Source organism: Oncorhynchus masou, chromosome 32, assembly GCF_036934945.1.
Source record: "Oncorhynchus masou masou isolate Uvic2021 chromosome 32, UVic_Omas_1.1, whole genome shotgun sequence".
NCBI lineage: Eukaryota > Metazoa > Chordata > Actinopteri > Salmoniformes > Salmonidae > Oncorhynchus > Oncorhynchus masou.
In genome coordinates this window covers 15,566,786-15,638,874 of record NC_088243.1, presented here as the reverse complement: position 1 = coordinate 15,638,874, position 72,089 = coordinate 15,566,786, and the positions used below count along the sequence as shown (strand labels likewise).

The 72,089-nt window shown below is 45.2% G+C and overlaps 1 protein-coding gene across 2 annotated transcripts; it reads right to left on the bottom strand.

Moving 5' to 3' along the window:
• Positions 1-13,760: 13,760 nt before the first annotated feature.
• Positions 13,761-39,241, bottom strand: LOC135525625 (serine/threonine-protein kinase VRK1-like). Of its 2 annotated transcripts, none has more exons than XM_064953356.1 (13): positions 39,152-39,241; positions 38,141-38,300; positions 37,891-37,946; positions 37,497-37,566; positions 36,750-36,837; positions 35,422-35,530; positions 31,846-31,938; positions 30,481-30,613; positions 22,705-22,825; positions 22,539-22,597; positions 15,813-15,994; positions 14,216-14,315; positions 13,761-14,127 (listed from the first exon to the last, which is right to left on the bottom strand). In XM_064953356.1, exons 2-13 carry the CDS (start codon positions 38,298-38,300, stop codon positions 13,958-13,960), a joined length of 1,341 nt encoding a protein of 446 aa, XP_064809428.1. In that variant the 5' UTR covers positions 39,152-39,241; the 3' UTR covers positions 13,761-13,957. The 2 variants fall into 2 exon arrangements, with proteins under 2 accessions (XP_064809428.1, XP_064809429.1); XM_064953357.1 differs by having other exon boundaries at positions 14,216-14,312.
• Positions 39,242-72,089: the final 32,848 nt, after the last annotated feature.

Below are 72,089 nucleotides of genomic sequence, written 5' to 3'. Positions count from 1 at the left end.
GATCAACATGCACAATGCCAAGCATCTGCTCGAGTGGTGTAAAGCCTTTGAGCAGTGGAAACGCGTTCTCTGGAGTGATGAATCACGCTTCACCATCTGGCAGTCCGACAGACAAATCTTTGTTTGGTGGATGCTAGAACCCCACCTGACCGAATGCATAATGCCAACTGTAAAATTTGGTGGAGGAGGAATAATGGTCTGGGGATGTTTTTCATGGTTCCGGCTTGGCCCCTTAGTCCCAGTAAAAATAAATCTTAATGCTATAGCATACAATGACAATCTTGACGATTCTTTGCTTCTAACTTTGTGGCAACAGTTTGGGGAAGGCCCTTTCCTGTTTCAGCATAACAATGCCCCCGTGCACAAAGCAAGGTCAATACAGAAATGGTCTGTTGAGATCGGTGTGGAAGAACTTTATTGGCCTGCACAGAGCCCTAACCTGAACCCCAAAGAACACCTTGGGGAAGAATTGTGGAATGCCCAACATCAGTGCCCGACCTTACGAATGCTCTTGGCTGGATGAAAGCATGTCCCCGCAGCAACGTTCCAACATTTAGCGGAAAGCCTTTCCATACGAGTGCAGGGTGTTATAGCAACAAAGGGGGGACCAACTCCATATTAATGCCCATGATATTGGAATTAGTTGTTCGACGAGCAGGAGTCCACATACTTTTGGTCAGGTAGTTTGTTACGTTTCGTGTGGTATGTATTAATTTGTGGATGTCCATCATCCATATTGTATGATGTTAGGAATTGCAATTCGTACAATATGTTACAAATTTGCAAAACGTATGATATGTTACAACTTCCAATTTGTTGTTGCTAATGTTAGCTAGGTGGCTAACGTTAGTTAGGCAAGGGGTTACGGTTCGGAGTTAGGTTAAAGGGTTTTCACTTTATTAAGTAACCTTCGGTCTTATGTCACCATAACAAACCTAATATTTCATACTAATTGGAGTGCCCCAGATTTACGTATACTATGTTTAGTCAGGCTGTGTTCCATTGAAATAATAAACCTTCAGACTCTTATGAAAAATATTCTAATTCACCCAGGTCTTCTCCTAGTAGGTTTGAATTGTTTATTTCATCTTGTAAATTGCAACCTGACATTGCTTCAAAGTTACAACACTTTGGTTAATTATTATTATTTTTTAAATAGTGTCAATCGTCTGAAAGCTGGGATCCTAGAGAGATAAAGTGTTATTGAGTTTTATAAAAATCTGTCTGTCTAAATCTGCATTACATCCAGATTATGGCCTGGTGCTTCAGGAGGGACAAGAGGTGGTTATACTACTGCTGGGAGCTAGTCATGCTTCAACATGTATCCATTGTGTGTGTCCTCAGCCTCAGCCCAGAGAGCAGGTAGACACCCACCTGCAGTCAGGCACTGGATAAAAACAGTCAATCAATGTCCGCAGTCAGCGCGGCAAAACATTGTGCCCATCCTCTCCCCCCCACACTACTAAGACTTGTCCCAAATACACCCTATTCCCTACGTAGTGCACCGTATGGAATAGGGTGCCATTTGGGACGCGCCCTGTGCCTGACCTGTGAGCTTTAGGGAGGGAACAGGTGGTTGTGTTATGGTTAAGTCTCGTCCCCTCCACCCCTCTCCCTGCTCCCAGGACCCCTCTCTGTGCCATCATTATGTGCTACTGCCCCCTACTGAGGAGAGATGGCTGTGTGCACCACAAGGTCACGGTTATGTCGCAATCATATATCCTTCCTTTCTCCAGAAGTGTGCACTTGTTCACTTCCCTTCATGGATTTGTAAGGAAATTACTGATATATGAAAACTCCCTCTAGACTATACCAAAAACCAATCCAATGCTTTTACATTTGTGTGGAGTAGTAAACAAGTGCACACTTTAGCAGGAAGGAGAGCTCATTGGGGCACACCAGGTTCTGGGAAGGGAGAAGGTAGGCAGGGGAGCACTTACTCCCTCCCTCAGAGCGCCCGGACTGGGTTGAGAGGATCGATCCCACCACCATGTAACCATGAGCCACCGCAGGCCCACAAAACAAACATTACAGAGACATCTTCGTCGGTGTGTGTGTGACAGTTTGTATGTGTGTGTGTTTGATGGACGGAGAGAGGAAAGCAGGGGTCTAAGGAAAGTTAACGGGAGGTAAATAGAGAAGGACTGCAGTAAACCCTCAACAGAAACACCTGGTGCTGAGTTGTGTATGTGTTTATAAAACTCCTACTAGCACTGACTTTACTGATGACAACTGAGGAAAAATGTACTTACTTTATGACTGATGTGTGTGTGGTTGTCTCACCCAGCTATCTTAAGATGAACGCACTAATTGTTGGTTGCTCTGGATAAGAGTGTCTGCTACAAAATAATGTGCGGGCTGAGCGGAGGGAGAGGAGATGAGAGGTCTGTATGGGCTGTGTGGAGGAGACATGGTGAGGTCTGTACGGAGGAGGGAGAGGAGACATGGTGAGGTCTGTACGGGCTGAGTGGAGGAGACATGGTGAGGTCTGTACGGAGGAGGGAGAGGTCTGTACGGGCTGAGTGGAGGAGACATGGTGAGGTCTGTACGGAGGAGGGAGAGGTCTGTACGGGCTGAGTGGAGGAGACATGGTGAGGTCTGTACGGAGGAGGGAGAGGTCTGTACGGGCTGAGTGGAGGAGACATGGTGAGGTCTGTACGGGCTGAGTGGAGGAGACATGGTGAGGTCTGTACGGGCTGAGTGGAGGAGACATGGTGAGGTCTGTACGGAGGAGGGAGAGGTCTGTACGGGCTGAGTGGAGGAGACATGGTGAGGTCTGTACGGAGGAGGGAGAGGAGTCATGGTGAGGTCTGTACGGAGGAGGGAGAGGTCTGTACGGGCTGAGTGGAGGAGACATGGTGAGGTCTGTACGGAGGAGACATGGTGAGGTCTGTATGGAGGAGACATGGTGAGGTCTGTACGGAGGAGGGAGAGGTCTGTACGGGCTGAGTGGAGGAGACATGGTGAGGTCTGTACGGAGGAGACATGGTGAGGTCTGTATGGAGGAGACATGGTGAGGTCTGTACGGGCTGAGTGGAGGAGACATGGTGAGGTCTGTACGGAGGAGACATGGTGAGGTCTGTACGGAGGAGACATGGTGAGGTCTGTACGGGCTGAGCGGAGGAGACATGGTGAGGTCTGTACGGAGGAGGGAGAGGAGACATGGTGAGGTCTGTACGGAGGAGGGAGAGGAGACATGGTGAGGTCTGTACGAGCTGAGTGGAGGAGACATGGTGAGGTCTGTACGGGCCGAGAAGAGGAGACATGGTGAGGTCTGTACGGGCTGAGTGGAGGAGACATGGTGAGGTCTGTACGGGCTGAGTGGAGGAGACATGGTGAGGTCTGTACGGGCTGAGGGGAGGAGACATGGTGAGGTCTGCACGGGCTGAGTGGAGGAGACATGGTGAGGTCTGTAAGGGCTGAGTGGAGGAGACATGGTGAGGTCTGTACGGGCTGAGCGGAGGAGACATGGTGAGGTCTGTACGGGCTGAGTGGAGGAGACATGGTGAGGTCTGTACGGGCTGAGTGGAGGAGACATGGTGAGGTCTGTACGGAGGAGGGAGAGGAGACATGGTGAGGTCTGTACGGGCTGAGTGGAGGAGACATGGTGAGGTCTGTACGGGCTGAGTGGAGGAGACATGGTGAGGTCTGTACGGAGGAGGGAGAGGAGACATGGTGAGGTCTGTACGGGCTGAGCGGAGGAGACATGGTGAGGTCTGTACGGAGGAGGGAGAGGAGACATGGTGAGGTCTGTACGGGCTGAGTGGAGGAGACATGGTGAGGTCTGTACGGAGGAGGGAGAGGAGACATGGTGAGGTCTGTACGGGCTGAGTGGAGGAGACATGGTGAGGTCTGTACGGGCTGAGTGGAGGAGACATGGTGAGGTCTGTACGGAGGAGGGAGAGGAGACATGGTGAGGTCTGTACGGGCTGAGCGGAGGAGACATGGTGAGGTCTGTACGGGCTGAGTGGAGGAGACATGGTGAGGTCTGTACGAGCTGAGTGGAGGAGACATGGTGAGGTCTGTACGGAGGAGGGAGAGGAGACATGGTGAGGTCTGTATGGGCTGAGTGGAGGAGACATGGTGAGGTCTGTACGGAGGAGGGAGAGGAGACATGGTGAGGTCTGTACGGGCTGAGCGGAGGAGACATGGTGAGGTCTGTACGGAGGAGGGAGAGGAGACATGGTGAGGTCTGTACGGGCTGAGTGGAGGAGACATGGTGAGGTCTGTACGGGCTGAGCGGAGGAGACATGGTGAGGTCTGTACGGAGGAGGGAGAGGAGACATGGTGAGGTCTGTACGGGCTGAGCGGAGGAGACATGGTGAGGTCTGTACGGAGGAGGGAGAGGAGACATGGTGAGGTCTGTACGGGCTGAGTGGAGGAGACATGGTGAGGTCTGTACGGGCTGAGCGGAGGAGACATGGTGAGGTCTGTACGGGCTGAGTGGAGGAGACATGGTGAGGTCTGTACGGAGGAGGGAGAGGAGACATGGTGAGGTCTGTACGGGCTGAGCGGAGGAGACATGGTGAGGTCTGTACGGAGGAGGGAGAGGAGACATGGTGAGGTCTGTACGGGCTGAGTGGAGGAGACATGGTGAGGTCTGTACGGGCTGAGTGGAGGAGACATGGTGAGGTCTGTACGGGCTGAGTGGAGGAGACATGGTGAGGTCTGTACGGGCTGAGTGGAGGAGACATGGTGAGGTCTGTACGGGCTGAGTGGAGGAGACATGGTGAGGTCTGTACGGGCTGAGTGGAGGAGACATGGTGAGGTCTGTACGGGCTGAGTGGAGGAGACATGGTGAGGTCTGTACGGGCTGAGTGGAGGAGACATGGTGAGGTCTGTACGGAGGAGGGAGAGGAGACATGGTGAGGTCTGTACGGGCTGAGTGGAGGAGACATGGTGAGGTCTGTACGGAGGAGACATGGTGAGGTCTGTACGGAGGAGACATGGTGAGATCTGTACGGAGGAGACATGGTGAGGTCTGTACGGGGGAGACATGGTGAGGTCTGTACGGGCTGAGTGGAGGAGACATGGTGAGGTCTGTACGGGCTGAGTGGAGGAGACATGGTGAGGTCTGTACGGAGGAGACATGGTGAGGTCTGTACGGAGGAGACATGGTGAGATCTGTACGGGGAGACATGGTGAGGTCTGTACGGGCTGAGTGGAGGAGACATGGTGAGGTCTGTATGGGCTGAGTGGAGGAGACATGGTGAGGTCTGTACGGGCTGAGTGGAGGAGACATGGTGAGGTCTGTACGGGCTGAGTGGAGGAGACATGGTGAGGTCTGTACGGGCTGAGTGGAGGAGACATGGTGAGGTCTGTACGGAGGAGGGAGAGGAGACATGGTGAGGTCTGTACGGGCTGAGTGGAGGAGACATGGTGAGGTCTGTACGGAGGAGGGAGAGGAGACATGGTGAGGTCTGTACGGGCTGAGCGGAGGAGACATGGTGAGGTCTGTACGGAGGAGGGAGAGGAGACATGGTGAGGTCTGTACGGGCTGAGTGGAGGAGACATGGTGAGGTCTGTACGGGCTGAGCGGAGGAGACATGGTGAGGTCTGTACGGAGGAGGGAGAGGAGACATGGTGAGGTCTGTACGGGCTGAGCGGAGGAGACATGGTGAGGTCTGTACGGAGGAGGGAGAGGAGACATGGTGAGGTCTGTACGGGCTGAGTGGAGGAGACATGGTGAGGTCTGTACGGGCTGAGCGGAGGAGACATGGTGAGGTCTGTACGGGCTGAGTGGAGGAGACATGGTGAGGTCTGTACGGAGGAGGGAGAGGAGACATGGTGAGGTCTGTACGGGCTGAGCGGAGGAGACATGGTGAGGTCTGTACGGAGGAGGGAGAGGAGACATGGTGAGGTCTGTACGGGCTGAGTGGAGGAGACATGGTGAGGTCTGTACGGGCTGAGTGGAGGAGACATGGTGAGGTCTGTACGGGCTGAGTGGAGGAGACATGGTGAGGTCTGTACGGGCTGAGTGGAGGAGACATGGTGAGGTCTGTACGGGCTGAGTGGAGGAGACATGGTGAGGTCTGTACGGGCTGAGTGGAGGAGACATGGTGAGGTCTGTACGGAGGAGGGAGAGGAGACATGGTGAGGTCTGTACGGGCTGAGTGGAGGAGACATGGTGAGGTCTGTACGGAGGAGACATGGTGAGGTCTGTACGGAGGAGACATGGTGAGATCTGTACGGAGGAGACATGGTGAGGTCTGTACGGGGGAGACATGGTGAGGTCTGTACGGGCTGAGTGGAGGAGACATGGTGAGGTCTGTACGGGCTGAGTGGAGGAGACATGGTGAGGTCTGTACGGAGGAGACATGGTGAGGTCTGTACGGAGGAGACATGGTGAGATCTGTACGGGGGAGACATGGTGAGGTCTGTACGGGCTGAGTGGAGGAGACATGGTGAGGTCTGTATGGGCTGAGTGGAGGAGACATGGTGAGGTCTGTACGGGCTGAGTGGAGGAGACATGGTGAGGTCTGTACGGGCTGAGTGGAGGAGACATGGTGAGGTCTGTACGGAGGAGGGAGAGGAGACATGGTGAGGTCTGTACGGGCTGAGTGGAGGAGACATGGTGAGGTCTGTACGGGCTGAGTGGAGGAGACATGGTGAGGTCTGTACGGGCTGAGAGGAGGAGACATGGTGAGGTCTGTACGGGCTGAGTGGAGGAGACATGGTGAGGTCTGTACGGAGGAGGGAGAGGAGACATGGTGAGGTCTGTACGGGCTGAGCGGAGGAGACATGGTGAGGTCTGTACGGAGGAGGGAGAGGAGACATGGTGAGGTCTGTACGGGCTGAGTGGAGGAGACATGGTGAGGTCTGTACGGGCTGAGCGGAGGAGACATGGTGAGGTCTGTACGGAGGAGGGAGAGGAGACATGGTGAGGTCTGTACGGGCTGAGCGGAGGAGACATGGTGAGGTCTGTACGGGCTGAGCGGAGGAGACATGGTGAGGTCTGTACGGGCTGAGTGGAGGAGACATGGTGAGGTCTGTACGGGCTGAGCGGAGGAGACATGGTGAGGTCTGTACGGAGGAGGGAGAGGAGACATGGTGAGGTCTGTACGGGCTGAGCGGAGGAGACATGGTGAGGTCTGTACGGAGGAGGGAGAGGAGACATGGTGAGGTCTGTACGGGCTGAGTGGAGGAGACATGGTGAGGTCTGTACGGGCTGAGCGGAGGAGACATGGTGAGGTCTGTACGGAGGAGGGAGAGGAGACATGGTGAGGTCTGTACGGGCTGAGCGGAGGAGACATGGTGAGGTCTGTACGGAGGAGGGAGAGGAGACATGGTGAGGTCTGTACGGGCTGAGTGGAGGAGACATGGTGAGGTCTGTACGGAGGAGGGAGAGGAGACATGGTGAGGTCTGTACGAGCTGAGTGGAGGAGACATGGTGAGGTCTGTACGGAGGAGGGAGAGGAGACATGGTGAGGTCTGTACGAGCTGAGTGGAGGAGACATGGTGAGGTCTGTACGGGCCGAGAAGAGGAGACATGGTGAGGTCTGTACGGGCTGAGTGGAGGAGACATGGTGAGGTCTGTACGGGCTGAGTGGAGGAGACATGGTGAGGTCTGTACGGGGGAGACATGGTGAGGTCTGTACGGAGGAGGGAGAGGAGACATGGTGAGGTCTGTACGGGCTGAGCGGAGGAGACATGGTGAGGTCTGTACGGGCTGAGTGGAGGAGACATGGTGAGGTCTGTACGGGCTGAGTGGAGGAGACATGGTGAGGTCTGTACGGGCTGAGTGGAGGAGACATGGTGAGGTCTGTACGGAGGAGGGAGAGGAGACATGGTGAGGTCTGTACGGGCTGAGTGGAGGAGACATGGTGAGGTCTGTACGGGCTGAGTGGAGGAGACATGGTGAGGTCTGTACGGGCTGAGTGGAGGAGACATGGTGAGGTCTGTACGGAGGAGGGAGAGGAGACATGGTGAGGTCTGTACGGAGGAGGGAGAGGAGACATGGTGAGGTCTGTACGGGCTGAGTGGAGGAGACATGGTGAGGTCTGTACGGGCTGAGCGGAGGAGACATGGTGAGGTCTGTACGGAGGAGGGAGAGGAGACATGGTAAGGTCTGTACGGGCTGAGCGGAGGAGACATGGTGAGGTCTGTACGGGCTGAGGGGAGGAGACATGGTGAGGTCTGTACGGGCTGAGTGGAGGAGACATGGTGAGGTCTGTAAGGGCTGAGTGGAGGAGACATGGTGAGGTCTGTACGGAGGAGGGAGAGGAGACATGGTGAGGTCTGTACGGGCTGAGTGGAGGAGACATGGTGAGGTCTGTACGGGCTGAGCGGAGGAGACATGGTGAGGTCTGTACGGGGGAGGGAGAGGAGACATGGTGAGGTCTGTACGGGGGAGGGAGAGGAGACATGGTGAGGTCTGTACGGAGGAGGGAGAGGAGACATGGTGAGGTCTGTACGGGCTGAGAGGAGGAGACATGGTGAGGTCTGTACGGAGGAGGGAGAGGAGACATGGTGAGGTCTGTACGGGCTGAGTGGAGGAGACATGGTGAGGTCTGTACGGGCTGAGTGGAGGAGACATGGTGAGGTCTGTACGGAGGAGGGAGAGGAGACATGGTGAGGTCTGTACGGGCTGAGTGGAGGAGACATGGTGAGGTCTGTACGGGCTGAGTGGAGGAGACATGGTGAGGTCTGTACGGGCTGAGTGGAGGAGACATGGTGAGGTCTGTACGGGGGAGACATGGTGAGGTCTGTACGGGCTGAGCGGAGGAGACATGGTGAGGTCTGTACGGAGGAGGGAGAGGAGACATGGTGAGGTCTGTACGGGCTGAGCGGAGGAGACATGGTGAGGTCTGTACGGGGGAGACATGGTGAGGTCTGTACGGAGGAGGGAGAGGAGACATGGTGAGGTCTGTACGGGGGAGACATGGTGAGGTCTGTACGGAGGAGGGAGAGGAGACATGGTGAGGTCTGTACGGGCTGAGCGGAGGAGACATGGTGAGGTCTGTACGGGGGAGACATGGTGAGGTCTGTACGGGGGAGACATGGTGAGGTCTGTACGGGCTGAGCGGAGGAGACATGGTGAGGTCTGTACGGGGGAGACATGGTGAGGTCTGTACGGAGGAGGGAGAGGAGACATGGTGAGGTCTGTACGGGGGAGACATGGTGAGGTCTGTACGGAGGAGGGAGAGGAGACATGGTGAGGTCTGTACGGGCTGAGCGGAGGAGACATGGTGAGGTCTGTACGGGCTGAGGGGAGGAGACATGGTGAGGTCTGTACGGGCTGAGGGGAGGAGACATGGTGAGGTCTGTACGGGCTGAGCGGAGGAGACATGGTGAGGTCTGTACGGGCTGAGGGGAGGAGACATGGTGAGGTCTGTACGGGCTGAGTGGAGGAGACATGGTGAGGTCTGTACGGGCTGAGGGGAGGAGACATGGTGAGGTCTGTACGGGCTGAGGGGAGGAGATATGGTGAGGTGGACAATTTATATAAACAAATACAGTTCAGGTAACAAAAGTTTTGATGTTTTTGGAAATAAGCAGAGGTTGCACTTTCAAAGTAAGAAGATGGTAGTACACTGAACTATTATTATCAGGTGAGGTGATTTAATCAATAATAAATCATACGCCAAGTGTACTAAACATTAAGAACACCTAATATTGCATTGCACGCTCATTTGCCCCCAGAACAGCCTCAATGTTGGGGCAGGGACTCTACAAGGTGTCGAAAGCGGTTCACATGGATTCTGGCCCATGTTGACTCGAATGCTTCCCACAGTTGTGTCAAGTTGGCTGGTAGTGGATCTTTACTCTGAATAGCTCATTCCATATCATCGCACTGATGCTCAATTGGATTGAGATCTGGTTACTGGTCAAGCCACTGCGGTAAATTGAATTCAATGTCATGTTTGTGGATTCATTCCTGGCCAATCCTTGCCTTGTGGCTTGGGGCATTATCTTTCTGAAAAAAAGGTATTTCCAGGTGGATAGACTGCTGCAATAAAGGGATGCACCTGATTGGCAATGACGTTCAGATATCCTGTGGCATTCAAACGTTGCTCCACTTTTATCAAGGGGTTCAAACGTTGCTCCACTTTTATCAAGGGGTTCAAACGTTGCTCCACTTTTATCAAGGGGTCCAAACGTTGCTCCACTTTTATCAAGGGGTCCAATGTGTGCCATGAAAACACACCCCACACCACAACCAGCCTGCAATTTTGACACACATCATGATGGATGCATGTACTCCATACTCTAGTCCTCTCATCAGCATGAAACAGCAGAAAGTGGGATTCATCAGCCCAGGCAATATTTTTCCAAATGTCCAGTATTGTTCCTTAGCCCAATACAACAGCAGTTTCTTGTTTTTTCCTGAAAGACGTTCAACTCTAAGGTCGTCGATTGCCGTACCCCATTCTTGTCAAGGTACGACGAGTTGTGCAATATTTTATGGGTCTTTGGGCACCAATGTTGTACTGAAATGTCAGTTGACTAACTGGAGCCCGTCTGTTGCTCCGCACAATTCGTGTCAGCCTCCTTTGTCCCCATTAATCAATTAACAATTTTCGACCACTGGCCTGCAGTTGGCTGGATGTTCTTTGAGTGGTGGACCGTTCTTGATACACACAGGAAACTGTTGAGGGTGAAAACCTCAGCAGCGTTGCAGTTCTCGACAATCAAACTGGTGCACATGACACCTACAAAAGATACCATACCCTGTTCAAAGGCACTTCAATCTTTTGTCTTGCCTATTCACCCACTGACTGGCAAACACAATCCATGTCTCAATTGTTTCAAGGCTTAAAAAAATCCTTCTTTAACTGGTCTCTTCCCCTTCATCTACACTGATTGAAGTGGATTTAACAAGTGACATCAATAAGGGATCTTAGCTGACACCTGGATTCACCTGCTCAGACTGTCATGGAAAGAACAGGTGTTCCTAAGGTTTGGTCCAAAGTGTGACCACATCAAACCAAAAGAGAAGAGCGTATTATTGATCAGTAATACAGGTACTATTCCACACGGACTCGTCTTTTGAAACATTGGGCAGAAAAGTAGCCTTTGGAAAACACCGAATACAACGGTAAAATAGTTAATTGTATCAGTAATACAGAGGCACTAATGACTAATCCATGTCTGACCATCTCTTTTCACCAAATGTGAACAGAATGACCGTTAATCTCTAATCTCCTCACATTAGTCTCTTGACCCAGAGTACTGTTCGCCCTAGTTTCCAGTTACAAAACTTACACAGTCGGACCCTTTTGGGACGGTTTCCGCAAATCATGTCACTTAATTTGCAGTCCTGCACATCAGCCATGATTAGTTCACTATGAAGCTGTGGCCACCTGGCCTGGGGTCCGACCCATCGGGGGAGGAGAGGGGGAGAAAGAGGACTGGATAAGCAAAAGGGGGAGACTACGGGAGGGAATGGGTGAAGCTAGGAGGGAAGAGGAGAGTGAGGGGGAGGGATGGGAGGAGAGAGGGGATGGGAGGAGAGAGAGGGGATGGGAGAAGAGAGGAGGGATGGGAAGAGGAGAGAGGAGGGATGGGAGGAGAGAGGGGATGGGAAGAGAGAGAGGGGATGGGAAGAGGAGAAAGGAGGGATGGGAAGAGGAGAAAGGAGGGATGGGAGGAGAGAGGAGGGATGGGAGGAGAGAGGGGATGGGAAGAGGAGAGAGGAGGGATGGGAAGAGGAGAAAGGAGGGATGGGAGGAGAGAGGGGATGGGAAGAGAGAGAGGGGATGGGAAGAGGAGAGAGGAGGGATGGGAGGAGAAAGGAGGGATGGGAGGAGAGAGGGGATGGGAAGAGGAGAGAGGAGGGATGGGAGGAGAGAGAGGGGATGGAAAAGAGGAGAAAGGAGGGATGGGAGGAGAGAGAGGGGATGGGAAGAGGAGAAAGGAGGGATGGGAGGAGAGAGGGGATGGGAAGAGGAGAAAGGAGGGATGGGAGGAGAGAGAGGGGATGGGAAGAGGAGAAAGGAGGGATGGGAGGAGAGAGAGGGGATGGGAAGAGGAGAAAGGAGGGATGGGAAGAGGAGAAAGGAGGGATGGGAGGAGATGGGGCACGAGACATCAGCCCCTTGTACATCACCATGTCAGACACACAACCAAGCTGGAGACTGTTGCTTCACAATCACATCAGCCTTAACAGCTGGATGACATAACAGATTCTTCTCCATTACAGGGCACAGAGAGGAGGAAGACAACCAGTTTTCATTTATTCTTGTGTTGAATATGGAAACTGCAGGGCAAACTATTGAGGAAACTAAGTGTACTGTATGTGTGGGATGAGTGGCATAGATTAACGTTTCCTCTAGTGCAGAGGTTCCCAAACTTGTTATAGTCCTGTACCCCTTCAAACATTCAACCTCCAGCTGCGTACCCCCTCTAGCGCACTTTCAAATTTTTTATTTTTGGCCATCATTGTAAGCCTGCCACACACACACACTATCATATACATTTATTAAACATAACAATAAGTGTGAGTTTGTGTCACAACCCAGCTCATGGGAAGTGAAAAAGAGCTCTAATAGGACCAGGGCACAAATAGTAATATAATAATAATCAACAATTTTGCTCTTTTATTTAGCCATCTTATACATAAAACTTTATTTGTTCATCAAAAAATGGTGAATAACTCACCACAGGTTAATGAGAAGGGTGGGCTTGAAGGGATGCACATACAGTGGGGCAAAAATGTATTTAGTCTGCCACCAATTGTGCAAGTTATCCCACTTAAAAAGATGAGAGGCCTGTAATTTTCATCATAGGTACACTTCAACTATGACAGACAAAATTAGAAAGAAAAAAATCCAGAAAATCACATTGTAGGATTTTTTATGAATTTATTTGCAAATTATGGTGGAAAATGAGTATTTGGTCAATAACAAAAGTTTATCTCAATACTTTGTTATATACCCTTTGTTGACCAAATACTTATTTTTCACCACAATTTAGAAAATACCACAAATTAGAAAATAAATTCATTAAAAAAATCCTACAATGTGATTTTCTGGAATTTTTTTCTTCTCATTTTGTCTGTCATAGTTGAAGTGTACCTATGATGAAAATTACAGGCCTCTCTCACCTTTTTAAGTGGGAGAACATGCACAATTGGTGGCTGACTAAATACTTTTTTGCCCCACTGTAATTCCCTGGCTTGTATGCGAAGCAGTAATTGTTTCAAAACAACTCCTGCCATGACACTGATGTGTCATGAAACAGTGTTGTTTGATGAAGGCATTGTCTGTATCGTTTTTTGGGCTTCTTTCCCCCAGCCATATCCACCACAGCAGGAAGAATTAAGTCCTTCACAATAGTATGGGGCTTGCCTGTCCTAGCCACTCGGTAGCTCACCATATAGGACACTTCTAGACACTTCTTATTAATGGTATCTTTTGCTTTTATATTTCTTATTACTCAAAAGTCATCTTTATTCTCACTCAAAAAACTCCCATATCTTACTTTTCAAAGTGTCATGTTTCGTTTCTAAATGTCTGCGCAAGAGTGAAGGTTCACCGCGAGACAGGAATGGTTAATGTGATTGGATGTTAATTATTTGACTGGGCTACCTGTATTTGACATTGTGTTGTTACTTCGCTGAACACTAGATGGTTTAACTTTTGGCAGTGAAATGAGGCTACTCAGACGAGAGAGAAAAAAACTCACCCAAATGTATAGCCCCGTTGGAAAAAATAAATGTACTGTTTGAAAATGTGAAGACTGGCTTTATTTTTAAGTACATAAGCATGACACACAGGTTTTCAATGACTTATAGTGTACAAAAAGTATACCACTGAATCTCACATCAACATTATTATTTTATTATCGGACTTACAGAAGGCCTTGCGTGTTAACAAAATGAAACATAAAAAAATATGCACAGTGCAGAACAGACATACTCTACAACCTGTTAAAACGGAGTATCTCTTAAAAGCGGACAGTGAGAGGAAAGTGAGCGGTAGGAAGGCTGGCTGGAACAAGATGGCAGAAGTAGAACTCATTCTGAATCTACTGGTTCTGCCTTTTTCTTGGGTCTACCTCTGCCTCTCTTCAGGCCAGGTGTGGTCTGAGTACCCATCTCCACCAGTGCCTTCTTGGGTCTGGCAGCAGTATTTTTAGGCGTGGCAGCTTTCTTTTTAGGGCTGGCAGTTTTACGTTCCTTCACCCCTGTCGGGAGAAGATCAAAAGGTATTCTGTGTGGTTTAACCTGAGAAGAGGACAGGAGCGTAGGAGAGGAGGAAAAGAAGATTCTTACCCTTCTTCTTTGGAGATTTTCTTTTCTTGGCGGGAGAGCCAACGACCTCATCATCAGACTCCTCTTTATAATCTACCACTTTCTTTCTTTTGGAAGTCTTCTGTGAGGAGAAAAAAAGAGAAATGTGGTCAAATCTCACAGTCCGCCTGCAGCAACCTTGGAGGGGGCAGAAATCAAACATGAAATTAGGAACTCTGCTTTGGCACACGAAGACCGAACGCTTATATCTGCCCGGAGCCTTGTGAACGTCTGTGTGACATCTGAGCAAATGCAATTATGACTCTCACAGAGGAAGAAAACCTTCGACAGGAATAATCCACACAAAGTACACAATGAATTCTGCTTCCTTGACCCATCTAAATAACAACAATGGACAGGGCTAATTTTGTTTCTGGGGTAATTGTTTAAGACATCTGGAACTGTCTTCAGTGTCAAAGTTGAGATTTGAGGTGAGCCCTTTGGTACAATTTTCATCAACTATGACTTAACTTTTTCTCCCTGTTCTACACATTCAAGACAAAAACTAGCAAATAATTGTGTCCATGAAATCATACCAGCCCAGAACATGTTGATGAGAAAGATGCACTTACAGACAGCAATCAACTCTTCCATCTCTTCTTCCTTCTGCCATCCCTCCTTTTCCTCATTTTCTCTTAAACTGTATAATGAACGTGCGCCCCTCCCTCCTTTCTTCCTTCTCACGTCTTGCCTTTCATTTTGCCAATTGCTACCTTATGATTATCAGCAGACCCTGCTGAGCTGAACAGATTGGCTAGATAATTACATACAATAACGGCAGTGGGCAGGTAACCCTCAACTGGCACAAGCCAGCTCTCCGGTGGCACCGTCCTTATGCAAACGTATTGTGGGTAGCGTGAGGAGGGGGAAGGAAGGGGAGACCCCTCCCTCTGCCGTGAGAGTGGCCCACTGATTGCCAGGCAGCACAAACTCCAAGGTTACCGTGTCATCAAATTTGTGATACATTACTGAGGGATAAACACAGGTACTTAGACCTGTCGGAGAGGAGAGTGAGGAGGACAGTGAAGAGGATAAGGAGAGAGGGAAGAGGGTAGAAAAGGGAGGACAACGAGAAGAGAAACTGGAAGGGGGGAGGAGGAAGGAGATAGGTAAGATGGAGAAGAGAGGACAGGAGAGGGGAGGAAATTGAGAGAGGAAAGGAAAAAGGCTGTTGCTGTTGGAGAAAACCCTGTGTGTTAGCCAGCGTGCCATAGACAACGCTTTGACCAGTGTGTGTGTTTTGGGGGTAAAAACATCAATAAGCCACGGTCAAGGCATATCTTTTAAAAGCATCACACCTTAATTGTATTTGAAAATCAATGCACTTGGCAGCCATTCACACGACCCTGCCCAATTAGTCTGGGATCGTGCTTGGGCATTTTTACATTTCAAATGAAATGGCTTTCAACAGGTAAACACATTAGGGGTGGTTGAAATGGGCTTCGTTTGAAAGAACGGGCTTCAAAAAGGTCTGGAGCGTGCCAGGTTTTAAACGCCAAGGCTACTATGATCTCACAGCAACACATTTGTATATGTGTGTGTATGTCTGTCTTCGCGTGCAACGTGTCTGTGCACCGACCTTGGCAGAGGACGATGGCCCAGCTCCGTTGCTGCTGACCACTGAGGAGAACTCCAGCTTGTCGTCATCTTTGGTGCCGATTGACTTAAGCCCCGCCTCCAGAATGGACCGTAGCTTCTGATAGGCCGGTTTGTCTGTGTAGCTTAGAGTCTTCACCTCCTCCATGAACTTCTGAAGTTCATCTAAAATATGACAAAGAAATCAAATAAAAAAGAGTGGATTCATATTTTAAAATGAGTCCCAGCAAGTTGTATATGAGCTGCAGTGCTTACCCAAAAAAGGGAACACTTTACCTGACACTCTCCTCAGTGGTCATAACACATGAATAGAAGTAAAAACAACAAAAAGTAAAAAGTAACATTTTTTTTATATATAGATATATTTTTTTAAAGTGGTTTAAAATGTAAGCGCCATTTTTAATTTAGCCCTATTCACAATTAAAAAGGTAGCTAGCTAGCTGAAGAGTGGTTGAGATTCTCCTGTTCAATATAGTAGATGATGGTATGAGGCAATGAGCATCCCTATGCATTTCAACCTGTTCCCCCATCTGCTCCAACAACATTGTGATAAAAACACAAACATCCAATACAAAAAAAAGATAAACTAAATCAATTCAAGATTCCCAACCCTCACTGACCATAAACTACAATACGGATTAGAATGTTTGTTATCTAGCTGATATCCACCCCATAATCATTATTCACAGACACAAGAAACAACAGACACACCAGTCGCTATATTGCAGGTGAGCTGAAGGCAGTCATCAATGACCTTGGACCACAAAAGGTATTTGCACTGGTGACCGACAATGCTGCGAACATGAAGACTGCTTGGTCTAAAGTGGAGGAGTCCTACCCTCACGTCACACCCATTGGCTGTGCTGCTCATGCATTGAATCTGCTCCTGAAGGACATCATGGCACTGAAAACAATGGATACAGTCTAGAAGAGAGCCAAGGAAATGGTTAGGTATGTGAAGGGTCATCAAGTTGTAGCAGCAATCTACCTCACCAAGCAAAGTGAGAAGAATAAGAGCACCACATTGAAGCTGCCCAGCAACACCCGTTGGGGTGGTGTTATCATCATGTTTGACAGTCTCCTGGAGGGGAAGGTGTCTCTCCAAGAAATGGCCATATCACAGCCTGCCAATATGGACAAGCCCCATCAAGAGGATCCTACTGGATGATGTATTTTGGGAGAGTGGTAAGCAGCCTGAAACCTATAGCAGTAGTTGCAATTGCAAGGATTGAGGGAGACAATGCCATCCTGTCTGATGTTCAGACTGATGTAAGAGAAGAAATCCGTACTGCCCTGCCCACGGTTGCTCCAAGCAGAGGAAACTGCAGTTCTGAAATAAATCAAAAAGCATGAAGACTTCTGGCTGAAGCCCATACACGTCACAGCGTACATGTTGGACCCCAAGTATGCAGGCAAAAGCATCCTGTCTGGTGCAGAGATCAACAAGGCCAATGGTGTCATCACTACCGTGTCTCACCACCTTAGCCTGAGTGAGGGAAAGGTTCTTGGCAGTCTGGCTAAGTACACTTCCAAGCAAGGGCTTTGGGATGGAGATGCAATATGGCAGTCGTGCCAACATATCTCATCAGCCACCTGGTGGAAGGGACTTGGTGTATCTGAGGCTCTTTCTCTTGTTGCCTCTATCATCCGGCAAATCCCACCAACATCAGCTGCCTCAGAGCACAACTGGTCCTTGTTTGGGAAGACACACACCAAAGCAAGCAACAGGCTGACCAATACAAGGGTTGAAAAATTGGTGGCCATCCAGGCATATTTAAAGCTTTTTGAGCCTGACAACGAGCCATCCTCAACAAGGTTGGAAAGTGACAATGAAGATGATACCTCAGAGACTGATATTCAAAAGGTGGACATTGAGGAGGTCCAGGGAGAAGACATGGAAGCCTGAGGAAGACAACCAAAGCTTTAGTTTCTAGACTATCATTTTACGTTGTGTTGAAAACGTTTTTGGGAGATGCGATGGATCATTGAGGATCATTCAATATTCCCTTTTGTTGTTCAGTGAAATCATCATGTGAAGAGTCAACTAAATTAATTAAAAAGTTAAATTTGTAACTAAATAATTGTTTTTTATTATATTGGAAGGATTGAATCATTTGCAATTATGTCTACTTATGATCAGGTAAAAGGTTTATGTTTTGTCTCCATATGATATGGTAAATATATCCAATGCAAAAAACATTACATTTAAATGGTATTAATATTAATTTGAATATATTTCCGTTAATTCCCATATATTCCGAAGGGAAAGTTTCCACCTCTGAATATTCCCTAACATGTGCAACCCTAGTAACAACAAACATAATTAGTGATGGACACAGCAGAACCACGGCGGCTCGATTCCCATCACCTCCATCTCTGGGCTGGTGAGATGTGTTGTGTGCGGCTGTACCACAACACAACAGCCCGCGGAGAAATCTCTCCTTCTGTCACACGGCGGCCAGAGCGGGTGCTGCCACAGAAGGATCAGTGAAGAGGAGGAGACAGAGAAGGAGCGTAGGTCGAGATGGGGAGGAGAGGAAGGCCCTGGGTTCAGGCCTTGAATTAAATGGCTTGTTAAACATTGTTAAAAGTCTAGTTTTTTTTATTTTAAACTGTTCCTCCTTCAGATTGAACGCCCCCTAGTCCATATTGTAAAGTTAATGTTGAGTGAAGTCAAATCTGCAGGCCTCAATACCATATGAATCGCCCACAAATCTTTCAACAACAAAAAACTAAGAGTTCATATACCAGTCAAACTTTTGGACACACTTAGTCATTCAAGGGTTTTTATTTTAACTATTTTATACATTGTAGAATATTAGTGAAGACATCAAAAATATGAAATAACCTATATGGAATAATGTAATAAGCAAAAAAGTGTTAAACAAATCCAAATATATTTTACATTTTAGATTCCTCTAAGTAGCCACCCTTTGCAATGATGGCAGCTTTAAACACTCTTGGCATTCTCTCAACCAGGCTTCACATGGAATGCTTTTCCAACAATCTTGAAGGAGTTCCCATATATGATGAGCACTTGTTGGCTGATTTTCCTTCACTCTGCAGTCTAACTCATCCCACATCATCTCAATTGGGTTGAGGTCGGGTGATTGTGGAGGCCAGGTCATGCAGCACTCTCCTTGGTCAAATAGCCCTGACACAGCCTGGAGGTGTGTTTTGCATCATTATAATTTGTTTTTCAACAGGACAGTCCCTCTAAGTGCTGTTAGATTCTAATTATCAGAGTAAGAACTCGGCGGACACTATGAAAGCTCAAACAAAGTTGATTCTTCCCAAAAGATCGAACAGCTGAACCGACAAAAACATGTTTACAATAGCGGTGGTATATGTACCCAAATATGGGGTGGAATCTCCTTCTCTCCAAACACTACATCTATGTTGCAAGGCAGGAAATTAAGTGATGCGGGCAATAAAATGTTTCTTCTCCCTTAAAGTGACCTGGACCCCGTTCATCGCTAATCCACAGCTCTCTCCCCTTAGTGCTGCTACATGTGATCGTTTTCCCTGCACACAGCACATTCCAAGCTTAAATAGCACCCACCATATACCTTCCTCCTACAGATGACCATTAACTCCTGGTGTAGACCCTCTAAACCTAAGCACTCAATATTTCTACAGGATACCTGATAATTAACCCTATCCCAAACTTAGGAGTTAGAACCCAGAATCCATCAGCGCAAACCAGAAGGATGGCTTATCGCTGCAGAACGCTGTGGTAGCCATGCTGGTTAAGTGTGCCGTGAATTCTAAATAAATCACAGACAGTGTCACCAGCAAAGCAACCCCACACCATCACACCTCATCCTCCAAGCTTCACGGTGGGAACCACACATGCGGAAATCATCCGTTCACTTACTCTACAGTCGTTGCCAAAAGTTGAGAATGACGCAAATATTAATTTTCACAAAGTTGCTGATTCAGTGTCTTTATATATTTTTGTCAGATGTTATTGTGAAATACTGAAGTAGAATTACAAGCATTTCACAAGTGTCAAAGGCTTTTATTGACAATTACATGAAGTTGATGCAGAGTCAATAATTACAGTGTTGACCCTTCTTTTTCAAGACCTCTGCAATCTGACCTGGCATGCTATAAATTAACTTCGGGGTCACATCCTGACTGATGGCAGCCCATTCTTGCATAATCAATGCTTGGAGTTTGTCAGAATTTGTGGGTTTTTGTTAGCGTCTGCTAAATGACTTAAATGTAAATGTAAGTTCTCAATGGGATTAAGGTCTGGGGAGTTTCCTGGCTATGGACCCAAAATATTGATGTTTGTTCCCCGAGCCACTGAGTTATCACTTTTGCCTTATGGCTGGAAAATACATTGTTCGTCAACAAACTGTTCCTGGATGGTTGGCAGAAGTTACTCTCGGAGGATGTGTTGATACCATTCTTTATTCAAGGCTGAGTTCTTAGGCAAAATTGTGAGTGAGCCCACTCCCTTGGCTGAGAAGCAACCCCACACATGAATGGTCTCAGCATGCTTTACTGTTGGCATGACACAGGACTGATGGTAGCGCTCACCTTGTCTTCTCTGGACAAGCTTTTATCCGGATGCCCCAAACAATCGGAAAGGGGATTCATCAGAGAAAATGACTTTACCCCAGTCCTCAGCAGTCCAATCCCTGTACCTTTTGCAGAATATCAGTCTGTCCCTGATGTTTTTCCTGGAGAGAAGTGGCTTCTTTGCTGCCCTTCTTGACACCAGGCCATCCTCCAAAAGTATTTGCCTCACTGTGCGTGCAGATGCACTCACACCTGCCTGCTGCCATTCCTGAGCAAGCTCTGTACTGGTGGTGCCCCGATCCCGCAGCTGAATCAACTTTAGGAGACGGTCCTGGCGCTTGCTGGACTTTCTTGGGCGCCCTGAAGCCTTCGTCACAACAATTAACCGCTCTCCTTGAAGTTCTTAATGATCCGATAAGTGGTTGATTTAGGTGCAATCTTACTGGCAGCAATATCCTTGCCTGTGAAGCCCTTTTTGTGCAAAGCCATTATGACGGCAAATGTGTTTCCTTGCAGGTAAACATGATTGACAGAGGAAGACCAATGATTCCAAGCACCACCCTCCTTTTGAAGCTTCCAGTCTGTTATTCGAACTCAATCAGCATGACAGAGTGATCTCCAGCCTCGTCCTCGTCAACAATCACACCTGTGTTAACGAGAGAATCACTGACATGATGTCAGCTGGTCCTTTTGCGGCAGGGCTGAAATGCAGTGGAAATGTTTTTTGGGGGATTCAGTTTATTTACACGGCAAAGAGGGACTTTGCAATTCATTGCAACTCATCTGATCACTCTTCATAACATTCTGGAGTATTTGCAAATTGCCATCATACAAACTGAGGCAGCAGACTTTGTGAAAATTAACATTTGTGTCATTCTCAAAACTTTTGGCCACAACTGTACATCTCACAAAGACATGGTGGTTCGAACCAAAAATCTCACATTTGGACTCTTCAGACCAAAGGAGAGATTTCCACCGGTCTAATGTGCATTGATCGTGTTTCTTGTACAAAGCAAATCTCTTCTTCTTACTGGTGCCCTTTAGTAGTGGTTTCTTTGAAGCAATTCGACCATGAAGGCCTGATTCACGCAGTCTCCTCTGAATAGTTGATGTTGAGATGTGTCGGTTACTTGAACTTCATGAAACATTTATTTGGGTTGCAATCTGAGGTGCAGTTTACTCTAATGAACTCATCCTCTGCAGCAGAGGTAACTCTGGGCATTCCTTTCCTGTGGCGGTCCTCACGAGAGCCAGTTTCATCATATCGCTTTATCATAGCGGTTTTTGTGATTGCAACTTTCAAGGTTTTTGACATTTTCCGGATTGACTGACCTTCATGTCTTAAAGTAATGATGGACTGTCGTTTCTCTTTGCTCATTTGAGCTGTTCTTGCCATAATATGGACTTGGTCTTTTACCAAATAGGGCTATCGTCTGTGTAACATCCCTACCTTGTCACAACACAACTGATTGGCTCAAACGCATTAAGAAGAAACTCCACAAATTAACAAGGCAATTAATTGAAATGCACACCAGGTGACTACATCATGAAGCCGGTTTAGAGAATGTAAAGAGTGCAAAGCTGTCATCAAGGCAAAAGGTGGCTACGTTGAAGAATCTCAAAAATATTACTATTTCATGTATTTGGTTACTACATGATTTCATGTGTAATTTCGTAGTTTTGATGCCTTCACTATTATTCTACAATGCAGAATAGTACAAAGGGAAAAGCCTGGAAGGAGTAGGTGTCCAAACTTTTGACTTGTACTGTATGTCTACAACATATCTGAAGTGATGTCACTCCAAAAGGCAAACTTCAGCCAACACTCTTGCCCTCCTTGGTATTGCCTCCAACCTATGCTTCACATGAATGCACTCATCACACTGTAATTCACAAGAAAGTTAAAGTGGGAAGTTTTGTTGCGGTCAGAGAATTAGCGGTGGGGCTAATGAATTAGCACGCAATATGAGGAGATCAGATCAACAGGGCCCCTGTTCGTGAAGCAGCAGCAAGTGGTAATGGTGTAACTATAACGCCACTGGCCTAACAGCTACTCATGTTAAAGTTTGATAAGTCAATCTAATTTCAACTACAATATTGGCATCCTCATCCACAGGAAAACCAACATACAAAGTAGAAAACGTAGTTCTAAGAAATGTGGCATTTGTCTCTCTCTCACCTGGCTTGTCTTGTGAGGAGAAACACTTGGACATGAACTCTGACACGTTATCCCTGCATCTGTGAATGACAAAAACAAGTTAGGATCTCAACTTACCAACCTGTGTGTGTGTGTGTGTGTGTGTGTGTGTGTGTGTGTGTGTGTGTGTGTGTGTGTGACATCTTACTGTAGTTTTACGTCTCTGACATAGAGGGGGTCCTGCAGCTTGTCTTCCCAGGGCAGTTTACTGCAGAGCCACTGGACCATACAGTACCCCAGGATCTCCAGATCACTCCTTCTACAGGGAGCTGCAGACATACAACACCACTACGTCAGTCTGAAGGGTTTAAAGCAGCGCTCACCTGCTGGGTGTCGACCAACAGTGGCCATTAAACATGTAGAATCGTTAAACATGTCAAATGACAGCAAATGTTGTGGTCAGAGGCGGTAAATGGCTACCCGCTGCTTTTAACAGTTCGTTGCTACGGTGAGTTCTGTTCTTATATTTCCCTTTTTCATACCATTATTTGAACTGATCAACAGATACCTTTAGAGGTCCTACTGATACAGTGGTGGCAGGATATCTGTTATCTGATAATAGCTGGATTTGGCTGTAATTTTATTTGCTGATAAATAAATAAAATCGTCGCTGGCCAATTGTCCAGGAGAACAAAAAAAATCCCATTGCGAAAATAATGCTTTTTAGCCTATTCATTGATGTAAATACATTTGACTGGTCATGGAATTACATTGGTGTGTGTATATTCTTTATGAATCGTATTTATCCTCACACGCACAGCATACAGACATAGAGCCTTTGAGCAGGAAATCTGTCAGACAGAGTTTTTATAAACACAATCTTTGCACAACAATTCTAGATACAAATATTAGCTTTTAGAATTGCATTTCTCAACTGGTAATTGAAGCATGCTTCCCATTTGCCATTCAAATGCATAGGCAAAGGAAGGCAGGCTTCATTAGCACGTCACACACCACTTTCCAAAGAGCTGGAGGCAGTATGCATTTTGAAAACACATAGTTACTTAATTGTTTGAAACCCGAATGTTTTACTACATATTATGAGGCATGTTTGTCTTGCTTCAAGGTAGCCATGGCAACATCCAACCATATCCATGGAGGCAACTATTTTAGAAAGACCTCCATACACCATTGAAATCAGTAGCATATTTCTCTCATATTCTTTTGGTTTTCAACTTTTTCATTGTCCGATAGCCAAATGAACATTTGCGCGTAGCCTACTACCTTGTGCGCATTGCTGTGCTAATAGCCTAATGTTAAGACATAGTTTATCATCACTTTAAGCTAAACGTTATCTATTGACTCATTGCTTTTACATATACAGTTGAAGTCAGAAGTTTACATAAACCTTAGCCAAATACATTTAAACTCAGTTTTTCACAATTCCTGACATTTAATCCTAGTCAAAATTCCCTGTCTTAAGTCATATAGGATCACCACTTTATTTTAAGAATGTGAAATGTCAGAATAATAGTGGAGAGAATGATTTATTTCAGCTTTAATTTCATTCATCACATTCCCAGTGGGTCAGAAGTTTACATGCTATCAAATACTAATAGAGTGTATTGCCTTTAAATTGTTTAACTTGGGTCATATTATTCAGGTACCCTTCCACAAGCTTCCCACAATAAGTTGGGTGAATTTTGGCCCATTCTTCCAGACAGAACTGGTGTAACTGAGTCAGGTTTGTAGGCCTCCTTGCTCGCACACGTTTTTTCAGTTCTGCCCAAAGATTTTCTATAGGATCTAGGTCAGGGCTTTCCACATAATATTTCTTCTTCATGATGCCATCTATTTTGTGAAGTCAACCAGTCCCTCCTGCAGCAAAGCACCCCCACAACATTATGCTGCCACCCCCGTGCATCACGGTTGGGAGGGTGTTCTTCGGTTAGCCAGCCTTCCCCTTTTCCTCCAAACAAAACAATGGACACTATGGCCAAACAGTTCTATTTTGTTTCATTAGACCAGAAGACATTTCTCCAAACAGCACGATCTTTGTCCCCATGTGCTGTTGCAAACCGTAGTCTGGCTTTTTTTAATGGCGGTTTTGGAGCAGTGGCTTCTTCCTTGCTGAGCGGCCTTTCAGGTTGTGTCGATATAGAACTTGTTTTACTGTGGATATAGATACCTGTTTGTACCTGTTCCCTCCAGGATCTTCACAGGGTCCTTTGCTGTTGTTCTGGGATTGATTTGCACTTTTCGCACCAAAGTACGTTCATCTCTAGGAGACAGAACACGTCTCCTTCCTGAGCGGTATGAGGGCTGCATGGTCCCATGGTGTTTTTACTTGCGTACTATTGTTTGTACAGATGAACATGGAACCTTCAGGAGTTTGGAAATTGCTCCCAAGGATGAACCAGACTTGTGGTCTACAATATTTTTGAGATGATTTCTTTTCATTTTCCCATGATGTCAAAGCAAAGAGGCACTGAGTTTGAAGGTAAGCCTTGAAAGTATCCAAGATGGCGTAGCAGTCAGACGTCTTTGTCCTGTTGTGTCCCTTGTATATATATTTTTACATCTTTTAAAAATATTTTCCTAAACCTCAACTTCTAAATACTCTCCTGCAACCCGCCTCACCCAATGATGAGTGGATCTGTTTTTTTTTCCTGAACTATATCTATTTACTTCGGATCTGGGATCACTCAACTGAAGCTAGCCAGCTAACTACCTACCAGTTATCAGTTGGCAAACCACAGTTAGCAGTCATCAGCTAGCCTTTAGCTCGGAAAGCTCTTGCCAGTTCGTACAACGTGACCCAAACCAGAGCATAACAGAACAATTTTTTTCACTCCATATCTCCAGATTCCGACCGCAAACTCTGAACATTTTCATCTGGATCTTTGTTTCTAGCTAACCGCAATCGCAGGTGACTACTCCTGGCTAGCTTTTCCATCCCGGAGTTAGCACCAATTAGCTTGAAGCTAGCCCGGCTAGGACTCCTGTGCTACAATATTCGGACCCCTTCTACTGCCTCTACGACTGGATTACCGACTTAATCTGCCCGAGGATTCCAACAGGCCCCTCAGACGAGACGTCTGCTGAAGGCCCATTCTGCTAACTGCGGCCTGCTAGCTACCTAGAGCTATTTGGAACCCTACTACTCCACAACTGGTCTATCGACGTCATCGCACGAAGATGCAAAAACAGACTTACCTCGATCGCGATGTCCCCCCAAAGGCCCTTCTGCTAACTTGCAAGCCCCGGTCTGCTAACTGCTAGCTTGCTATCCCCGGTCTTCTAACTGCTAGCTCGCTTGCCCCGGTCTGCTAACTGCTAGCTCGCTTGCCCCGGTCTGCTAACTGCTAGCTCGCTTGCCCCGGTCTGCTAACTGCTAGCCCGCTTGAAGTCATTTGTTGACTTCAGTAACCATAAAAGTCTTGGTTTCATGCATGTTAACATTAGAAGCCTACTCCCTAAGTTTGCAGTCACTGCTTTAACACACTCTGCCAACCCGGATGCCTTAGGAAAACCACCAAAAACCTTGAAATCTCCAACCCGAACTGTAACATTTTCCACCAAGATAGAACTGCCAAAGGGGGCGGTGTTGCAATCTACTGCAGAGATAGCCTGCAGAGTTCTCTATCACTATCCAAGTCTGTATCCAAACAATTTGAGCTTCTACTTCTAAAAATTCACCGTTCCAGAAACAAGTCTATCACTGTTGCCGCTTGCTATAGACCAACCTCTGCCCCCAGCTGTGCCCTCGACACCATATGTGAATTGATTGCCCCCCAATAAATCTTCTCAGCTAGTGTTACTAGGTGACCTAAACTGGGACATGCTTAACACCCCAGCCATCCTACAATCTAAACTTGATGCCCTCAATCTCACACAAATGATCAATTATGAACCTACCAGGTACAACCCCAAATCTGTAAACATAGGCACCCTCATAGATATCATCCAAACTAACTCGCCCTCCAAATACACCTCTGCTGTTTTCAATCAAGATCTCAGCGATTACTGCCTCATTGCCTGCATCCGTAATGGGTCTGAGACCAAACGGCCACCCCTCATCACTGTCAAACGCTCCCTAAAACACTTCTAAGATCAGGCCTTTCTAATTGACCTGGCCGGGGTATCCTGGAATGACATTGACCTCATCCCGTCAGTAGAGGATGCCTGGTTATTCTTTAAAAGTGTCTTCCTCACCATCTTAAATAAGCTTGCCCCATTCAAAAAATGTAGAACTAGGAACAGATATAGTCCTTGGTTCACTCCAGACCTGTCTGCCCTTGACCAGCACAAAAACATTTGTGGAGTTCTGCATTAGCATAGAAAAGCCCGTGATATGCAACTATCAGCGAAGTTAGGAACAAATATACACAATTTACAGTTAGGAAAGCAAAGGCAAGCTTTTTCAAAAGGAAATTTGCATTCTGTAGTACAAACTCAAAAATATCTGAGACACTAAAGTCCATGGAGAATAAGAGCACCTCCTCCCAGCTGCCCACTGCTCTGAGGCTAGGAAACACTGTTACCACCGATAAATCTACTATAATTGAGAATTAAATTAGCCTTGCTTTCCACCTGGCTACCCCTACCCCGGTCAACTGCCCGGCACCCTCCGGAGCAACCCGCCAAAGCCCCCACCATTTCTCAATCACCCAAATCCAGATAGCTGATGTTCTGAAAGAGCTGCAAAATCTGGACCCCTACAAATCAGCCGGGCTAGACAATCTGGAAATATCTAAAAATTATTTGCCGAAATTGTTGCTACCCCTATTACTAGCCTGTTCAATATCTCTTTCATATCGTCTGAGATTCCCAAAGATTGGAAAGCTGCCGCGGTCATCCCCCTCTTCAAAGGGGGTGACACTCTAGACCCAAACTGCAACAGACCTATATCTATCCTACCCTGTCTTTCTAAGGTCTTCGAAAGCCAAGTTACAAACAGATTACCGACCATTTCGAATCCCATCGTACATTCTCCGCTATGCAATCCGGTTTCAGAGCTGGTCGTGGGTGTACCTCAGCCACTCTCAAGGTCCTAAACGACATCATAACCGGCGATAAGAGACATTATGGTGCAGCCGTATTCATCGACCTGGCCAAGGATTTCAACTCTGTCAATCACCACATTCTTATTGGCAGACTCGACAGCTTTGGTTTCTCAAATGATTGCCTCACCTGCTTTACCATCTACTTCTCTGATAGAGTTCAGTGTGTCAAATCGGAGGGCCTGTTGTCCGGACCTCTGGCCCGTCTCTATGGGGGTGCCACAGGGTTCAATTCTCGGGCCGACTCTCTTCTCTCTTTACATCAATGATGTGGTTCTTGCTGCTGGTGATTCTCTGATCCACCTCTACGCAGACGACACCATTCTGTATACTTCTGGTCCCTCTTTGGACACTGTTAACTAACCTCCAGACGAGCTTCAATGCCATACAACTCTCCTTCCGTGGCCTCCAACTTCTCTTAAACGCAAGTAAAACTAAATGCATGCTATTCAACTGATCACTGCCCGCACCTGCCCATCCGTCCAGCATCACTACTCTGGACCACTCTGACTTAGAATACGTGGACAACTACAAATACCTAAGAGTCTGATTTAAATCTAGAATTGGCTTACTATATCACAACAAAGCATCCTTCACTCATGGTGCAACAGGGTAACCTAGTGGTTAGAGCGTTGGACTAGTAACCGGAAAGTTGCAAGTTCAAACCCCCGAGCTGACAAGGTACAAATCTGTCGTTCTGCTCCTGAGCAGGCAGTTGTTCCTAGGCCGTCATTGAAAATAAAAATTTGTTCTTAACCGACTTGCCTAGTTAAATAAAAGGTCAAATAAAAAAATAATAATACCCTTGTAAAACTGACCATCCTACCGATTCTCGACTTCGGCGATGTCATCTATAAAATAGCCTCCAACACTTCTCAACAAATTGGATGCAGTCTATCACAGTATGGGGCTTTTGTCCCCAAAGCCCCATACACTACCCACCACTGCGACCTGTACGCTCTCGTTGGGTGGCCCTTGCTTCATACTCTTCGCCAAACCCACTGGCTACAGGTCATCTACAAGTCTCTGCTAGGTAAAGCCCCGCCTTATCTCAGCTCACTGGTCACCATAGCAGCACCCACTCGTAGCGCTCCAGCAAGTATATCTCCCTAGTCACCCCCAAAGCCAATTCCTCCTTTGGTCGCCTTTCCTTCCAGTTCTCTGCTGCCAATGACTGGAACAAACTTCAAAAATCACTGAAGCTGGAGACTCCCACTAGCTTTAAGCACCAGCTGTCAGAGCAGCTCACAGATCACTGCATCTGTACATAGCCCATCTGTAGAAAGCCCATCTATCTACCTCATCCCCATACTGTATTTATTTATTTATCTTGCTCCTTTGCACCCCAGTATCTCTACTTGCACATTCATCTTCTGCACATTCTACCATTCCAGTGTTTAAATTGCTATATTGTAATTACTTCACCACCATGGCCTATTTATTGCCTTAATTCCCTCATCTTACCTCATTTGCACTCACTGTATATAGACTTTTTGTTTTCTTTTTTTCTACTGTATGTTTTATTTATTCCATGTGTAACTCTGTGTTGTTGTATGTGTCGAATTGTTACGCTTTATCTTGGCCAAGTCGCAAATGAGAATTTGTTCTCAACTAGCCTACCTGGTTAAAAAAAGGTCAAATGAAAAAAATTGAAATAAAATAAAATACATCTACGGGTACACCTCCAATTGACTCAATTGATGTCAATTTGCCTATCAGAAGTTTGACATTCAGCCATGACATCATTTTCTGGAATTTTCAAAGTTGTTTAAAGGCACAGTCAACTTTGTGTATGTAAACTTCTGACCCACTGGAATTGTGATAGTGAATTATAAGTGAAATAATCTGTCTGTAAACAACTGTTGGAAAAATAACTTGTGTGATGCACAAAGTAGATGTGACGACTTGCCAAAACTATAGTTTGTTAACAAGACATCTGTGGAGTGGTTGAAAAACTAGTTTTAATGACTCCAATCTAAGTGTATGTAAACTTCTGACTTCAACTGTATATATATTTTTTTTTTTTATGTAGCCTCGGCCTACTGGTTGTTTGAATTTGGGATTTATCATCCCACAACTGTCCCAGAGTCTGTTTGGGCTATTTATCTCATTTTCCCCATGCAAAGAAAGAAGAAACGTATATAATATAGCCCAGGCCTCTACACTATACGCTCAGCCATGCATTGAACTGTCATTTTTGCAAACAGTGATTGAGGTCATGACTATCCAATCTACTCATCACATTAGGAATAGAAGGCTCTCTTACATAAGTCTTCAAATGCGATGATGCATGGAATGCCTTAATATAAAGGTGCATTTTTATGGTGAAAATTTTCTTCCCCAAACTTGAAAATCACGCCCCGTCTATGCTATGATTTTGCTGTTCGTTACTCGTCTTGGTTGAGGAAAAGTAAATGTGGACAGTTATTCTAACATCTTCAAAGTGTGTGGTAAAAATACACGTAATCTTAAGAACACACGTCATTGTAAGGACACACATCGTTGCATCATTGTAAGGACACACATCGTTGCATCATTGTAAGGACACACATCGTTGCATCATGGTAAGGACACACATCGTTGCATCATTGTAAGGACACACATCGTTGCATCAGTGTAAGGACACACATTGTTGCATCAGTGTAAGGACACACATCATTGCAAGGACACACATCGTTGCATCATTGTAAGGACACACATCGTTGCATCATTGTAAGGATACGCATCGTTGCATCCCCGACTTCCATGCTCTGTTAAGAACAATTACCATTATGTAAATGTAATTTCTGTCATTCTGAGCACCGTGGGTGAACGCCCTAATCAGGTTACCTTTTTATTTTGAAAAACAATTATTTCTTCCATTTACTCCCAACTGAACGTACCTACCCCTGGCTTGGCTCAGTGAGGTGTGCTGTACTTACAGACTCCTTTGTGTGCGTCGATGGAGGTGAACTCGATGGTCCCGTCATGGCACCTCTTAGGGTCTTCCTTGTACTCCTTCAGCACTCCTTCTGGAGCGTACCTATAGGCCAGTCCATAATCTACTAAGTAAACCTAGAGGTTTGCAAACAAAACAGATAAATTCATGCATGCACACACAGCCAACCAAATGAGTGAGTATACTTAACATGATGTGGCTTGTAACTAAATTACTACTAATAACACTGTACATGTGTACTAAGTTTCATGCCTTTACGAAAACATGTTTTTCCACATATCGCCTGGACTATAACAATAACGGGTACATTACAAAGCATAGTTACAGTAAACTATAGCTCCCTCCCTCCCTGCTCAAATCCTCAGCTCCCAGAAAGTCAAACAAATGTTTCCAATAACTGCAGGCAGAAAGAGAGCTAACCCTGAGACTCCCAAGGGGTTGCTTCTAAATTGTAATTTAAAAATAGCACTTTAATAACACACCACGGAAACATTATTAATCTCTAAATGACATATTTGCCCCTGCCCCCACCTTGTTTGCTTGAAAGAGCTCTGAGCCACCATCTAATCTCTCCCCTGTTTAGAGAAGAATAAAGAACCCCTCCTCCCCTCTTATGTCGAATTGAATCCAATGAACCAGTGGCAGCAGCATAATCAAATAAATAAATATATCCAATGTTTGTTCAATTTACATATCAGGTCAAAGGCATTACTTCACTTCAAGAGGTAGAGACAACCATTTGAAATCCTACCCAGACTGAGAAATAGGCCTCTCCATTTTAGAGGGTTACTGCTAGATTCTGGCATGTCTCTGCATGCAGTATAAAGGAACTGAGCTGTAGTTCTGCGAGCCAATGCTAATTAGTACGGTAACATTGCTAGTCACTACACACCAGTGGAGGCTGCTGAGGGGAGGATGGCTCATAATAATGGCTGGAGTATAATGTGATGGCTGAAATGGAGTGAATGGAATTGTATCAAACATATGAAAGCCATGTGTTTGATACTGCTCCATTCTGGCCATTATTATGAGCCGTTCTCCCCTCAGCAACCTCCACTGCTACACACAAGGCACATTGCTAGCAAGCTATACAGCCCTGACATGGTTAGATCGAACAGGATTAGCATAGCATTGATGCTAGCCATATCAGGACAAAAAGCTCCACTACATGTGTTTCTCAATCCATTCCTGGGGTTGTAACTCAACAGACTCAAACTTACCAAGCTCTGGCTTAAGAATCAGCTGAATTGGGTGTGTAAGTGCTGGACTAGTGTGAATGACAGACAGGTAGGACCCTAGATAATACAACAGCTCAATGCCAATATCTTTGGAAAAGACAGCCACTGACCTGATTGGGGTTGTCGTGGCTGAGGAGGAGGTTGGAGGCTTTGATGTCAGCGTGGACATACTCATGCTCATGAATGTACTCCAGAATGTCAAGCTACACAAGTGAGGGGAGAAGAAGAGGCAAATATCAAACATTATTTACAGAGATAATAATACATAGGCAAACAACATTTTGAACACAAAAGATATCTGCAAGCCTGGCAGATATCTCAGCCTGGATGTCGGCCCACCACCTCAAGCTCAACAAGGGGGAGCTGCTCTCTTCCTCCCGGGGAAAGCCTGCACGCTCCAAGACCTCTCCATCATGGTTGACAACTCCAAAGTGTCCCCCTCCCAGAGTGCAAATAAACTTGGCATGAACTTGGACAGCCCGCCGGTCGTTCTCTGCACACATCAAAGCAGTGACAAGCTCCTGCAGTTTCATGCTCTACAACATCTGTAGAGTACGATCTTTCCTCACCCCGGAAGTGGCGCAGGTCCTAATCCAGGCACTTGTCATATCCCGTCTGGAGATGCATATTGCCTTTCGTGAGCTAACACTTTACTTTCCCCCCTTACTAGCACTGACTTTGCAGATAGCTACTTTATTAAGGAAAAAATGTACTTACTATGACTGAGCTTTGTGGTTGTCCCACCGAGGGCTGTATCGGTCATGAAAGGTCGTCAGCCGGTGATTGTCAAGCAAATAACTGCTGATCTCACGTTAATTGACTGGTAATTAATGTAAACAAATGTAGCATCTCCAGGATTCCACATCAGTAGCCTACAAGCCATCTACATTTTAAAAAGTCTAATAAATCCATGTAATATAGCCTACACCATTACAATAAATCCATTATTTATTTTAGACAGGTCTAAAAATGGGGCGGCAGGGTAGCCTAGTGGTTAGAGCGTTGGACTAGTAACCGGAAGGTTGCGAGTTCAAACCCCCGAACTGACAAGGTACAAATCTGTCGTTCCGCCCCTGAACAGGCAGTTAACCCACTGTTCTCAGGCCGTCATTGAAAATAAGAATTTGTTCTTAACTGACTTGCCTGGTTAAATAAAGGTAAAAAAAAAAAAAAAAAAACAGGATATGAAGAAAATGTAGTCCATTTCAGAAAAACAGAATAGCATACTCTGAGCTGTCCTTATGTTAGGCCCTGATGGGGCTATGCCATATGGCTGTGGGCGATACTAGTTCATTTAGCAGATGAGGTTTGCTTAGAATTCCGTGACGTTATTTTATATTATGAAGAATAAAATTGAACATAGCTGACGATTTGAGGGAGATCACACATCCGGCTATTCTGTGTTGAGTAGATGAGAAAAAAAGCAGGTACTCCCGTTAATGCTTAATTTAGAGTTATTTATGTAACTTTAGTTGTGATACAAATGTTGGGCTATATGTTTGGATTTTTAATACAGTCTAACATGCTGACCACACCATTTCCGTTGCTAAATAAATTTACACATACATGTTATTCAATCATTGCACCCACACTGCTCACACGCGCCAACGAGCGTCTGCGTTGCCAAGTGCTAAAATAGAAGTCAGTTCTATTTCTGACACTGAACGTGGTGCAAATCCTGCCTCTCCCATCTCCTCCTTGGTTTATAGAAGCAGATACCACGTGCCATCTCCTCATTGGTTATACCCACTTTGGTGAATGAAAGATGAACTGAGGTCGGTCGGTCGTGGTAATACACCTTTTAGAAAGTTAGATGCTAATCGCCATATAAAGTCCAAAGAAGAAAAAGCCCGAAAGGAGAGATGACTAGAAATTATTTGGTTGACCGTTTTGTGTGTGTGATTTAATTGTCGGAGTAGAGGACATTGTGCATTTCAGGTAAAATAACAACAACGTTTATATCCCAGGACAAATTAGCTAGCAACAGCAAGCCAGCTAAATAGGACAAATTAGCTAGCAACAACAAGCTAGCTAAATAGGACAAATTAGCTAGCAACAGCAAGCTAGCTAAATAGGACAAATTAGCTAGCAACTGCAAGCTAGCTAGCTAAATTGCCATAAATGTTTAATGCTTTTCGACCCATCACCAAATTAATATAATTTGTAAGTCGCTCTGGATAAGAGCGTCTGCTAAATGACTTAAATGTAAATGTAATTGATGAATAATATAATTGATGATTTGAAAAATGTTGCATGAAAAGTTTGAGCTCTGCCTTGTTTTGTGGCACAGGTTGTACATTCTCCATCAGTCTCTCATTCCCAATTTGACAAGCACTTGAAAATGCCTCAAATTTCCCAGCTGCATCCCCCTTTATGTGACCGTAATGCCCACTAAAAAAGCAATGCCTTTTGCGGCCAGTGGTTGTTGTGACCTTAGGCTGAACATAATAATTAGTATTCCCTTCTCCCGCACCTCTCCACTAACATTGCTCTCGGTCATGTGATCGGGTCTTTCTCACAGGCTACAAGTGAAGACAGACACATCAATGACGCAACCGCATGCGTCCTTATCCAATTCCGATGCGCATATTGAAGATATTGGAAGAACTGTCCACATTTACTTTTCATCAGCCAACAAGATGAGTAGGCCTAACGAACAGCAAAAGCCTATACTATCCCCATAGTACAAAAGTTGAGAAATTCTATTCTGTACGAGAAATAAATATTCCATAGTCAGGGACTGTTGTGGGATGCAATAGATTCCAAATTAATACAACCATTAGCATAAAAAAAAACAGTTTAAGCAATGAGCCTGACGCAAGTGAGAATGTTTAGCTTAAAATGTTGATAAACTATTAGTCTATTTCTTCACAATATAAGCGCAGCGGTGCGCACACGGCAGTAGTGCAAATATTCTATTAGCGGAAAACACCATTATCAAATGCAATTAGGCTGTTATTTTTAAGGTGCATTTTTATGGTAAAAATGATCTTCCCCAAACCTGAAAGTCACACACTGCGTATGTTTGCCAGTTGGGCTCTACGCCTGTTGTAAAGCAGATTAATGTTCTTCATTTTAAGAAGTTATTCGGACACTTTAGTTGTGATACAAAAAACCTAATCAAAACAAATAGGCCTATGGGCTAGGCTACATGAGGTGTGCGACTATGATTTGAAAAAGGCGCAAAAAAAAGTGATAGGCTAATATTGTCATCACACTGTTCTTGATTTAATCTTTTCTTTACATATACTAAATCATAAGCGTTTAATTTATTTTGATTTAGAATTGATCATTATACATTTGCATCGATGTCAGAGTGATTAGAGGGACAATAGAGTGGTGAGTACCAGGCAGTTAGCAAGTTTGGTAGGCTACTAATGACCAGCAGCAGCATAAGAGCTTGGAGAAGCCCAATTACAGTGACTAAACGGTCACGTGGAATTTGACTGCTGACATGACTCATAACTGCTGGTGTGGCGGTAATACGGTCACTGTAACCGCCCTAGTCCCACCTAGCTATCTTCAGATGATTGAGCTAATCCACTCTGGATAAATGACAAATGTAAAGATATAGTAAACTAAATAAACAGCCAAGATGTTTCATAGAGCGAATAAAATATATCAACGCTTTAGTTAGTTGTTTTTCTTGGCTCTACTATTGGCAGTTATATGACGACAAAACTCACGAGTCTCAGCCCGAGCTGCAGGACCAGTTTCCGGGGGAACCTCCTTCCAGTCTCCTCAAACTTCTTCTGAAGGTCCGTCCCAAACCGGTCCATCACCATGAACCTGTACCTGGAAGGAACCAGAGATTCAGTGTGCATACCAAATGACACCCTATTCCCTATAGAGTTCACAACTTTTGACCAGGGCACCCTATTCCCTATATAGGGCACTACTTTTTACCAGAGCCATATGGCATCCAGTCAACAGTAGTGCACTATAAAGGGAATAGAGTGCCATTTGACACACCCCGATAACATACTGTCTATGTTAATTAATCAAAATTGCTTGTAGCTGGAGGAGTAAGGCGTTGGCTTGACATGCACAACCGCTTAACTTTATGGGTGTGTCAAATATACCAAACTGGTCCACAGGTATTTATATGGCTGACACATCATAACAGATTGCTGTCAAGGTACTGGAAGAACCTGATTTAAAAGAGGCATTACACAACAGGTGGTTTGGAATTCACATTGTTAGGCTGGAGTTAGACAAATCAACATTTGCAAAACTTTCGTTGCTTGCAGCCGAGTTGTTTCTTGATTGCTTCGTGGCTATCTTAAGTCGTCGCTGGCTTGGTTATTTCGTTGCTAGCTAGCTTTGTAATGAGATTTGGCTAGCTGGCAAAAATTTTACAGACAGCATTTTGTCTATATCCATGTTGTTACAATAACCAAACGGTTGGATAAACAAATAATTTGTAAAACCACATGTAAAGCAGCAGATGACATGGGGTGAGTTTAGAATTCTCAAACAATATGACAAAGCAGCTTCAATTTGATTGGCTGTTGCATGCAATTTTAATTGTGTTTCTAGTTGCTTCATGTAACAGCAAAATTGATTCAGATTATATCACTTGTAACCTGCCACTAAAATTGTTTCTTTGTGTATCTTCTGCCTTAGATCCTGCCCATGATATACTAGACAACAAGCATTGCCAATTGCAGTATGCATTTTGTTTGATAATTTGGTCATAAGCCAGCAACTTTTGATAAACTGGTTTCGCCTGGACAAACAAAAAATGGTTGCTTAGCAACCAGATACCAACGTCTTTTGTGGAGATAAAAGGTGATAGAGTTTCAAAAATGGATGATTTGGGAATTAATCTGGCTTTTTAATGCTGGTAACCGTTGTATAAAAGCAACAATACATTAGAGGCCACATGTTATGACATGTTTCTCATGGCTGTGGTGGTCTACGCCAATCGGCTTCGCCTCATGACTATGACCATGTCAAAGCCATGATAAGAAATAATACATGAGAGGCTATGAGATTTTTAACTACCCAATACCTTTTTCCTCCTTTCTCATGTAGTCCAGACCCCCAGTACTTCGGAACTCCCAAATACTTCATCTTGTGAGACGTCATCCAACTCTGAACTAAAATACAAAAAAATGGCAACAGTTGTATCAATATAAAACAATAATCTTTATGAAATCATGAGTAGCACAACTATTTAAACATGACTAGATATGAAAAAAAAATCAAAATACTTGCCTAAACATCATTCACGATACAACACGCTAAAAGGAAGTTCATTTTTAAAGGGATAAACTGAGATGACTGCCATTTAAAAGTAAAAACAAGGCAAATTATTGAAATGATTCAAAACACACTTAATAAATCTTGGTGGTAGTGGTGTTCAAAGTAATAAGAGCAGCGTAATTCCGTGTGGGGCAAGCCAGTGCCCGCCGTAAAGTAATCTCCTACGGGGACAAATATTTACCAACAGACAACGCCATATTCCACTGAATAAAATATGAGTGTTCATTCCTGAGCAATATAACAGTTAATTGTCAGGGGAGATTGACATTTGGATTGTTATGATATAAAATGTAAAGTTGCGGCCTTGGGACAAACACAGGAGCCACCAAAGGCACCGTGTTGTAAACAGAGGCCCTCACTAAATAAGAGCTACAACTACACTTCCTTAATTAAGAAAGTTGCTAATTTCTTTATGCGTATTTGTTTGTTCCAGTGTTGAGAGACTGTGTGTGTGTGTGTTCATTAGGGAGGGAGTGGTGTCTGGTATACATACTTAGATCCGGCTTGGCAGCTCGCATGTAGAACTTGAGCTCTGAGAACAGTGGTCCGTTGTCACTGGGCTCCTAGATTAAGAAGAAAAAAAAGAGGACAGTGGAGGACAGTTGACCAGACAGTACAGCTTTATTCATCCCATTATGGTCAGTCTAGATGACATTATAAGGAGAACAGTTATTCTCTGGAAACACTATACATGCAGCATAGGTAGGCCTGGTCATGCAGGGCTATCAGATTGAACTGAACATGTTGAGTACATTGTCATTAACTGTACAAGCACACTAAGGACTTTAAATGTCTCCTTTGTCTTTCTTGTATAGGCATAAGATGGAACAGAGGCCAATCGTGCAATCATATACAAGGCATGCATTATCAAGTCAGAGTTGTCTTACCACTTTGATGACATATGGGGCATCAGCTCCAACTGATTTAGATGAATTATCATTGGCTGTAATAAAAATCAAAATAAATAAAAATTAAAAATAATATATATAAAATAGCATACCTCAGTTAGCCTATTAGGTGAAGGGCTAGATATACATGTGCAAGACATGCAGTAATATTCCTGATCAATAATAAATGAATGAACAATCAATGACTAGAATATGTGTTTTATCACCCATGTAGCCATGCTTCTCTTACCCAGATAGAGTAGTCCAAAGCCGCCCTGCCCGATAGGGGCTCCCAGTTTCCAGGACTTCTTGCTGGTATCAGTCAGTACTTCTCCAAGGGGGAACTCCTCAGCAAGCTTCCTCTTGGCTGGTCCTCTGCCCTTCCCTGCTGCCTGGGCTTTTGGGGGCATCTGAAGGGACCGTATACATGACCGTCTATATAATCTATACAGCTACCACATTTTAGTTCATTCAACACAACTATCTTGTGACTACCAGCCAATACGGTATACTGCATACTCCTAGATCATATATCATAGCAATGCCATTATTTGACCGTCAACAATATATCTGCAAAAGCTGTTTCTTAACGTCTCAGTGAAGTTTGAATATGACGTGTAAACACCATATCACATGATAGGATCACGTGAGTTTTCAAATCGATCTGGTAACCACTACCGTGGGTAGCTGTTTCGTTTGTCAGGTTCACGCTGGCTCGGCGAACTAACTAGCTACAGAGTTTACAATCACCAATCGAGCCAGAGTTTGACTTTTACAACAAATTGGGGCGATTGAGATTTTCATAACTTCGATGCAACCAATATAGTTTTTGCATTGTGCTAGTCCAGCACAATGTAAATTGCATCGAATCTAGTAACGTTAAGGCATTTCCTACATTTAGCTAGCTAACGTTACCTAGCTAGTTAACGGCTACTACTTGTTAGTTGCTAGCTAATATAAGCGAACTTAATGCCAATAGGTAACACGCGTGCATCCATGATTTGCAGACAATTGCAAAAGCCAGCGGACTGATAGCTAAACAATTCCTCCAACGAGATACTCTTACCTAGCTAGCTAACAACATTACTAACTAACATTAACGTGTTAGCTGATGGCATGCTAAATGGCCTTCATTCTGATGAAGCCTTGGACGATAAGCAAAACACCGCGTTTCCGTGATAATCTTGTTCTTAAACACGTTATGTCAATACATCTAAACAAAAACATTGAATTTCACAGGTTTTTATTGTCTAATGCAAACCTCGTTGTCTTTGTTGTTATTTCCAAGTTATCCTCGATGCGCCTCAAAAATTCCCGCACTAACGCCAACCGGAAATAGATTCGCACATACTGCAACACTGCCTAACCCTATTGGTCAGAAACATGTTTTCTCATTTGCCTATTTTCAGGGTCATTTGCATATTTTCAGGGGTGCTGTGAGAGTTCTAAATCGAATGTGCTGCTTGTGCTGAAGAAGGAGAGGTGGAGGAGCAGCATAGACCTCTATGCAAATGTTTCAAAGTAAGATTTTTTTAAACAAACATGTTGTGATATGTATCGGATAGGTCTATGGATGCAGGCAGTTGGAAGATACATATAAGAACTTGATTATTATATAAGAAGTTGCCATTATTAATGATCCAACCCATCTGTTATTTTGTAGCCTATTTTATACACATTTAACTTAATTCTTATTGTACCTGTTGCTGGCAATTTGATAGCCTTGGAAACTATTGGGGTTCACTTGCATCACTGGACACGTGGCTCATAAATAAGATATGAGTCCCTGAATGGCCCTATCTTGTTTCTAGCCTGAGCCTTCCTCCAGAGATGTTGCACTGGGACCTAAACTATGGGAGAGTTTGAAAAAAAATGTGAGTTATGCCTGTGTAAAACAAGTGTGGCCCTTGAGATGTCCAACGAATAAAACACGGAGTGCTCTGGTGACTCTACTCAATGTGCACTTCTATCCCCAAAAATATCCTCCCCAAACGGGAGATTCATGGTGCACGTTGAGACGCGGAACGGACGATCACTTGACACAGTGACGGCAATAATGAAGGAGATACTTCGTCCCTGTCTCCGTCCCGGCGCCTGAAGAAATGTGAAGGTTAAAAGCATGTGCGTTTCCTTCCCGGATGAGGAGATAGTGTGAGGCTTGGCTGAGCGAAAGGACTTGAGCAATGGGAGAGCTGATGTCCTCTTTGTCTTCTCACCCTTGATCGCTCTGAGGAAGAAATTAATTTTTGAGACAACTTTTAGGGAGTAATATAGGCTCCCTCACAGGGTATTGTTCCCAAATTGACAAGCCTATTAGACTAGTTGTTGTATAGGCCTGTGGGCATATTGTTGTTCTGTGGAGGGCTGGTGACAGGTAGGCCTTGCACTGAAAAGTTTCACACTCTGCTCATTGAAAAGTTGGACATTTTACATTATTTTCATTCATCTGACTCCTAATTTGTATTCTTGCCCTTCTAGCTTTCCCTCCCTGTTATCCCCTTCCTCATTTATTTATCAGTGATTTGCATAAACATTGTAACCAACACAGAATCACAGCAGTATCTCCTAGTGACCTAAATGTTTTGAAGTAAATTAATTAATTACTGTAGATGACATTTAATTAATGGCCAGGATTGACACACCCTGAGGCGCGCACACACACAAACACACACACACACACACACCTACCTTTCTTATCACATTCCAGATAAGTGTTGTTATTGGTTTAGAGGGAGCTGTTGTTCTCTGGATAGACGACCTTCAGTATGTTTACATAACCATTGAAATGACTATGGAGGCCATTGTCATGTTATATTTTTTTGTTGTTGTGATGAATGCTGTGAAATACATTGTTTATATGCAATACATCATTTGTGCCACGCTAAAGTTGTATCAAGTTTGAGACAGTCAGTGAGTCAAGTGTCCCCATCTGCAAGTCCTATAGGCCTAGCTACATCTGTTAGACTCACTCCATAAGAAAGGCATCTGTGATGAATTTGATCACTTGATTGTTTGATTTATAAGGCAGACACTTATCCTCGCTACCTGCCCCACTCCCGAATGACTGCCATCTTCTCCCTTCCCCACAGCCAGTCAGTCAGATCGGTACAGACTGCATTTCAAATGGAACCCATGTGTTTGATGTATCTGATACCATTCCACTTGTTCTACGAACCTGTACTCTCCAATTAAGGTGCCACAGCCCTCCTGTGCTTTCAACATGCCACTGAAAAAGTCGAAAGCTGCATTTCATTTTATGATAGTCAGAAAATACTGCAGAGTAATTCGAAACCATTTGCAAGCATTGCAAACACCAAGTTGGATTCTTAGCAAAAATAACTTTGCATCTCTTTGACCATCTGAGGGTAGGTGTTATGGTTTCAAACGCACAATACCATCGATCAAGGAGAAGTTTACTCAGAATACAAACTAACATGATTTTCCCACCGAAAGCAGGTTTGGTATATGTAGTTTCACTTTGACACTTAACAGCCATATTTTGTTACTATTAGCATTCTCAGTAACACTTGAAATTAAATGGTTCTTGTTCCTGTGTAATACAATTAGAATTACTTTTTGAGCAACATTTTATTAGCATGTTGTTTGATAATACTTTGGTATTTGCATTTTAATTGCATTGCAATGAGCTGAGAGTTAACTACTGTACACGGGGAATAGTGACTGTTCCTTATTCCACTTATGTAATAACTCCATTATTATGCAGTTATAAAGCAATTTCCAAAGTCCTAAGTATCAACGTTTCTATTGTAATAATCACAAAGTTACTAGACATGTATATAAACTTGATGTGAAGTGTTACTGTATTACCTTATGTCACTCATTATGAAAATATATATTTTTTGTCATTTTGAAGCTGCAAAAGTGTTCTAGTCTAATGTTTAGTGGCTTCCATGTGCCTCGTGTATTTCATTCTAGGCTATAGGCCCCTCAAACTCAATTCTGGACCTTGAAGCCAGTTCCACTGCATTTTTTCATTGTTCCCCTCTAATCAGGGACTGATTTAGACCTGGAATACCAAGTGTGTGAAATGAATAATCAGGTAGAATAGGAAGCCAGCAGGCTCTGGACCTCATAGGGTTGACTACCCCTGGTATAGGCTATATTTTAAGATTCATACCATGTGCTTATGATAATATATTTACACAAATTAAATGAACTGTTTTGGTTTTTGGTTCTTTGTCAGATATTTGGCTGCCATCAGATACATATTTTATGTTTTCAAATAACATGTATATATTCAAATACCTTCAGATATGATTTGGTTTTCTGAGAGGTGTTCAAAATACCTTCAGATATGATTTGGTTTTCTGAGACCTGTTTTTGAATATCAAAGAAAAGAGTTGCCTTTTAGTTGAAACTCTATATCAATTATATTTAACTACCTCAAGTATTTGAAAAGTTGTTATTTTCATATAAAGTACAACATGGAACTATTTTCTGCCCAGGTATGCAGTACATGTTGCACTACGGTACATAAGAGGAGGTTTGATCAGACGGCTCACAGCTCAGGAAGAAAGACACATCTCATCAGTTCATATCAGTTCACTACCCAGTGATATGAATCATCTCTGACTATACTTATTCGTGGTGACAGGAGACATTTTCTACCTTAATCCAAGCAGATTTGACTACAGATAGTCAGAAATACTGTGGTTCCTCAGCTTTATAGCAGACACCTGCAGCGGAGACTCACGCTGTGAGACTGCACATATAACAATTCCAAGGGTAATTTTAATCAGTTCGTTTAATCAGCCTCCATCAGGCTTACTGCACAAGAAAATGAGAACAGCATCTCTAGTGCAAATAAGAGGCTAAGAGCAGGTTAACTACTACATTGGATTTAAGTTAGTGACTTCGTAAATAATAACACAGCTGTGAACAAAAACAAATAAACATGGGCTAGTGTGGGTGTGTACATACACACGCACACACACACAAACTATACACATGTATAATTTAGTTGATGTACTAACTTATTTTACTGGGACCAGCCATGTTAAGAACATCAGTTTCTCTCCTGCATAAATTATGATTAGATCAAGGATAATTATTTGTGGAAGATTAGAGACTTAGCAGTTTTTACAATAAACACACACACACACTGTATTATCTTGGAGGTACTAATGAACCAAAATGAATTCGAAAACAAATGTAGGTGGTCCTCCTAAAATAGTAAAATATGTATGGTTAAGGAGTAGCTAACAGGATAAATATTTAGCAGAGGGGAGAAAGAGAGAGTATGAATTCATAATAACAGTATGCGAAATGAAAGTGTGAGGTTAAAGAGCATATTTATTAAATTAAGTATTTTCAGGCAGGGTAATCCCCTGAGGATGGGCGTTGAAGACTATTTAAAGCTGTTATTGTACCCACAGGCTTTCGCTGTTTCTTTGAAATGTTTAAAGTGGATAAAACATTGCTTTTGGTTATGTCTTCATAAGAGAGGTAAACAGTAATGAGTTTCAGCTCAGGGCCCAAGGTTGCCATATTCTCTTATTCCTTCATTTCATTTCCCTCTGAAGTCTGTAATTTCATGAAGCTTTATTTTCTGGGTTAGATCCCGTGCTGAGGTATATCATTTTGATAAGTCCTTTCAAAATAATTAGGAAACGGGAGAGGTTAAAGGCCCAGTGCAGTCAAAGATGTGATTTCCTGTATTTTATATATACTGTATTTCGCCACTATGAATTTGGAATAATACTGTGAAATTCTGAAAATTATGATAATGTCCTTTTAGTTTAAGAGCTTTGGTGGGATGGAGTTTTGGCCTGCTTGGTGATATCCCCAGGTGGTAAATTAGTTAATAGACCAATAAGAGAGTTCCAAACCTCTAGGCCAATAGCAACTAGCTTTCCGTTTTACCCTCGTCACTCGGACCACTCCCAGACATTCCAAGACAAATTCTTGCTTGAGAAATTGCTCTTTGCTAACAAGCTGTTATGTTTATTTTTGACCATTTTAAAATGAAAACAATCACAGTAATGTAACAATCAGAAATGATTTGATATTCAGATGAAAAACGGCCGCATTGGACCTTTAACTTCTCAAAATGCTGCAATCATTCAGATTCAAACTGAGACACTTGACTTTGACATGAAGCACAGTTGGCATGTTTTGGAGGGTTATTTGAATGACTATTGTCATTTAAAGTATGTGCTACTAAGTATGTGTTGTTTTTTAGACAATTTGTTTACTTTTTAAATTCATTCATTTCAAAAGCACTTCCAATTTGATTTAAGTGCTCTGCATTCATTTTGGAGCTCTCACTGACAAGGGTGAAATTCAGAAATGTTTTATGATTCCAAAATACTGTAAGACTCTAATCACATTGACCTAAATAGGAGTTAGTATTCTCTATAGGTTGTAGGCACCAGGTGGAGTAGCCTAAGCTAGGAATTAGTTGCTTGTTGTTGAATCGTTTAATGAATAGATATTGGTTATTCCTCTTGCAGATTTTTCAGTTGAGTGGACTGAGTAGAAATCAATTACCTCGACAACTTCCCTATTTATTGAAGGGTGAATTATCCCTCCAAGTGCAAAGCTGCCAACGTGACATTTTACTGTTCTTAAATTCAGAAGGTTTGTTCAATTAAATTCACAGAAATGTTTTTGTGTGTGGCTAAATCCCCTCCAAGAAAAAAATCCCTGCTAAGAAATGAAAATACAGAAGAAAATGTTTGTGTTTTATATGCTAACCCTGCTGGTTTCTCTGTCTTTTGATTAGCATTAATATTGCACTGCTGTAGCGGCAGCCTACCTATCTACGGTACGGTAGTGTTACATCATGATACTCGGCTGCCTTTCACAGCACACTGAGAGGTCTCTCTCTCTTTTTCGCCACGTTGGAATTCTAAAGGGAACACATTTTTTAAATTAAATGCATGCTGATTGTTATTGTGTCTCCCTGGGCGTACGGAATAGGCGGACGAGAGAGAAATGTCACTAAGTAAGTGCTGCACTATTTCCTAGGCTGTTAGTGCTTCAGATGCAAATACAAGCTGAGAGAGGAGAGAGATTTGAATGTTTGGGACTGAATGCAGGCTTATAAAAAAACAGCAGGGGAATCGGACATATGTCTCCTCGCTCATTACAACACAGACAGCGATAACAGGGGATGATTACTGGGGCATTTGAAATGCCATAACCACAGCTATCTGAATAGAGGAGTGTGAGAGCCTGAAGCGAAGTGGGCTTCCTTTCCTTAGCTTAGTTGGAGGCCATTGGGAACACACACATGCTCACACTCTAGATTGTCATTTGGTAAATGTGCAGACAAACGGTCACTAAACACCCTTTATTTAGAAGTGAAACGATCTCTTAATTTACCTCTTAATATACATGTTATTTTGAGAGGAGACCTACTATGGTTCATGTTGGTTTAGGTTGAATAAAATTGTATGAGTAACACAAAATGTTTTGCATGTGGTGTTAGTCCTGTTTTGTATAATAACAGCAGTAGCAGTATTATTAGGGATTGTAGTTGTAAAATTGCTGTTGCAGCAGCGCCATCTTGATAATCTCCGACAGATCAGGCAAAGGTATCTCTCCCCTCCATCTCCTTTCTTCATCTCTCTCTCTCTCTCTCTCTCTCTCTCTCTCTCTGAGCCCTGTACCTCAACATCCATCAGAAAACCAGTGTCTCTGATATGCAATAACTGTCTGTCTGCCCAGCGATACCATACAGACGTATTAATATCTAAACACCATCCAGTCTAAATAACTTCCCATTCAGACTTTTAAATGTTCATGTGTATCAACTTTGGACACACACACAGTCCACACACGGAAGCATTCAGAGGCAGGGGTGAATATAAACTTTATATTTGACATCTAGCATTTAGGGATAAAATGTATTTTACACAGATAAAATGCATCATTATTTCAAAATCATTACACATAAACAAAGAAAGACAGTGGGAAATATTTATGAAGTCAATTAGAATTTTGTGTGCGTAATTTTTATAATAAGTTAAGTTACACATCTTTTCTATGCTCTTTCTAGACACTGCAGGTTTAATTGCTAATTGTTAACTGGGAATGAATACATTTGCATATTAATTAGCTCCCAATTTACATTTTTAATTTGCTGCCTTCAAAGGGTGTGAGATAAAAGGTTGTGTTATTTTAAATCATTTATCATTTATTGCAAAATAGATGCTGAAAGGAAAATGTGCGGGTGATTTTAACCATTAAGAGCTTTAACTGTAGAAAAGTGCACAATATATATATATATATATATATATATATATATATATATATATATATATATATATATATATATATATATATATATATAATTAAATGAGTAAGGGGAAAAAAAACATGCAGTGAAACATTCAGAATTAATCCAAAAAAAGGAGAAGAATACAAAGCCACCCAGAGAGACAGAACAGTGGCAGAGATTGGGACTGGGAGTCCTGGATCAAGACGGTGTGAAGATTGGCAAATGCACCAGAGATAACTTCTGTAGAAGTCAAGTTTATAAACCATATCCCTCACTGCCTAGAGAGGGAAAGCTTTTCATTTTATCCCTCCATTTTGTCCCTCTCCCTCCTGACACATCAAAAGATTTGGCAGCCGGTCCCTTCGTTTCCTCCTCTACGCTACGCAGCCCATCTCAGCAGCACAGCTGGGAAAAGAAAGGAGGCTCACAAGTTCAGAAATTCATTAAGATGAAAAACAGCAACTACTGGATTTGTGTGTGTGTGTGTGTGTGTGTGTGTGTGTGTGTGTGTGTGTGTGTGTGTGTGTGTGTGTGTGTGTGTGTGTGTGTGTGTGTGTGTGTGAGGAGGGATCGGTGTGTGAGGGGGGATCGGTGTGTGTGTGTGAACTTGTCTGCTTGTGTGTGTAATCGGTGTGGTGGGTTGGGGTTACACTGCCTCAAATTGTTTGTACAGAGAGTTGCCACATCGCTGTACTATACTAAACCCAAACAGATTGGATATATTAATCAAACACCACCATAGAATAGTATTTGTCTCATACTAAACAATATCATAAAATCCTACCTTCCAGGTTACTCTGCCAAGTGCTCAGAAGAGATATTATAAAGAAGAACAGTGTCACAACTCATACTGCTATAATGTTGATTATGTTATGCACTAACCTATTAGACTACACACAGTGTGTGTGTGTGTGTGTGTGTGTGTGTGTGTGTGTGTGTGTGTGTGTGTGTGTGTGTGTGTGTGTGTGTGTGTGTGTGTGTGTGTGTGTGTGTGTGTGTGTTCGTGCGTGCGTGCGTGCGAGCAAGTGAGCGTGTGTGTGTGTTCCATGTAATTTCTTCATAGCATAAGGGAGTCAGTCACCCACGTCAGTCATGATGTGTTTTGTTTTGGTGTGTCTCTGATAATTACCAATGAAATTCAATAGTTACACGCCAGGATATTTTGTATTTACAGAATGTGTCATTTATGTTCTGACTGAAAACATTTTTGTGGCTCTATTGTCTGTTCTTCAAGTCCTAGACATGATAAGTCCTTTTGTACTCGCATGTCCTTTGAACAATGAATCATTTTTAAGGATGAAAGACAACGGACAGTATGTAAAATAAGCCGGTGGCATCCTCCCACAGTGGGATTTGGCAAAATGAAGACGACGTGCGTTTGGTTGCTCCACTTGATGTGAGGGAGAAACAGTTTACATGATTGCATTCCTTCCTTCCCCGACACAGACAGACAGAGAGCGAGAGTCCCCGACACAGACAGACAGAGAGCGAGAGTCCCCAACACAGACAGACAGAGAGCGAGAGTCCCCGACACAGACAGACAGAGAGCGAGAGTCCCCAACACAGACAGAGAGCGAGAGTCCCCGACACAGACAGACAGAGAGCGTGAGTCCCCAACACAGACAGACAGAGAGCGAGAGTCCCCGACACAGACAGACAGAGCGAGAGTCCCCGACACAGACAGACAGAGAGCGAGAGTCCCCGACACAGACAGACAGAGAGCGAGAGTCCCCGACACAGACAGACAGAGAGCGAGAGTCCCCGACACAGACAGACAGAGAGCGAGAGTCCCCAACACAGACAGAGAGCGAGAGTCCCCGACACAGACAGACAGAGAGCGAGAGTCCCCGACACAGACAGACAGAGAGCGAGAGTCCCCAACACAGACAGACAGAGAGCGAGAGTCCCCGACACAGACAGACAGAGAGCGAGAGTCCCCGACACAGACAGACAGAGAGCGAGAGTCCCCGACACAGACAGAGAGCGAGAGTCCCCAACACAGACAGACAGAGAGCGAGAGTCCCCGACACAGACAGACAGAGCGAGAGTCCCCGACACAGACAGAGAGAGAGCGAGAGTCCCCGACACACACAGAGAGAGAGCGAGAGTCCCCGACACAGACAGACAGAGAGCGAGAGTCCCCGACACACACAGACAGAGAGCGAGAGTCCCCGACACAGACAGAGAGCGAGAGTCCCCGACACAGACAGAGAGAGCGAGAGTCCCCGACACACACAGTCAGAGAGCGAGAGTCCCCGACACAGACAGACAGAGAGCGAGAGTCTCCGACACAGACAGACAGAGCGAGAGTCCCCGACACAGACAAACAGAGAGCGAGAGTCCCCGACACACACAGACAGAGAGCGAGAGTCCCCGACACACACAGACAGAGAGCGAGAGTCCCCGACACAGACAGACAGAGAGCGAGAGTCTCCGACACAGACAGACAGAGCGAGAGTCCCCGACACACACAGACAGAGAGCGAGAGTCCCCGACACAGACAAACAGAGAGCGAGAGTCCCCGACACAGACAGACAGAGAGCGAGAGTCCCCAACACAGACAGACAGAGAGCGAGAGTCCCCGACACAGACAGACAGAGAGCGAGAGTCCCCGACACAGACAGAGAGCGAGAGTCCCCGACACAGACAGACAGAGAGCGAGAGTCCCCGACACAGACAGACAGAGAGCGAGAGTCCCCGACACAGACAGACAGAGCGAGAGTCCCCGACACACACAGACAGAGAGCGAGAGTCCCCGACACAGACAAACAGAGAGCGAGAGTCCCCGACACAGACAGACAAAGAGCGAGAGTCCCCGACACAGACAGACAGAGCGAGAGTCCCCGACACAGACAGAGAGCGAGAGTCCCCGACACACACAGACAGAGAGCGAGAGTCCCCGACACAGACAAACAGACAGCGAGAGTCCCCGACACAGACAGACAGAGAGCGAGAGTCCCCGACACAGACAGACAGAGCGAGAGTCCCCGACACACACAGACAGAGAGCGAGAGTCCCCGACACAGACAGACAGAGAGCGAGAGTCTCTGACACAGACAGACAGAGCGAGAGTCCCCGACACACACAGACAGAGAGCGAGAGTCCCCGACACAGACAAACAGAGAGCGAGAGTCCCCGACACAGACAGACAGAGAGCGAGAGTCCCCAACACAGACAGACAGAGAGCGAGAGTCCCCGACACAGACAGACAGAGAGCGAGAGTCCCCAACACAGACAGACAGAGAGCGAGAGTCCCCGACACAGACAGACAGAGAGCGAGAGTCCCCAACACACACAGACAGAGAGCGAGAGTCCCCGACACAGACAGACAGAGCGAGAGTCCCCGACACAGACAGACAGAGCGAGAGTCCCCGACACAGACAGAGAGCGAGAGTCCCCGACACACACAGACAGAGAGCGAGAGTCCCCGACACAGACAAACAGAGAGCGAGAGTCCCCGACACACACAGACAGAGAGCGAGAGTCCCCGACACAGACAAACAGAGAGCGAGAGTCCCCGACACAGACAGACAGAGCGAGAGTCCCCGACACAGACAGAGAGCGAGAGTCCCCGACACACACAGACAGAGAGCGAGAGTCCCCGACACAGACAAACAGAGAGCGAGAGTCCCCGACACACACAGACAGAGAGCGAGAGTCCCCGACACAGACAAACAGAGAGCGAGAGTCCCCGACACACACAGACAGAGAGCGAGAGTCCCCGACACAGACAAACAGAGAGCGAGAGTCCCCGACACACACAGACAGAGAGCGAGAGTCCCCGACACACACAGACAGAGAGCGAGAGTCCCCGACACAGACAAACAGAGAGCGAGAGTCCCCGACACACACAGACAGAGAGCGAGAGTCCCCGACACAGACAAACAGAGAGCGAGAGTCCCCGACACACACAGACAGAGAGCGAGAGTCCCCGACACAGACAGAGAGAGCGAGAGTCCCCGACACAGACAGAGAACGAGAGTCCCCGACACACACAGACAGAGAGCGAGAGTCCCCGACACAGACAAACAGAGAGCGAGAGTCCCCGACACAGACAAACAGAGAGCGAGAGTCCCCGACACACACAGACAGAGAGCGAGAGTCCCCAACACAGACAGACAGAGAGCGAGAGTCCCCGACACACACAGACAGAGAAAGTGTGAGGGAGAGAGATTGAGAGAGAGAGAGATGTAATGATATTGTTTTTTGTATTCGCATGGAAGAAGGGATTCTCGTTCATTCATTCCTTGAATGTTCTGTTCTGGTTGTCAGGAGAAGAAAAGATCACCGTTTTGACTAACCACGCAATTTTGTCACCTTTGGAGATTGATGTATTCAAATTAGATATATGTGGAACAGTGGCTTAGCAAATGAACGCCTCAACAGATGACCAGCTGTTACTAATTAATATACACTGGTTAATTAGGACGTGGTGTTGCCATCAACAGTAAACTGTGTGAAATCCATAATTCATACTCTCATGTTGCTGTCATGTCATGGTGGTGGTGACGGAAGCTGGAGCTTATAGCTTTGAATAAACAAGGCAGAGAGCCATGGAGAGATGTACCCTTGTATACTTAGCCAAAAAATGCATATTGTTATTTTGATCCACACGTGATGTACCATCTACGAGAATGGGGCTTTCTCAAACTTCTGCTATTCTACCCCTAGAGAAACGTACCTTTGGTTTACACCAGACATCTGATACATTTAGATAATTCTGGTCTCCATTGTGGTCCTATGTAGAACACCTCCCATAAATGCCCCATGTTATAATTGCGATGTTTATATATACACATCTATTTTTCTCTCCATTTTGTATAATGTTTTGCTTTATCCTTATTCCTTTTATTGAGACTGTGTGTGGTTCATTATGTTTGGTTGTCTATGTAACCTCTGTTAAGAGACAATAACATTCGGATAAAAAGATAATTACAAAAAAATAAATACTCCCCTAGATCTATGCCAATTGGTTGAAAGATTGGAAAGTGATTATTACACGAATGAACCAATAGGTTATTCAGGAAGCGTGGTGAAATTACCTTACTGTGCCATGCTCATAGGCTCAAGTTAAAAGGTGAATGACATTCCGCACGCTTTCTAACAGTACCATATGAATATCTGCTATTCTAATGAGGTAGAATTATAAACACAACACTATAAATACCTGCTATTCTAATGAGGTTGAATAATAAACGCTACCCTATAAATAACTGCTATGCTAATAAGGTATAATTGTAAACGCTACCATATGAATACCTGCTATGCCTGTGAGATAGGACGCGATGAGAATTATATTGTGCTTACTAGATAAATGTAGAAGTGACGAGCTATTCAGGCTTACTGATTGAACTTTCGTAAACTACGTGACAACAGTGCAATATTAGAATATTAGAATATTACAACACTAGAGTTGGTATCCCTACAGACATCACATTGCAGTAAGTGATCAATATCATTTCTAAGTGGCCATTGGTTTGCTATTACATTAATCTACAACAGCAGTAGAACTGAAATTAAAATTGAGAGTTCAGCTCTGATGCTGAGAAGCTTCCGTTTGGGGTGAACCCTTGCCCCCTTCCACGAATGAAACAGGAAAGCTTTTGTGATTCCAACATAGGGTCATCTCTCTCTCTCTCTCCCGTCGCTTTGTTGTCACACACCGAAAACATGATAACATCACACTGGGGTGATGACACCCTGGGTTAGTTATCTTCCCCAATATAGAAGAGATTTTAATTCCCCCTTCCTTTGGTTCCCCCTGTTCCTGTGGTAACAGTTTAGTGATTATGGTAAAAATAATAGAGAAAGACTGATGCTGTGGCCATCAAAATGTTTCTCTAGACTTGATTTAAAAGTAATCTGATCTTGAATAATCAGACGCCCTTTGAGAATGTCTTTCGCGTTTTAACTCTGTTGTCACATCACACTGTGTGCAAACTAACTACCAGTCACATCACACTGTGTGCACACTAACTACCAGTCACATCACACTGTGCACACTAACTACCAGTCACATCACACTGTGCACACTAACTACCAGTCACATCACGCTGTGTGCACACTAACTACCAGTCACATTACTGTGTAGTTAGTGTGCACACTGTGATGTGACTGGTAGTTAGTGTGCATACCGTGTGATGTGACTGGTAGCTAGTGTGCACACAGTGTGATGTGACTGGTAGCTAGTGTGCACACTAGCTACCAGTCACATCACACGGTATGCACACTAACTACCAGTCACATCACAGTGTGCACACTAACTACCAGTCACATCACAGTGTGTGCACACTAACTACCAGTCACATCACACTGTGCACACTAACTACCAGTCACATCACAGTGTGCACACTAACTACCAGTCACATCACAGTGTGCACACTAGCTACCAGTCACATTACTGTGTAGTTAGTGTGCACACTGTGATGTGACTGGTAGTTAGTGTGCACACTAGCTACCAGTCACATCACACGGTATGCACACTAACTACCAGTCACATCACAGTGTGCACACTAACTACCAGTCACATCACTGTGTGCATACCAACTACCAGTCACATCACAGTGTGCACACCAGCTACCAGTCACATCACAGTGTGCACACAAACTACCAGTCACATCACTGTGTGCACACTAACTACCAGTCACATCACTGTGTGCATACTAACTACCAGTCACATCACAGTGTGCACACCAGCTACCAGTCACATCACAGTGTGCACACTAACTACCAGTCACATCACACTGTGTGCACACTAACTACCAGTCACATCACACTGTATGCACACTAACTACCAGTCACATCACACTGTGCACACTAACTACCAGTCACATCACAGTGTGCACACTAACTACCAGTCACATCACTGTGTGCACACTAGCTACCAGTCACATCACACTGTGTGCACACTAGCTACAAGTCACATCACACGGTATGCACACTAACTACCAGTCACAGTGTGCACACTAGCTACCAGTCACATCACACTGTGTGCACACTAACTACCAGTCACATCACACTGTGTGCACACTAACTACCAGTCACATCACTGTGTGCACACTAGCTACCAGTCACATCACACTGTGTGCACACTAACTACCAGTCACATCACACTGTGTGCACACTAGCTACCAGTCACATCACACGGTATGCACACTAACTACCAGTCACATCACAGTGTGCACACTAACTACCAGTCACATCACTGTGTGCACACTAGCTACCAGTCACATTACTGTGTGCACACTAGCTACCAGTCACATCACACTGTGTGCACACTAACTACCAGTCACATCACACTGTGTGCACACTAACTACCAGTCACATCACACTGTGTGCACACTAACTACCAGTCACATCACACTGTGTGCACACTAGCTACCAGTCACATCACACTGTGTGCACACTAGCTATCAGTCACATCACACGGTATGCACACTAACTACCAGTCACATCACACACTGTGTGCACACTAACTACCAGTCACATCACACTGTGTGCACACTAACTACCAGTCACATCACACGGTATGCACACTAACTACCAGTCACATCACTGTGTGCACACTAACTACCAGTCACATCACACTGTGTGCACACTAACTACCAGTCACATCACAGTGTGCACACTAACTACCAGTCACATCACTGTGTGCACACTAACTACCAGTCACATCACACGGTATGCACACTAACTATCAGTCACATCACACGGTATGCACACTAACTACCAGTCACATCACACTGTGTGCACACTAACTACCAGTCACATCACAGTGTGCACACTAACTACCAGTCACATCATATTTTATATTCCTCTCAGAAATTAGAACTTTATTTCAGAAACTAAAACATTGCAAGGATAAAGATCTGTACCTTTTTGGGGTAGGGGTAAGGGAACGTTGTTTTGTATGCTCTAGCCTCTAGTTTCCTGCATTTCCAATCACAAAATACCATTGATTCCTGAATGGGAACTGTGAACATGGCAATCTGACTGTTAGCAAACAGTCCCAATTATCTTCTGTTTGATTGCTTTCTCTACTAAGGTGAGCAATTAGACCACAGCTCCTGCAAGGCTCTGGAAGTCATATTGAAAGCACTGAGCTTTGATTTCATTAATCTTCCGCCTACAGAGCTACAGGAAAAATAGTTTTATGTGCAAAAATGTTTTCGTTTTTACTTTCCATCCATTTTGTATTCAGCTGTCCCTGTGAATTGGATTTTACTCTCATCAGAGGAACTGGAAACTCCATTATTATGTTTCTGTTGAATGTAAACCTTGCTCCCTCTCTTCTTTCTTTCTTACAGGGAACATCCTCATTTCTTCCAGGGAGCATCCTCCTTTCTTCCAGTGAGCATCCTCATTTCTTACAGGGAACATCCTCCTTTCTTCCAGGGAGGAACCTCCTTTCTTCCAGGGAGCATTCTCATTTCTTCCAGGGAGCATCCTCATTTCTTCCAGTGAGCATCCTCCTTTCTTCCAGTGAGCATCCTCATTTCTTACAGGGAACATCCTCCTTTCTTCCAGGGAGGAACCTCCTTTCTTCCAGGGAGCATTCTCATTTCTTCCAGGGGGCATCCTCCTGTCTTCCAGGGAGCATCCTCATTTCCTCCAGGGAGCATCCTCATTTCTTCCAGGGGGCATCCTCCTTTCTTCCAGGGAGCATCCTCATTTCCTCCAGGGAGCATCCTCATTTCTTCCAGGGAGCATCCTCCTTTCCTCCAGGGAGCATCCTCATTTCTTCCAGGGAGCATCCTCCTTTCTTCCAGGGAGCATCCTCATTTCTTCCAGGGAGCATTCTCATTTCTTCCAGGGAGCATTCTCATTTCTTCCAGGGAGCATTCTCATTTCTTCCAGGGAGCATTCTCATTTCTTCCAGGGAGCATCCTCATTTCTTCCAGGGGGCATCCTCCTTTCTTCCAGGGAGCATCCTCATTTCCTCCAGGGAGCATCCTCATTTCTTCCAGGGAGCATCCTCCTTTCCTCCAGGGAGCATCCTCATTTCTTCCAGGAGGCATCCTCCTGTCTTCCAGGGAGCATCCTCATTTCCTCCAGGGAGCATCCTCATTTCTTCCAGGGGGCATCCTCCTTTCTTCCAGGGAGCATCCTCATTTCCTCCAGGGAGCATCCTCATTTCTTCCAGGGAGCATCCTCCTTTCCTCCAGGGAGCATCCTCATTTCTTCCAGGGAGCATCCTCCTTTCTTCCAGGGAGCATCCTCATTTCTTCCAGGGAGCATTCTCATTTCTTCCAGGGAGCATTCTCATTTCTTCCAGGGAGCATTCTCATTTCTTCCAGGGAGCATTCTCATTTCTTCCAGGGAGCATCCTCATTGCTGGATAATTTGTATTATGAATCTATAACTCATCTTGACATCACTGACAACACCAGCATGGGGATATCTGGTTGGAAGCCCCTCTATCATTTCATAAAGCTTTTACATGTGGTTCAGTATAATCTGTGTGGATTTAGGCCAGGGGTAAGAGAGTGGACAAATATACAAAAGGCTGGTCTCAGGAAGAGAGGGAGTGTATTCTAGACATAATGAGTAAGAAAGGTGAGCGTTGAGGTCAAAATAAAGTCCATAATGCCTCAGACTTCATTATTATGGTCCTCTATTTAGCCAGGAGAAATGATCCTGCAGATCCCAGATGTAATTTATGTCTGTCTCCCAGACTGTCTGCCTGTTGCAATGCATGCCTGCCTGCTTGGTCCTTTTGGGTGAGAACCTCTCAGGGCCCAAGCAGGATGCATGGTAGGCTTCTTACCTAACTACCAGGGCTGAGGTTGAGGAGAGGGGATAGCTGACGGACTGGGTCTAATAGACAAAATAAGCCCAGATCACAACCTTCACCTTTCCTTCGTGTCAGAGTGCTAGATCTGGATAGAGTGTAAATTCACTCCAATGTTTGTTCAATTTGTGGTAGTTCTTAGATGAAAGAGAAGTGAGGTTTTACATCATGGTGAAATGGACTTCAAGGGTGAGACCAAAAGTCAGCTCTTATGCAATATTACACAAGATCAATCCAAATCACCTCGGTTTAGAGCAAGAGATGGAGAAGAAGCAGAGAAAAAAATCTGGACACTTTTGATGTGAAGACCGGACGGAGGGAGGGACAGAGGAAGGGAAGGAGACTAACAATGGCCCCCAGACCTGCCATTCTCCTTGCATCACTCAGGAATGTTTTCCTCTTCTCCTTTCACACTCCACTCTCTCTCTCATCCGTCTCTCTCTCATCCGTCTCTCTCTCATCCGTCTCTCTCTCTCATCCATCTCTCTCTCATCCGTCTCTCTCTCCATCCATCCATCTATATCTCTCTAATCCATCTCTCTCTCATCCGTCTCTCTCTCCATCCATCCATCCATCTCTCTCTAATCCGTCTCTCTCCATCCATCTCTCTCTAATCCATCTCTCCATCCATCCATCTGTCTCTCTCTCCATCCATCTCTCTCTCCATCCATCTCTCTCTAATCCATCTCTCTCTAAACCATCTCTCTCTCCATCCATCTCTCTCTAATCCATCTCTCCATCCATCCATCCATCCATCCATCCATCCATCCATCCATCCATCCATCTGTCTCTCTCTCCATCCATCTCTCTCTCATCCATCCATCTCTCTCTCCATTTATCTCTCTCTCCATCCATCCATCCATCTCTCTCTAATCCATCTCTCTCTCCATCCATCTGTCTCTCTCTCCATCCATCCATCTCTCCCATCCCATTCTCTCTCTCTTCATCCATCCACCTCTCTCCATCTCTCTCTCCATCCCCCTCTCTCGCCCTCCATCTCTCTCTCTCCCCCTCTCTCCATCCCCTTCCCTCTTCCTCATCTCTCTCTCCTCCATCTCTATTTCATCCCCCTCTCTCTATCCATTCATCTCTCTCTCTCCCTCCATCTCTCTCCACCCCCTCTCCCTCCATTGCTCTCTCTCCCTCCATCTCTCTCTCCCTCCATCTCTCTTTCCTTCCCCCTCTCCCTCCCTCCCTCCATCTATCTCTCCCTCTATCTCCCTCTCCCTCCATCTCTCTCTCCCTCCATCTCCCTCTCCATCCATCCATCTTTCCCTCCATCTGTCTCTACCTCTCTGTTTCTGTCCGTCAGTGTTGTTTTGCATTATTGGCATTTCTCCTCTCTTGCTCCTCTTGTGTTTGAAGGTGAGCTAGGCCTCTCTCTCTTCCTCCCTCTCTCTCTTCCTCATCTCTCCTTCTCTCCTTTTTCTGACAGGTTCTGGAAGTGTTTGATCAGAAGTGAGGTACCAAGGCCAGTCGATAGCAGCATCTTAGCCCTGTCTCTCTCTCTGCCACTGTCATACCCTGTCCTTCCATCTATCTATGTTCTCCATCCCCTCAAAGTTTATCTGGCTTTCTCTACCTCTATCAATTGTCCATCTCTTGCTCTTTCTCTCCCCTCCACCCTCTATCTCTCTCTCCTTCCCCCCTCCAACTCTCTCTCTCTCTTTCTTTCTCTCACTTTGTCTACCCCTCTCTCTGATGAGATCTGTGTGTCCGTCTCTCTAAAGAGTGTGTGTCTGGTGAGCCTGGATGTGTGCAACGTGGCTCTGCTGTAGTATCCAGGCCCTGCTGTAGTATCCAGGCCAGGCTCTGCTGTAGAATCCAGGCCCTGCTGTAGTATCCAGGCCAGGCTCTGCTGTAGAATCCAGGCCCTGCTGTAGTATCCAGGCCAGGCTCTGATGTAGCATCCAGGCCAGGCCCTGCTGTAGTAACCAGGCCAGGCCCTGCTGTAGTATCCAGGCCAGGCTCTGCTGTAGTATCCCGGCTCTGCTATAGTATCCAGAACCTGCTGTAGTATCCAGGCTCTGCTGTAGTATCCAGAACCTGCTGTAGTATCCAGGCTCTGCTGTAGTATCCAGAACCTGCTGTAGTATCAGAACCTGCTGTAGTATCCAGAACCTGCTGTAGTATCCAGGCTCTGCTGTAGTATCCAGAACCTGCTTTAGAATCCCGGCTCTGCTGTAGTATCCAGAACCTGCTGTAGTATCCAGGCTCTGCTGTAGTATCTAGAACCTGTTCTAGTATCCAGGCTCTGCTGTATTATCTAGAACCTGCTGTAGTATCCAGGCTCTGCTGTAGTATCCAGGCTCTGCTGTAGTATCCAGGCTCTTCTGTAGTATCCAGGCTCTGCTGTAGTATCCAGAACCTGCTGTAGTATCAGAACCTGCTGTAGTATCAGAACCTGCTGTAGTATCCCGGCTCTGCTGTAGTATCCAGGCTGTGCTGTAGTATCCAGGCTCTGCTGTAGTATCCAGGCTCTGCTGTAGTATCCAGGCTCTGCTGTAGTATCCAGGCTCTGCTGTGGTATCCAGAACCTGCTGTAGTATCCAGGCTCTGCTGTAGTATCTAGAACCTGCTCTAGTATCCAGGCTCTGCTGTAGTATCCAGGCTCTGCTGTAGTATCCAGGCTCTGCTGTAGTATCCAGGTTCTGCTGTAGTATCCAGGCTCTGCTGTAGTATCTAGAACCTGCTGTAGTATCCAGGCTCTGCTGTAGTATCCAGGCTCTGCTGTGGTATCCAGAACCTGCTGTAGTATCCAGGCTCTGCTGTAGTATCTAGAACCTGCTCTAGTATCCAGGCTCTGCTGTAGTATCCAGGCTCTGCTGTAGTATCCAGGCTCTGCTGTAGTATCCAGGCTCTGCTGTAGTATCCAGGCTCTGCTGTAGTATCCAGGCTCTGCTGTGGTATCCAGAACCTGCTGTAGTATCCAGGCTCTGCTGTAGTATCCAGGCTCTGCTGTAGTATCTAGAACCTGCTCTAGTATCCAGGCTCTGCTGTAGTATCCAGGCTCTGCTGTAGTATCCAGGCTCTGCTGTATTATCCAGGCTCTGCTGTAGTATCCAGGCTCTGCTGTAGTATCCAGGCTCTGCTGTAGTATCCAGGCTCTGCTGTGGTATCCAGGCTCTGCTCTAGTATCCAGGCTCTGCTGTAGTATCCAGGCTCTGCTGTAGTATCCAGGCTCTGCTGTAGTATCTAGAATCTGCTCTAGTATCCAGGCTCTGCTGTAGTATCCAGGCTCTGCTGTATTATCCAGGCTCTGCTGTAGTATCCAGGCTCTGCTGTATTATCCAGGCTCTGCTGTAGTATCCAGGCTCTGCTGTAGTATCCAGGCTCTGCTGTAGTATCCAGGCTCTGTCAAAAGCCTTCCTCAGCAGCAGACTTAGAGTGCTGTGTCTCCAAAGCACCTTTCTCAGCGTCAGACCCCCCTTGACCCTCTTCGCCCTCGGTATGTCGTGCGCGCGTGCGCACATACACACACACACACACACACACACATATTATGGCCTGATAGGGCTCAGTTCTACCTCCCGTGTGTGTGTGTGCTCATGTGTGTGTGTGTGTTCATGTCTGCGTGACTGCATGTAACTCTGTGTGTGTGTGTGTCCAAAATGCACAACTTCATTTTTATGCTGATGATACTATTAATTACTATTGTGTCTCTTACAAAAGCTTTCCAGAACATGCAAACTGCTTTTTATACTGTTCAACATACCTTGTGTCAATTGAAGCTTATCCTCAATACTGACAAAACTAAACTAATGGTGTTTTCTAATGCAAGAAATAGACCTCTGAACCTTTCACCTATTACTACCTGTCAGGGCAAGGAGATTGATGACGGCCTCTCTTTTAAATTGCATATTCAACAAATTACAAAAAAATTGAAGCTGAAATTGGGATTTTATTTTAGGAATAAGGCCTGTATTTCTTTTGAAGCCAGAAGGAGGCTAGTATCAGCTATGTTTATGCCTTTACTAGACTATGGGGATATATTTTATATATGAATGCTTCCGCTCAGTGTTTGAGATCAATTGACACTCTTTACAATGGCACTTTGAGATTTATTTTAAACTGCCAAACCCTTACGCACCACTGCACTTTGTAGACCAGGGTTGGCTGGCCTTCTCTAGTCACTCGTAGGCTCAGTCACTGGTATACTTTTATTTACAAAGCCATTTTGGGTTTACTACCTTTTTATTTGGCCATTTTTATTGTTCAGAAATGTGGTGGGTACTCTCTTTGTTTGCTGGACTTTATCCTGCTAACTGTTCCAAATGTCCGAACTGAATTTGGTAAAAGGGCTTTTATGTCCTCTGCGCCATCGTCTTGGAACACCTTACAAAATAAATTGAAACTGGAAGAACTTGTCCCGATTGGTGTTTTTAAATCACTGATAAAGGATTTTGAGGCTGATTCCCTGACCTGTCAATGTTTTTAATTTGCTGTTTTTAATGAATTTTTTATACTCTTGTGAATTCAATGGTTTTTACTAGATTACTTGTAGTTTTTCATGTTGTCTGTCTATAATTTTTTGTAATGACTTGGTGCTGCCTATCTTGGCCAAGGCGCTCTTGAAAAAGAGATTTTAATCTCAATGAGCCCTTCCTGGTTAAATAAAGGTTAAAAAAGTCTGCTGCTGAGGAGGGCTTTTGACAGGTTCTGGATACTACAGCAGGTTCTGGATACTACAGCAGGTTCTGGATACTACAGCAGGTTCTGGATACTACAGCAGGTTCTGGATACTACAGCAGGTTCTGGATACTACAGCAGAACATAACTGTGATGACCAAGGAAGGTTTTCCTCCTCGGCGAGCAGTGGGGTCCGGGCCGGTGGACTCTAGTGATCAGGGAGGAGACAACACAAACACACACATACATGGTACAGACTTACACTATATATACACAAGTATTTGGACACCCCTTCAAATTTATGGATTCTTCTATTTCAGCCACACCCGTTGCTGACAGGTGTATAAAATTGAGCACACAGCCATGTAATCTCCATGTAAACCTTCCCAGAAGAGTGGAGGCTGTTATGGCAGCAAAAGGGGGTCCAACTCCATATTAATGCCCATGATTTTGGAATGAGATGTTCAACGAGCAGGTGTCCAAAAACTTTTGGCCATGTACATGCATCCACCGTATGTATACACAAGGTACACACACACCCAGTAGAGGACAGAACATACACACCCAGTAGAGGACAGAACATACACACCCAGTAGAGGACAGAACATACACACCCAGTAGAGGACAGAACATACACACCCAGTAGACAACAGAACACACACACCCAGTAGAGGACAGAACACACACCCAGTAGAGGACAGAACATACACACACAGTAGAGCACAGAACACACATACAGCAGAGGACAGAACACACACACCCAGTAGAGGACAGAACATACACACCCAGTAGAGCACAAAACACACACCCAGTAGACAACAGAACACACACACCCAGTAGAGGACAGAACACACACCCAGTAGAGGACAGAACATACACACCCAGGAAAGGACAGAATACACACACCCAGTAGAGGACAGAACATGCACACCCAGATGATCATAGCACATACACACCCAGTAAGGGACAGAACACACACACCCAGTAGAGGACAGAACATACACACCCAGTGGAGGACAGAACACACACACCCAGTAGAGGACAGAAAACACACACCCAGTAGAGGACAGAACATACACACCCAGTAGAGGACAGAACACACATACCCAGTAGAGGACAGAACACACACACCCAGTGGAGGACAGAACACACACACCCAGTAGAGGACAGAACACACACCCAGTAGAGGACAGAACACAGATAGAGAAAGGTATGTTTATTTTCTATTGGATGTACAGTAGTGTGAGGGTGAGACACACATCATTCTTCTTAACATTCCACACTAAACATCCCACACAAAACATCCCACACAAAATATCTCACACAAAGAACACAAAACATTGCTCATTTTAACTTCAGAATTAAGACAAAGCAATAACTCCACAGTGTGCTCGTCTTCCTCACCACTGAGACAGAGACCCTCTCTGCATCTCTTTGATATTTTGGGGCTGTGCATCCACCCCCTTGTCCCCTGCAGCCTCTAACCACCCCCCTGTCCCCCCGTACCCCTCCCTACTTCACAACGGGAGGCCCAGCTGTGGATCATTGTCTTCGATCGGAAGGGCACTGATTGTGGCGCTCGGCTGGCCGCGCGTGGTGGAGTGGTCCGAATCAATTCAGCGATCTCTCCATTTGGTTCCCACTGTGCATGATGACAATGTTGGCATTCCACATGCAGCCCAAAGGGCCTGATCAAATCCACTGCATCGATCCGCCAAGGCTGAGCCATGTGTCAACACACACACACACATATGAGATTTACTGTACAATTTACTGAGAGATATTGTGCAATAATGTTATGCTTTGAAATATTTTTAGTGGAATGATGGTTTTGAGCTATTGTTGACTCTGTAGAAATACTATAAATACTATGGTTGACTCTCAAACGTTTCTAATCTGAAGTATGTTATTGTCTAGACTAGCATGATTATTTACCATCACGTCAAACTAAACTTTATTTAAAAAGTAATATTTGTTTGGTTTCTCTGTCCATAGCGGGAGCTCTGAAGAGCAACAGAGCGCTGTGGGATCTGGGAGCTGGACTGTCCAACAATGATCTGAACAGCGAGCAAGTCTCTATGCAGCTAGGAGTCCTGATTAGATAAAACAGCACCATCTCTACCCTGGGCCTCAGCAACAACACTGTAGCAGACACAGGTGACTGCCCTGGTACTGTAACAGAACAGGACTGTTTTCACTCTGTATCGCTGCTCTTACAGAGATCCAGGTAGCAACAAATTGTTTCATGTCTCTTTTAATTTATTCCATCCCACTGTGCAGTAATTGAAGTGTTTTATTTCTCTTTGCTGGTCCTGTGGAGGACTGGAGGAGATCTGTGCAGGTCTGAGACTGCAGACAGCTGGACTGAAGGTTCTGATTCGGTGGAACAAACAGATCACTCACTAAGGACTGGCCGGTTCATCTAGCCAAGGCTCTGGTGAGGACCCTGGAGTGTCTTTTAATTTGTGTTGATCCTGGATCACCATTTAGCTCAGCCCCAGCCTCAGCCCCAGCCTCTGACTCAAATTTATCGTGTCCCTTTGACAACTGCACCTTTCTGTAATTTGAGTGGCGATTTGAAAATAAAAAAAGGGTATAAATTAAAGCCTTGGCCCTCTGGCATATTCAGAGAGAACTCACCTGGCCCTCTGGCATATTCAGAGAGAACTCACCTGGCCCTCTGGCATATTCAGAGAGAACTCACCTGGCCCTCTGGCATATTCAGAGAGAACTCACCTGGCCCTCTGGCATATTCAGAGAGAACTCACCTGGCCCTCTGGCATATTCAGAGAGAACTTACCTGGCCCTCTGGCATATTCAGAGAGATCTCACCTGGCCTTCTGTTATATTCAGAGAGAACTTACCTGGCCCTCTGGCATATTCAGAGAGAACTCACCTGGCCCTCTGGCATATTCAGAGAGAACTCACCTGGCCCTCTGGCATATTCAGAGAGAACTCACCTGGCCCTCTGGCATATTCAGAGAGAACTCACCTGGCCCTCTGGCATATTCAGAGAGAACTCACCTGGCCCTCTGGCATATTCAGAGAGAACTCACCTGGCCCTCTGGCATATTCAGAGAGATCTCACCTGGCCCTCTGGCATATTCAGAGAGAACTCGCCTGGCCCTCTGGCATATTCAGAGAGAACTCACCTGGCCCTCTGGCATATTCAGAGAGAACTCACCTGGCCCTCTGGCATATTTAGAGAGAACTCGCCTGGCCCTCTGGCATATTCAGAGAGAACTCACCTGGCCCTCTGGCATATTCAGAGAGAACTCACCTGGCCCTCTGGCATATTCAGAGAGAACTCACCTGGCCCTCTGGCATATTCAGAGAGAACTTACCTGGCCCTCTGGCATATTCAGAGAGAACTCACCTGGCCCTCTGGCATATTCAGAGAGAACTTACCTGACCCTCTGGCATATTCAGAGAGAACTCACCTGGCCCTCTGGCATATTCAGAGAGAACTCACCTGGCCCTCTGGCATATTCAGAGAGAACTCACCTGGCCCTCTGGCATATTCAGAGAGAACTTACCTGGCCCTCTGGCATATTCAGAGAGAACTCACCTGGCCCTCTGGCATATTCAGAGAGAACTTACCTGACCCTCTGGCATATTCAGAGAGAACTCACCTGGCCCTCTGGCATATTCAGAGAGATCTCACCTGGCCCTCTGGCATATTCAGAGAGATCTCGCCTGGCCCTCTGGCATATTCAGAGAGAACTCACCTGGCCCTCTGGCATATTCAGAGAGATCTCACCTGGCCCTCTGGCATATTCAGAGAGAACTCACCTGGCCCTCTGGCATATTCAGAGAGAACTCACCTGGCCCTCTGGCATATTCAGAGAGATCTCACCTGGCCCTCTGGCATATTCAGAGAGAACTCACCTGGCCCTCTGGCATATTCAGAGAGAACCCACCTGGCCCTCTGGCATATTCAGAGAGAACTCACCTGGCCCTCTGGCATATTCAGAGAGAACTCACCTGGCCCTCTGGCATATTCAGAGAGATCTCACCTGGCCCTCTGGCATATTCAGAGAGAACTCACCTAGCCCTCTGGCATATTCAGAGAGATCTCACCTGGCCCTCTGGCATATTCAGAGAGATCTCACCTGGCCCTCTGTTATATTCAGAGAGATCTCACATAGGCCAAAAATAAGTTCTCCTCTCTCTCTCCCAGTTGTGCCACCACCAACCGTTTGATTAAGCAATAGGTATGTGTTTAGGAGGGATTATCAGGCAACCTGCCATTAAGAAGTAGAAGTCCTGGAAAACTGTAATGACGATAATTAGGCCAATGGCTGGTCGTGTCAAATATGACACAGGAAAAGCTGTTATTAACCTTTCTAGTTTGTTCTATTTCTCTTTTCCTTTTCTCCTCTAGGCTGTCCTCTGGGCTGTCCTCTGGGCTGTCCTCTGGACTGTCCTCTGGGCTGTCCTCTGGGCTGTCCTCTGGGCTGTCCTCTGGGCTGTCCTCTGGGCTGACCTCTGGGCTGTCCTCTGGGCTGACCTCTGGGCTGACCTCTGGGCTGACCTCTGGGCTGACCTCTGGACTGTCCTCTGGGCTGACCTCTGGGATGTCCTCTGAGCTGTCCTCTAGGATGTCCTCTGGGCTGACCTCTGGGCTGTCCTCTGGGCTGTCCTCTGGGCTGTCCTCTGGGCTGTCCTCTGGGCTGTCCTCTGGGCTGACCTCTGGGCTGACCTCTGGGCTGACCTCTGGGCTGACCTCTGGACTGTCCTCTGGGCTGACCTCTGGGCTGTCCTCTGGGATGTCCTCTGGGCTGTCCTCTGGGATGTCCTCTGGGCTGACCTCTGGGCTGTCCTCTGGGCTGTCCTCTGGGCTGTCCTCTGGGCTGTCCTCTGGGCTGACGTGGAAACACCGGTGTCACAGAATGGAATCGGTTTGTAATGTAACCCAGATCACACACTATCAGTTTGAGTATAGTGACACATATCCATATACAGTATATTCTGAGAACAGTAACTTTCTTATTGGTCAGGTACTCCGGTTGTCGTCCCTCTTTGAGGCCTTTTTGGTCATTTAGCAGTTTTTACTGGAGTGTATTGCAAAATCTTTGTTCATGACAGGGAACATATTTTCAGCTTATACTTCTTAATGATAGTTCTTGGTTTTCACTCTGTTTTATACCATATTGTTTTGACATCTGAAATGTAAAAATCTGTCTTTTCATTTTTGGTATTAACTGAAGCCCTGTATCGTGTTTTCCCTTAAGCTCTCTTCTCCAACACCACAGTGGTTAACATGCGACAGGCCTCATCCATGCTTGACTCAAACCCTCAAACATCCAGTCAAGTCTTTAATTGGTCGCTATTATCCCGTGTTCCCCTTCAAGCCTCTCTCCTCTCCCTGGGAATGGTTTCAGTTGTCCAACGGACGTGTCGTGCCTCTGTGTATCCCTCTCCCCTCTGTACATCTCTGAGCTGGCATTATGGCATTAGTACTGACACAGCAAGGGGCTCTTGAGTGTATTTGTAGACACTGCGGTACAAATGAACTCTGAAGACGCTCATCCTCAGGTCTGCTGGTAACGAGCCTCATTTCGCCCCCGCCTTCATTCCTTTCCTCCTCAGTCGTGTGACCAAAGGAGTGGAACGGGGGTGGCAAGGAGGTGTTCTAGCATGTCGCTCCTCGCTCTGTCGCCCCCCCCTACCCCCCATGGCCCCCCGGACACCCCCAGGTTTATACGGCTGGTAATCAAGCTTCAGTGCTAATGCTTCTCTGGAGAGACATAACAAAACAGAACAGAGAACTTCTGTAGAGCGGCATACAAGAAGAGATTAAACATCCTGGAACAGATTTATAATCACCATGAACAACACCTTTGCTGCAAAATATCTGAAAATATAGTTAGTTGAATGTGCATATTTCTTGTCCCTGTCTCACTAGTTGTGGTTCTATTAGAATGCCACAATTGTATTCCTCTGTTGGATGTTCTACTCAGGTAGAGGAGAGAGTCTGTGTCCCAAATAAACCACTTACTGCATGCACTTAGGCCTAGAACACACACGCATCACCTGTGAAGGTACACTCTCCTTTCACACATCACCTGTGAAGGTACAATGCTCGACAACTTCAATATGAATACTTTAACCCACAGCAGTTTGTCGGTCATGTTAAAGTTCACAATGAGATGTCAGATTATGACATCGTTAAGTCATTGTTGCCTTTTCTTCCTCCCTCTGTGTCTGTGAAGGCCTGAGGAGAATGATGTTGCCACTACTTTTCTGTACCTTCTTCTCCTCTCTGTGAAGGCCTGAGGAGAATGATGCTGCCACTACCTTGCTGTACCTTCTTCTCCTCTCTGCGTGTCTGTGAAGGCCTGAGGAGAATGATGTTGCCACTACTTTGCTGTACCTTCTTCTCCTCTCTGTGTGTCTGTGAAGGTCTGAGGAGAATGATGTTGCCACTACTTTTCTGTACCTTCTTCTCCTCTCTGTGAAGGCCTGAGGAGAATGATGTTGCCACTACTTTTCTGTACCTTCTTCTCCTCTCTGTGTGTCTGTGAAGGCCTGAGGAGAATGATGTTGCCACTACTTTTCTGTACCTTCTTCTCCTCTCTGTGTGTCTGTGAAGGCCTGAGGAGAATGATGCTGCCACTACCTTGCTGTACCTTCTTCTCCTCTCTGTGTGTCTGTGAAGGCCTGAGGAGAATGATGCTGCCACTACTTTTCTGTACCTTCTTCTCCTCTCTGTGTGTCTGTGAAGGCCTGAGGAGAATGATGCTGCCACTACTTTTCTGTACCTTCTTCTCCTCTCTGTGTGTCTGTGAAGGCCTGAGGAGAATGATGCTGCCACTACCTTGCTGTACCTTCTTCTCCTCTCTGTGTGTCTGTGAAGGCCTGAGGAGAATGATGCTGCCACTACCTTGCTGTACCTTTTTCTCCTCTCTGTGTGTCTGTGAAGGCCTGAGGATAATGATGCTGCCACTACCTTGCTGTACCTTCTTCTCCTCTCTGCGTGTCTGTGAAGGCCTGAGGAGAATGATGCTGCCACTACCTTGCTGTACCTTCTTCTCCTCTCTGTGTGTCTGTGAAGGCCTGAGGAGAATGATGCTGCCACTACCTTGCTGTACTACAGGCTCCCTGCTGGGTTCACTAAATAATTACCCGCACTTGCTGTCTGTTTGTCATGATTTTATCTCTGCTAACTGCATATTAAAGCGCCAATTTAAATCTCCAAGGAACGGAATGGTTTCTTGAAAATTAACTCTATGGCTATTCGTGTGGATGGGGCTCTGAACTTGTTTTTATTTTGGTGTTTGCAGTGGTTTTGTTTGTCTCCTTTATGTTTATTTGTTTCATTCCAAATTGTTTTACATTTCTTCCCTGGCAACAGAAGGCATAGATATATATGGCGGTTTATTTTTTAAATGATCATGAGTACTGTACTATGAATATGGTGAATGTTTATCTACTGTATACCAGGCCAGGTACTGTACACATTTTAATGGGGACAGAAAATACATGCCCAGTTTACGAAAAAGCATGTCATGCCTAGCGTCAGACACACAGAGCCTTATGATTAACGTTTGTATTGTGGAGATTAGCGTTACTGCGGTTTCAGGCCGGGATGTTTAAGTCATGAGGAGTATTTTATCTCTGTTCCATCGTCAGGTTCGGAGTCCACAGCGGCATGTGGGAGGAGTGACGATTGGATTAAAAAGCCAATCTTTCCATCAGAAAGCAGCGGGGGGATCAAGTATGTATTCCTCACTCTGTCCCTCAGTATGTCCCAGGTTGCAAAGAAAAATAAATGACAATGGGGATGTGTGTGTGTGTGTGTGTGTGTTCAGAGAACATGGTAACCACGTTCTGGGTAAGTTCTATTTGACATTAAGGGAATGATGGGGTGGCAGGGTAGCCTAGTGGTTAGAGCATTGGACTAGTAACCGAACGGTTGCACCTTCATATCCCCGAGCTGACAAGGTACAACATCTGTTGTTCTGCTCCTGAACAGGCAGTTAACCCACTGTTAACCCACCTAGGCCGTCATTGAAAATAAGAATTTGCTCTTAACTGACTTGCCTAGTTAAATAAAGGTAAATAAATGATCTATTGGAAACATTCCTTGCACATCACGGAACATTCTTATGAAACGTTAGTTAATGACAGAAGTTAGTGTGTGGCTATGTGTGTGTAGTGCAATTGTGGATGTGCATATGTAAAAGGGAGAAATGTATCTGGCCAGGGCCTGGGCGGGATTGGAGGAAATCTGGGTCCTCTGTTTACAAGTGTCTGATTTTTCATGTCTGTTGCCACTCTGCTCCATTTGATCATTGACCTGTTTTGCGTTAATTATTCATTATTTACCAGCAGCCTTATGAAAAGCAACATTGAGTGTTTCCTGTTGCTGCAGGATTATTTTCCTGCAATGAGAAAGTTGTCAAATTTGGATCTAACATCTATATTTTGTTGCTTTGTGCATAGGAGCAGCGGTAGAGGTCAAGGGTGTGGGGAAGGGATAGTGGCTTTGGAAAGGGAGGATGTGGAGGGGGGTCTCTGGGGAGCTGTTTTGGGGCCCCCCCTGTGTCACAGGGGTGCAGTAGGAGTGCAGTCAAGGAGAAAGGAGCGAGGAAGAGTCCAGTTATTGGGTTAGGTGTTTTTTTGGGGGTGGGCCTTTTCTTTTGGCTTGGTCAGTCTCGGTGGCTGGCTGTGTGACGGCTGAGATGGGAAAGCCTGGCCATGTATGTAGTCAGCACTCAGGTTCAGGCTCAGAGGGGTGATGGGCTGCATCATCATAGGCAGAGCCAGCCCAGTGCTCCAGAGACCACGGCAGACTATGGGCCCTAGTCAAAAGTAGTGCACTATATGGGGAATAAGGTGCCATTTGGGATGCAACCACATACCATCCCGCCCAGAACCACAGAGATGATGCCTCTGAGATGGCGCTCTTATAGAGAGAGAACTGAACTCGGATTCAGGCTCTCTTTTTATTTGCATTTTTTACGTTTATTTGAACAGGGACAATGTACTACAAAATGGTAATATTTTACTCCACTCTATTCTACTCTACTCTACTCTACTCTATTCTACTCTAGTCTACCCTTCTGTCCTCTACTTTACTTAACTACACTCTACTCTATACTCTATTCTACCCTTCTGTAATCTATTTTACTCCACTCTGTTCTACTATACTATATTCCACTCTATGCTATTCTATTCTACCATTCATTACTCTACTCAGTTCTACTATACTCTACACTAGTTTATACAACTCTCTAATCTACTCTCTATTCTACTCTACACTAGTCTGCACTATTGTACTCTACTCTACACTAAACTACTATACTCTACTCTACTCTACCCTTCTCTACTGTACTGTACTCTACTCTACTCTACTCTACTGTTCTCTTCTCTACTGTACTGTACTCTACTCTACTCTTCTCTACTGTACTGTACTCTACTCTCTACTCCACTGTTCTCCACTCTACTCTACTGTACTGTACTCTACTCTCTACTGTTCTCTTCTCTACAGTACTCTACTGTACTCTACTGTTCTCTTCTCTACTGTACCATACTGTACTCTACTGTACTCTACTCTCTAATCTACTGTTCTCTTCTCTATTGTACTGTACTCTACTCTCTACTCTACTGTTCTCTTCTCTACTGTACTGTACTATACTCTACTCTCTACTGTTCTCTTCTCCACTCTACTGTACTGTACTCTACTCTACTCTCTACTGTTCTCTTCTCTACTGTACGGTACTGTACTCTCTACTTTACTGTTCTCTTCTCCACTCTACTGTACTGTACTGTACTCTACTCTCTACTCTACTGTTCTCTTCTCTACTGTACTCTACTCTACTCTCTACTCTCTTCTCTACTGTACTGTACTGGACTGTACTCTACTCTACTCTCTACTGTTCTCTTCTCTACTGTACCATACTGTACTCTACTGTACTCTACTCTCTAATCTACTGTTCTCTTCTCTACTGTACTGTACTCTACTCTCTACTCCACTGTTCTCTTCTCTACTGTACTGTACTATACTCTACTCTCTACTGTTCTCTTCTCCACTCTACTGTACTGTACACTACTCTACTCTCTACTGTTCTCTTCTCTACTGTACTGTACTGTACACTACTCTCTACTGTTCTCTTCTCCACTCTACTGCACTGTACTCTACTCTCTACTCTACTGTTCTCTTCTCTACTGTACGGTACTGTACTCTCTACTTTACTGTTCTCTTCTCCACTCTACTGTACTCTACTGTACTCTACTCTACTGTTCTCTTCTCCACTCTACTGCACTGTACTCTACTGTACTCTCTACTCTACTGTTCTCTTCTCTACTGTATGGTACTGTACATTTACATTTACATTTAAGTCATTTAGCAGACGCTCTTATCCAGAGCGACTTACAAACTGTACTGTACTCTACTCTACTCTCTACTCTACTGTCCTCTTCTCTACTGTACTGTACTGTACTGTACTGTACTCTACTCTCTACTGTTCTCTTCTCCACTCTACTGTACTGTACTCTACTCTACTCACTACTCTACTGTTCTCTTCTCTATTTTACGGTACTGTACTGCACTCTACTCTGCTCTCTACTCTACTGTTCTCTTCTCTTCTCTACTGTACTGTACTCTCTACTCTACTGTTCTCTTCTCCACTCTACTGTACTGTACTGTACTCTCTACTCTACTGTACTCTACTCTACTGTTCTCTTCTCTACTGTATGGTACTGTACTTTACTCTACTCTCTACTCTACTGTTCTCTTCTCTACTGTACTGTACTCTACTCTACTCTCTACTCTACTGTGCTCTTCTCTACTGTACTGTACTGTACTCTACTCTCTACTGTTCTCTTCTCCACTCTACTGTACTGTACTCTACTCTACTCACTACTCTACTGTTCTCTTCTCTATTTTACGGTACTGTACTGCACTCTACTCTGCTCTCTACTCTACTGTTCTCTTCTCTACTGTACTGTACTGTACTGTACTGTACTGTACTCTCTACTCTACTGTTCTCTTCTCCACTCTACTGTACTGTACTGTACTCTACTCTCTACTCTACTGTTCTCTTCTCCACTCTACTGTACTGTACTGTACTCTCTACTCTACTGTTCTCTTCTCCAGTAGAGTACAGTAGAGTGGAGAAGAGAACAGTAGAGTAGAGAGTACAGTACAGTAGAGTGGAGAAGAGAACAGTAGAGTACAGTAGAGTGTTCTCTTCTCTACTCTTCTCTACTGTACTGTACTGTACTCTACTCTACTCTACTCTACTCTACTCTACTCTACTCTACTCTACTCTACTCTACTCTACTCTACTGAACTACTACATCTATCAGAAGACTACTCTGACATTGCTATAATCACAACGACACCTACTACTAAACTCCAACTGTAACCACTACCATTAGGCTTGAGACATTTAGTAGTACTCTAATACCTCAGAGTGGGAGTCTCTCAAACACCACAACACAACAACACACTCGTAGCTCGCTGCACTCCTGATGTATTTTCAGGGAAAAACAGGCATATTTGCCAGCTGTGTAATTTACTGCCGC

What these genes read in the sequence shown, in the direction of transcription:
- LOC135525625 (XM_064953356.1), bottom strand. Translation starts at nt 38,300, where the DNA reads ATGCCCCCAAAAGCCCAGGCAGCAGGGAAGGGCAGAGGACCAGCCAAG. An exon ending in CATGAGAAAGGAGGAAAAAG is followed by an intron (nt 35,531 to 36,749) that starts GTATTGGGTAGT and finishes GGTTCCTTCCAG; the next exon opens with GTACAGGTTCATGGTGATGG. An exon ending in GTCAGAGACGTAAAACTACA is followed by an intron (nt 22,598 to 22,704) that starts GTAAGATGTCAC and finishes TGTCATTCACAG; the next exon opens with ATGCAGGGATAACGTGTCAG.